At 40.6% G+C, this 70,526-nt stretch overlaps 1 protein-coding gene across 1 annotated transcript; it reads right to left on the minus strand.

The window, feature by feature from the left end:
• Positions 1-28,168: 28,168 nt before the first annotated feature.
• On the minus strand, positions 28,169-60,526 carry AHSA1 (activator of HSP90 ATPase activity 1). Its single transcript, XM_053697365.1, has 9 exons — positions 60,226-60,526; positions 55,158-55,348; positions 52,947-53,029; positions 38,908-39,025; positions 32,281-32,369; positions 30,571-30,693; positions 29,462-29,563; positions 29,144-29,195; positions 28,169-28,598 (listed from the first exon to the last, which is right to left on the minus strand). The coding sequence occupies exons 1-9, from the start codon at positions 60,303-60,305 to the stop codon at positions 28,426-28,428; spliced, it is 1,011 nt and encodes a 336-aa protein (XP_053553340.1). The 5' UTR covers positions 60,306-60,526; the 3' UTR covers positions 28,169-28,425.
• Between the last annotated feature and the right edge of the window lie 10,000 nt (positions 60,527-70,526).

A 70,526-nucleotide genomic window follows, 5' to 3' on the forward strand; every position in this document is an offset into this window, starting at 1 on the left:
GGAAAATTGTTTAAAATTACATGCCCTATCTGAATCATGAAAGTTTATTTTTGCCTAGACTGTCCCTTTATATAGCATAATATATATATTATCCTATTGTTTATAAGCACTGTTTAGGATTGTATTGCTTGGATGTTAAAAGTTAAAGGTTTTAGCCCCATTGTGTTAACTGAATGAAAGGCTATTTGTAAAACAGAATTTATGTTTACCTGATAAATTACTTTCTCCAACGGTGTGTCCGGTCCACGGCGTCATCCTTACTTGTGGGATATTCTCTTCCCCAACAGGAAATGGCAAAGAGCCCAGCAAAGCTGGTCACATGATCCCTCCTAGGCTCCGCCTACCCCAGTCATTCGACCGACGTTAAGGAGGAATATTTGCATAGGAGAAACCATATGATACCGTGGTGACTGTAGTTAAAGAAATAAATTATCAGACCTGATTAAAAAACCAGGGCGGGCCGTGGGCCGGACACACCCTTGGAGAAAGTAATTTATCAGGTAAACATAAATTCTGTTTTCTCCAACATAGGTGTGTCCGGTCCACGGCGTCATCCTTACTTGTGGGAACCAATACCAAAGCTTTAGGACACGGATGAAGGGAGGGAGCAAATCAGGTCACCTAAATGGAAGGCACCACGGCTTGCAAGACCTTACTCCCAAAAATAGCCTCAGAAGAAGCAAAAGTATCAAACTTGTAAAATTTGGTAAAAGTGTGCAGTGAAGACCAAGTCGCTGCCCTACATATCTGATCAACAGAAGCCTCGTTCTTGAAGGCCCATGTGGAAGCCACAGCCCTAGTGGAATGAGCTGTGATTCTTTCGGGAGGCTGCCGTCCGGCAGTCTCGTAAGCCAATCTGATGATGCTTTTAATCCAAAAAGAGAGAGAGGTAGAAGTTGCTTTTTGACCTCTCCTTTTACCGGAATAAACAACAAACAAGGAAGATGTTTGTCTAAAATCCTTTGTAGCATCTAAATAGAATTTTAGAGCGCGAACAACATCCAAATTGTGCAACAAACGTTCCCTCTTCGAAACTGGTTTCGGACACAGAGAAGGAACGATAATCTCCTGGTTAATGTTTTTGTTAGAAACAACTTTTGGAAGAAAACCAGGTTTAGTACGTAAAACCACCTTATCTGCATGGAACACCAGATAAGGAGGAGAACACTGCAGAGCAGATAATTCTGAAACTCTTCTAGCAGAAGAAATTGCAACCAAAAACAAAACTTTCCAAGATAATAACTTAATATCAACGGAATGTAAGGGTTCAAACGGAACCCCCTGAAGAACTGAAAGAACTAAGTTGAGACTCCAAGGAGGAGTCAAAGGTTTGTAAACAGGCTTGATTCTAACCAGAGCCTGAACAAAGGCTTGAACATCTGGCACAGCTGCCAGCTTTTTGTGAAGTAACACAGACAAGGCAGAAATCTGTCCCTTCAGGGAACTTGCAGATAATCCTTTTTCCAATCCTTCTTGAAGGAAGGATAGAATCTTAGGAATCTTAACCTTGTCCCAAGGGAATCCTTTAGATTCACACCAACAGATATATTTTTTTCCAAATTTTGTGGTAAATCTTTCTAGTTACAGGCTTTCTGGCCTGAACAAGAGTATCGATAACAGAATCTGAGAACCCTCGCTTCGATAAGATCAAGCGTTCAATCTCCAAGCAGTCAGCTGGAGTGAGACCAGATTCGGATGTTCGAACGGACCCTGAACAAGAAGGTCTCGTCTCAAAGGTAGCTTCCATGGTGGAGCCGATGACATATTCACCAGATCTGCATACCAAGTCCTGCGTGGCCACGCAGGAGCTATCAAGATCACCGACGCCCTCTCCTGATTGATCCTGGCTACCAGCCTGGGGATGAGAGGAAACGGCGGGAACACATAAGCTAGTTTGAAGGTCCAAGGTGCTACTAGTGCATCCACTAGAGCCGCCTTGGGATCCCTGGATCTGGACCCGTAGCAAGGAACTTTGAAGTTCTGACGAGAGGCCATCAGATCCATGTCTGGAATGCCCCACATTTGAGTGACTTGGGCAAAGATTTCCGGATGGAGTTCCCACTCCCCCGGATGCAATGTCTGACGACTCAGAAAATCCGCTTCCCAATTTTCCACTCCTGGGATGTGGATAGCAGACAGGTGGCAGGAGTGAGACTCCGCCCATAGAATGATTTTGGTCACTTCTTCCATCGCTAGGGAACTCCTTGTTCCCCCCTGATGGTTGATGTACGCAACAGTTGTCATGTTGTCTGATTGAAACCGTATGAACTTGGCCCTCGCTAGCTGAGGCCAAGCCTTGAGAGCATTGAATATCGCTCTCAGTTCCAGAATATTTATCGGTAGAAGAGATTCTTCCCGAGACCAAAGACCCTGAGCTTTCAGGGATCCCCAGACCGCGCCCCAGCCCATCAGACTGGCGTCGGTCGTGACAATGACCCACTCTGGTCTGCGGAAGGTCATCCCTTGTGACAGGTTGTCCAGGGACAGCCACCAACGGAGTGAGTCTCTGGTCCTCTGATTTACTTGTATCTTCGGAGACAAGTCTGTATAGTCCCCATACCACTGACTGAGCATGCACAGTTGTAATGGTCTTAGATGAATGCGCGCAAAAGGAACTATGTCCATTGCCGCTACCATCAAACCTATCACTTCCATGCACTGCGCTATGGAAGGAAGAGGAACGGAATGAAGTATCCGACAAGAGTCTAGAAGTTTTGTTTTTCTGGCCTCTGTCAGAAAAATCCTCATTTCTAAGGAGTCTATTATTGTTCCCAAGAAGGGAACCCTTGTTGACGGAGATAGAGAACTCTTTTCCACGTTCACTTTCCATCCGTGAGATCTGAGAAAGGCCAGGACAATGTCCGTGTGAGCCTTTGCTTGAGGAAGGGACGACGCTTGAATCAGAATGTCATCCAAGTAAGGTACTACAGCAATGCCCCTTGGTCTTAGCACAGCTAGAAGGGACCCTAGTACCTTTGTGAAAATCCTTGGAGCAGTGGCTAATCCGAAAGGAAGCGCCACGAACTGGTAATGCTTGTCCAGGAATGCGAACCTTAGGAACCGATGATGTTCCTTGTGGATAGGAATATGTAGATACGCATCCTTTAAATCCACCGTGGTCATGAATTGACCTTCCTGGATGGAAGGAAGAATAGTTCGAATGGTTTCCATCTTGAACGATGGAACCTTGAGAAACTTGTTTAAGATCTTGAGATCTAAGATTGGTCTGAACGTTCCCTCTTTTTTGGGAACTATGAACAGATTGGAGTAGAACCCCATCCCTTGTTCACCTAATGGAACAGGATGAATCACTCCCATTTTTAACAGGTCTTCTACACAATGTAAGAATGCCTGTCTTTTTATGTGGTCTGAAGACAACTGAGACCTGTGGAACCTCCCCCTTGGGAGAAGCCCCTTGAATTGCAGAAGATAACCTTGGGAGACTATTTCTAGCGCCCAAGGATCCAGAACATCTCTTGCCCAAGCCTGAGCGAAGAGAGAGAGTCTGCCCCCCACCAGATCCGGTCCCGGATCGGGGGCCAACATTTCATGCTGTCTTGGTAGCAGTGGCAGGTTTCTTGGCCTGCTTTCCCTTGTTCCAGCCTTGCATTGGTCTCCAAGCTGGCTTGGCTTGAGAAGTATTACCCTCTTGCTTAGAGGACGTAGCACTTTGGGCTGGTCCGTTTCTACGAAAGGGACGAAAATTAGGTTTATTTTTTGCCTTGAAAGGCCGATCCTGAGGAAGGGCGTGGCCCTTACCCCCAGTGATATCAGAGATAATCTCTTTCAAGTCAGGGCCAAACAGCGTTTTCCCCTTGAAAGGAATGTTAAGTAGCTTGTTCTTGGAAGACGCATCAGCTGACCAAGATTTCAACCAAAGCGCTCTGCGCGCCACAATAGCAAACCCAGAATTCTTAGCCGCTAACCTAGCCAATTGCAAAGTGGCGTCTAGGGTGAAAGAATTAGCCAATTTGAGAGCATTGATTCTGTCCATAATCTCCTCATAAGGAGGAGAATCACTATCGACCGCCTTTATCAGCTCATCGAACCAGAAACACGCGGCTGTAGCGACAGGGACAATGCATGAAATTGGTTGTAGAAGGTAACCCTGCTGAACAAACATCTTTTTAAGCAAACCTTCTAATTTTTTATCCATAGGATCTTTGAAAGCACAACTATCTTCTATGGGTATAGTGGTGCGTTTGTTTAAAGTGGAAACCGCTCCCTCGACCTTGGGGACTGTCTGCCATAAGTCCTTTCTGGGGTCGACCATAGGAAACAATTTTTTAAATATGGGGGGAGGGACGAAAGGAATACCGGGCCTTTCCCATTCTTTATTTACAATGTCCGCCACCCGCTTGGGTATAGGAAAAGCTTCTGGGAGCCCCGGGACCTCTAGGAACTTGTCCATTTTACATAGTTTCTCTGGGATGACCAAATTGTCACAATCATCCAGAGTGGATAATACCTCCTTAAGCAGAGCGCGGAGATGTTCCAACTTAAATTTAAACGTAATCACATCAGGTTCAGCTTGTTGAGAAATGTTCCCTGAATCAGTAATTTCTCCCTCAGACAAAACCTCCCTGGCCCCATCAGACTGGTTTAGGGGCCCTTCAGAACCATTATTATCAGCGTCGTCATGCTCTTCAGTATCTAAAACAGAGCAGTCGCGCTTACGCTGATAAGTGTGCATTTTGGCTAAAATGTTTTTGACAGAATTATCCATTACAGCCGTTAATTGTTGCATAGTAAGGAGTATTGGCGCGCTAGATGTACTAGGGGCCTCCTGAGTGGGCAAGACTCGTGTAGACGAAGGAGGGAATGATGCAGTACCATGCTTACTCCCCTCGCTTGAGGAATCATCTTGGGCATCATTGTCATTGTCACATAAATCACATTTATTTAAATGAGAAGGAACTCTGGCTTCCCCACATTCAGAACACAGTCTATCTGGTAGTTCAGACATGTTAAACAGGCATAAACTTGATAACAAAGTACAAAAAACGTTTTAAAATAAAACCGTTACTGTCACTTTAAATCTTAAACTGAACACACTTTATTACTGCAATTGCGAAAAAATATGAAGGAATTGTTCAAAATTCACCAAAATTTCACCACAGTGTCTTAAAGCCTTAAAAGTATTGCACACCAAATTTGGAAGCTTTAACCCTTAAAATAACGGAACCGGAGCCGTTTTTAACTTTAACCCCTTTACAGTCCCTGGTATCTGCTTTGCTGAGACCCAACCAAGCCCAAAGGGGAATACGATACCAAATGACGCCTTCAGAAAGTCTTTTCTATGTATCAGAGCTCCTCACACATGCGACTGCATGTCATGCCTCTCAAAAACAAGTGCGCAACACCGGCGCGAAAATGAGGCTCTGCCTATGATTTGGGAAGCCCCTAAAGAATAAGGTGTCTAAAACAGTGCCTGCCGATATAAACTTATCAAAATACCCAGATTAAATGATTCCTCAAGGCTAAATATGTGTTAATAATGAATCGATTTAGCCCAGAAAAAGTCTACAGTCTTAATAAGCCCTTGTGAAGCCCTTATTTACTATCTTAATAAACATGGCTTACCGGATCCCATAGGGAAAATGACAGCTTCCAGCATTACATCGTCTTGTTAGAATGTGTCATACCTCAAGCAGCAAGAGACTGCTCACTGTTCCCCCAACTGAAGTTAATTCCTCTCAACAGTCCTGTGTGGAACAGCCATGGATTTTAGTAACGGTTGCTAAAATCATTTTCCTCATACAAACAGAAATCTTCATCTCTTTTCTGTTTCTGAGTAAATAGTACATACCAGCACTATTTTAAAATAACAAACTCTTGATTGAATAATAAAAACTACAGTTAAACACTAAAAAACTCTAAGCCATCTCCGTGGAGATGTTGCCTGTACAACGGCAAAGAGAATGACTGGGGTAGGCGGAGCCTAGGAGGGATCATGTGACCAGCTTTGCTGGGCTCTTTGCCATTTCCTGTTGGGGAAGAGAATATCCCACAAGGATGACGCCGTGGACCGGACACACCTATGTTGGAGAAATAAGGCTGATTTGTGAAGGTAAATTTTTCTGGGCTTTGTAAAAAGGATAGAATATCTTAATAGTCTGTTTTAACGTATAATATATTATATTGTGTCATATTCTGGTATTGCAAATATATTTCAAAATGTTCATGGATATTAACTAAATAAAATAATTCAGGTATTTATATTAATTGTATGGTTTCTAGTAGATGCATGTTGGTTAAGGGTTTCTATTTTTAAGGATAATTATTAAAAATATTTTGTTATAACCCTGCCATAAGCTGATATATTATTTGGAGAGCACTACTTAGATTCTTATCATAACTACTGACAGTAGTGCATAATGGTATAAGACACTTGTTTCCAGGAGAGACACCTTGCATTGTAAAAGTTACTAACACATAAGTCCGTTAATACGTTACTGTAAACTGTTGTCATTAAGAAGTCCTCCACTTCCATGATCTTTAACGACGGTTTATCCAGAACAAGTCATGTTTGTTGGTGGATGTACAGCTGTTGTGTAATTTGCACCGGAGTGGAAATGACCAAAATAAACTTAGTTTTTTGATTGATTAAATATCTTGTGTGACTGACCAAGTTATTTTATATAAGAATTCTGAGTGCTGAAACCCCTGGCTGTTGTGGGGTCATGACAGTGTCTCCCTCTTTCTTTCATGTAATTAGCAAGAGTCCATGAGCTAGTGACGTATGGGATATACATTCCTACCAGGAGGGGCAAAGTTTCCCAAACCTCAAAATGCCTATAAATACACCCCTCACCACACCCACAATTCAGTTTTACAAACTTTGCCTCCGATGGAGGTGGTGAAGTAAGTTTGTGCTAGATTCTACGTTGATATGCGCTCCGCAGCAAGTTGGAGCCCGGTTTTCCTCTCAGCGTGCAGTGAATGTGAGAGGGATGTGAGGAGAGTATTGCCTATTTGAATGCAGTGATCTCCTTCTAAGGGGTCTATTTCATAGGTTCTCTGTTATCGGTCGTAGAGATTCATCTCTTACCTCCCTTTGCAGATCGACGATATACTCTTATATATACCATTACCTCTGCTGATTCTCGTTTCAGTACTGATTTGGCTATCTGCTATATGTAGATGAGTGTCCTGGGGTAAGTAAGTCTTATTTTCTGTGACACTCCAAGCTATGGTTGGGCACTTTGTTTATAAAGTTCTAAATATATGTATTCAAACATTTATTTGCCTTGACTCAGAATGTTCAACTTTCCTTATTTTCAGACAGTCAGTTTCATATTTGGGATAATGCATTTTGATTTGACCATTTTTTCTTACCTTAAAATTTGACTTTTTCCCTGTGGGCTGTTAGGCTCGCGGGGGCTGAAAATGCTTCATTTTATTGCGTCATTCTTGGCGCGGACTTCCGGATGTGGCGTCATTTTTGGCGCCAAAAAGCATTTAGGCGCCAAATAATGTGGGCGTCTTATTTGGCGCGAAAAAATATGGGCGTCACTTTTGTCTCCACATTATTTAAGTCTCATTTTTTTATTGCTTCTGGTTGCTAGAAGCTTGTTCTTTGGCATTCTTTCCCATTCCTGAAACTGTCATTTAAGGAATTTGATCAATTTTGCTTTATATGTTGTTTTTTCTCTTACATATTGCAAGATGTCTCACGTTGCATCTGAGCCAGAAGATACTACAGGAAAATCGCTGTCAAGTGCTGAATCTACCAAAGCTAAGTGTATCTGCTGTAAACTTTTGGTAGCTATTTCTCCAGCTGTTGTTTGTATTGATTGTCATGACAAACTTGTTAAAGCAGATAATATTTCCTTTAGTAAAGTACCATTGCCTGTTGCAGTTCCCTCAACATCTAAGGTGCAGAATGTTCCTGATAATATAAGAGATTTTGTTTCTGAATCCATAAAGAAGGCTATGTCTGTTATTTCTCCTTCTAGTAAACGTAAAAAATCTTTTAAAACTTCTCTCCCTACAGATGAATTTTTAAATGAACATCATCATTCTGATTCTGATGACTCCTCTGGTTCAGAGGATTCTGTCTCTGAGGTTGATGCTGATAAATCTTCATATTTATTTAAAATGGAATTTATTCGTTCTTTACTTAAAGAAGTTCTAATTGCTTTAGAAATAGAGGATTCTGGTCCTCTTGATACTAATTCTAAACGTTTAGATAAGGTATTTAAAGCTCCTGTGGTTATTCCAGAAGTTTTTCCTGTTCCTAATGCTATTTCTGCAGTAATTTCCAAAGAATGGGATAATTTGGGTAATTCATTTACTACTCCTAAACGTTTTAAGCAATTATATCCTGTGCCGTCTGACAGATTAGAATTTTGGGACAAGATCCCTAAAGTTGATGGGGCTATTTCTACCCTTGCTAAACGTACTACTATTCCTACGTCAGATGGTACTTCATTTAAGGATCCTCTAGATAGGAAAATTGAGTCCTTTCTAAGAAAAGCTTATCTGTGTTCAGGTAATCTTCTTAGACCTGCTATATCTTTGGCTGATGTTGCTGCAGCTTCAACTTTTTGGTTACTTTAGCGCAACAAGTAACACATCGTGATTCTCATGATATTATTATTCTTCTTCAGCATGCTAATAATTTTATCTGTGATGCCATTTTTGATATTATCAGAGTTGATGTCAGGTTTATGTCTCTAGCTATTTTAGCTAGAAGAGCTTTATGGCTTAAAACTTGGAATGCTGATATGGCTTCTAAATCAACTTTACTTTCCATTTCTTTCCAGGGTAACAAATTATTTGGTTCTCAGTTGGATTCCATTATTTCAACTGTTACTGGTGGGAAAGGAACTTTTTTACCACAGGATAAAAAATCTAAAGGTAAAAACAGGGCTAATAATCGTTTTCGTTCCTTTCGTTTCAACAAAGAACAAAAGCCTGATCCTTCATCCTCAGGAGCAGTTTCAGTTTGGAGACCATCTCCAGTCTGGAATAAATCCAAGCCAGCTAGAAAGGCAAAGCCTGCTTCTAAGTCCACATGAAGGTGCGGCCCTCATTCCAGCTCAGCTGGTAGGGGGCAGGTTACGTTTTTTCAAGGAAATTTGGATCAATTCTGTTCACAATCTTTGGATTCAGAGCATTGTTTCAGAAGGGTACAGAATTGGTTTCAAGTTGAGACCTCCTGCAAAGAGATTTTTTCTTTCCCGTGTCCCAGTAAATCCAGTAAAAGCTCAAGCATTTCTGAAATGTGTTTCAGATCTAGAGTTGACTGGAGTAATTATGCCAGTTCCAGTTCCGGAACAGGGGATGGGGTTTTATTCAAATCTCTTCATTGTACCAAAGAAGGAGAATTCTTTCAGACCAGTTCTGGATCTAAAAATATTGAATCGTTATGTAAGGATACCAACGTTCAAGATGGTAACTGTAAGGACTATCTTACCTTTTGTTCAGCAAGGGAATTATATGTCCACGATAGATTTACAGGATGCATATCTGCATATTCCGATTCATCCAGATCATTATCAGTTCCTGAGATTCTCGTTTCTGGACAAGCATTACCAATTTGTGGCTCTGCCGTTTGGCCTAGCTACAGCTCCAAGAATTTTTACAAAGGTTCTCGGTGCCCTGCTGTCTGTAATCAGAGAACAGGGTATTGTGGTATTTCCTTATTTGGACGATATCTTGGTACTTGCTCAGTCTTTACATTTAGCAGAATCTCATACGAATCGACTTGTGTTGTTTCTTCAAGATCATGGTTGGAGGATCAATTTACCAAAAAGTTCTTTGATTCCTCAGACAAGGGTAACCTTTCTGGGTTTCCAGATGGATTCAGTGTCCATGACTCTGTCTTTAACAGACAAGAGACGTCTAAAGTTGATTACAGCTTGTCGAAACCTTCAGTCACAATCATTCCCTTCGGTAGCCTTATGCATGGAAATTCTAGGTCTTATGACTGCTGCATCGGACGCGATCCCCTTTGCTCGTTTTCACATGCGACCTCTTCAGCTCTGTATGCTGAAGCAATGGTGCAAGGATTACACGAAGATATCTCAATTAATATCTTTAAAACCGATTGTTCGACACTCTCTAACATGGTGGACAGATCACCATCGTTTAATTCAGGGGGCTTCTTTTGTGCTTCCGACCTGGACTGTAATTTCAACAGATGCAAGTCTCACAGGTTGGGGAGCTGTGTGGGGATCTCTGACGGCACAAGGAGTTTGGGAATCTCAGGAGGTGAGATTACCGATCAATATTTTGGAACTCCGTGCAATTTTCAGAGCTCTTCAGTTTTGGCCTCTTCTGAAGAGAGAATCGTTCATTTGTTTTCAGACAGACAATGTCACAACTGTGGCATACATCAATCATCAAGGAGGGACTCACAGTCCTCTGGCTATGAAAGAAGTATCTCGAATCTTGGTTTGGGCGGAATCCAGCTCCTGTCTAATCTCTGCGGTTCATATCCCAGGTGTAGACAATTGGGAAGCGGATTATCTCAGTCGCCAAACGTTGCATCCGGGCGAATGGTCTCTTCACCCAGAGGTATTTCTTCAGATTGTTCAAATGTGGGAACTTCCAGAAATAGATCTGATGGCGTCCCATCTAAACAAGAAACTTCCCAGGTATCTGTCCAGATCCCGGGATCCTCAGGCGGAGGCAGTGGATGCATTATCACTTCCTTGGAAGTATCATCCTGCCTATATCTTTCCGCCTCTAGTTCTTCTTCCAAGAGTAATCTCCAAGATTCTGAAGGAATGCTCGTTTGTTCTGCTGGTAGCTCCGGCATGGCCTCACAGGTTTTGGTATGCGGATCTTGTCCGGATGGCCTCTTGCCAACCGTGGACTCTTCCGTTAAGACCAGACCTTCTGTCACAAGGCCCTTTTTTCCATCAGGATCTGAAATCCTTAAATTTAAAGGTATGGAGATTGAACGCTTGATTCTTGGTCAAAGAGGTTTCTCTGACTCCGTGATTAATACTATGTTACAGGCTCGTAAATCTGTATCTCGAGAGATATATTATAGAGTCTGGAAGACTTATATTTCTTGGTGTCTTTCTCATCATTTTTCTTGGCATTCTTTTAGAATACCGAGAATTTTACAGTTTCTTCAGGATGGTTTAGATAAGGGTTTGTCCGCAAGTTCTTTGAAAGGACAAATCTCTGCTCTTTCTGTTCTTTTTCACAGAAAGATTGCTATTCTTCCTGATATTCATTGTTTTGTACAAGCTTTGGTTCGTATAAAACCTGTCATTAAGTCAATTTCTCCTCCTTGGAGTTTGAATTTGGTTCTGGGAGCTCTTCAAGCTCCTCCGTTTGAACCTATGCATTCATTGGACATTAAATTACTTTCTTGGAAAGTTTTGTTCCTTTTGGCCATCTCTTCTGCTAGAAGAGTTTCTGAATTATCTGCTCTTTCTTGTGAGTCTCCTTTTCTGATTCTTCATCAGGATAAGGCGGTGTTGCGAACTTCTTTTGAATTTTTACCTAAAGTTGTGAATTCCAACAACATTAGTAGAGAAATTGTGGTTCCTTCATTATGTCCTAATCCTAAGAATTCTAAGGAGAAATCGTTGCATTCTTTGGATGTTGTTAGAGCTTTGAAATATTATGTTGAAGCTACGAAATCTTTCCGTAAGACTTCTAGTCTATTTGTTATCTTTTCCGGTTCTAGGAAAGGCCAGAAAGCTTCTGCCATTTCTTTGGCATCTTGGTTGAAATCTTTAATTCATCTTGCCTATGTTGAGTCGGGTAAAATTCCGCCTCAGAGAATTACAGCTCATTCTACTAGGTCAGTATCTACTTCCTGGGCGTTTAGGAATGAAGCTTCGGTTGACCAGATCTGCAAAGCAGCAACTTGGTCCTCTTTGCATACTTTTACTAAATTCTACCATTTTGATGTATTTTCTTCTTCTGAAGCAGTTTTTGGTAGAAAAGTACTTCAGGCAGCGGTTTCAGTTTGAATCTTCTGCTTATGTTTTTCGTTAAACTTTATTTTGGTTGTGGATTATTTTCAGCAGGAATTGGCTGTCTTTATTTTATCCCTCCCTCTCTAGTGACTCTTGTGTGGAAAGATCCACATCTTGGGTAGTCATTATCCCATACGTCACTAGCTCATGGACTCTTGCTAATTACATGAAAGAAAACATAATTTATGTAAGAACTTACCTGATAAATTCATTTCTTTCATATTAGCAAGAGTCCATGAGGCCCGCCCTTTTTTTGTGGTGGTTATGATTTTGTATAAAGCACAATTATTCCAATTCCTTATTTTATATGCTTTCGCACTTTTTTATCACCCCACTTCTTGGCTATTCGTTAAACTGAATTGTGGGTGTGGTGAGGGGTGCATTTATAGGAATTTTGAGGTTTGGGAAACTTTGCCCCTCCTGGTAGGAATGTATATCCCATACGTCACTAGCTCATGGACTCTTGCTAATATGTAAGAAATGAATTTATCAGGTAAGTTCTTACATAAATTATGTTTTTTCTTTGTTTCTTGAGATATATATACACATACACACACATTATATATACACACATTATATATATATATATATATATATATATATATATACACACACATTATACTGTATTATATATATATATATATATATATATACACACACATTATACTGTAATATATATATATATATATATATATATATATATATATATATATATATATATATATATATATATATATATACACACACACACACACACACACAGGTAGCCCTCAGTTTACGCAAGGGTTAGGTTCCAGAAGGAATGGTTGTAGATCGAAACCCAGTTTATAATGTAAGTCAATGGGAAGTGAGGGAGTTAGGTTACAGGCCCCTCTCAAAATTGACATAAGAAACACCTAATACATTATTTTTAAAGCTTTGAAATGAAGACTAAATGCTAAACAGCATTATAAAAACAGTATCAAATAATCACACAACACAGAATATAATTAAATTAAGTTTAATGAACAAAAACATTTGCTAACAGCACCTAATAAAATAATCACACAACAGACTGCATCATCAAACTAAGTTTAATGAACAAAAACGTTTTTTACTTGCATTTTCTGCAATCAGTTCTCTGAATTGTTAGCATGTTAGATAATATTGGTTCTGCACCTATTCTATGCATTTCAATCTGCAGTGATTAATAAGCAGTTAGGTACCCTCATCTCAAGCTGCTGGACAGGAAGATAATAGGGAAGTGGCTGCTAAATCTTCTTGCTCGATAGGTCTGGTCTGCTCTGTGTACACAGATCAATTTCAGGCTGTAAAGCTAGCTTAACTTTGCTGAAACACAAGCGGACAGCTCCACCTACTGGCTATTATGCTTTTCAATAGCAATCACATGACTGGGGAGAAAAAAAAAAAAAAGGTTGTTATTCTGAACCAGCGTAAACCGAGGGCTATATATATATATATATATATATATATATATATATATATATATATATATATATATATATATACATACATACATACACACACACACACACACACACACATACATACACAGTCCGTGATATTGAGAGCTACACAAAACCATTGGATGTACAAATACAGCCTGTAGGCGACGGTTTCGCTTATAGTATTTTAATGGTATTTTTTAATAAAAAGGTTGCGATTTTACATTTTTTTTTCCAACTCAGTGCATGATGTAGGTTAACCATACTAAATCTGAACACATTATAGACATATATTTCTGTTTTCACAAGGACTTTTTCCTACAATCCCTGATTTCACAAAAGTGAGAGAAATATCTGAAATAAATTAGAGAAGAAAAATAACATATGGCATTGTATATATCAAACACTTCTGCTCTATATATTTAAAAACACTTACATTTTGAAGATTTATTCTTTACTTTACATTAATGGTACTTACAGAAATTTCTTTATCAGGCAACAATATATTTTATTAAAAGTATTTATCAGTGCAAAGAGAAGTAACCACATGCACTATTTTCACTATTTAAAAAAAAACATATTTGGCAGCCACACATTTGGATGCAGGGAAATTAAGTGACATTTTCCTCTTTGGTTAGATATAAACCTGGCTAGTTACATGAGATTCTGATTATATAAACAGTGTCTGTACACCTCATATTAGCACAGCTGTGATGATATCCTTGAAGATTCAAATTACTAAGGCAGTAACTGCAGAAGTAACATTACTAAAAACCTAGGTACAGGTAGAAAACCCTTAATCCAAACTGCTTGGGACCGGAAAAGGTTTGGATTTCAGAATAGTTTGGATTTTGGTATAATTTGCATCTGTACAATGGGAAAATTTGGATAGAGGATGAAACCAAGTGTAAATGTAGGTCATTTAGGCAATATTTACATGTCATTATACAGCTTATACATGCAACCTAAATGTAGTTTTAGAATAATTGCAATACTTTTGTAAACATAGTACCATCAGAAGGATAGTACAGTACTGTAATCAGAAAACATAATTTATGCTTACCTGATAAATTCCTTTCTTCTGTTGTGCGATCAGTCCACGGGTCATCATTACTTCTGGGATATAACTCCTCCCCAACAGGAAATGCAAGAGGATTCACCCAGCAGAGCTGATATAGCTCCTCCCCTCTACGTCAGTCCCAGTCATTCGACCAAGAATCAACGCGAAAGGAGTAACCAAGGGTGAAGTGGTGACTGGAGTATAATTTAAAAGATATTTACCTGCCTTAAAAAAACAGGGCGGGCCGTGGACTGATCGCACAACAGAAGAAAGGAATTTATCAGGTAAGCATAAATTATGTTTTCTTCTGTTATGTGCGATCAGTCCACGGGTCATCATTACTTCTGGGATACCAATACCAAAGCAAAAGTACACGGATGACGGGAGGGATAGGCAGGCTCATTATACAGAAGGAACCACTGCCTGAAGAACCTTTCTCCCAAAAATAGCCTCCGAAGAAGCAAAAGTGTCAAATTTGTAAAATTTGGAAAAAGTATGAAGCGAAGACCAAGTTGCAGCCTTGCAAATCTGTTCAACAGAGGCCTCATTCTTAAAGGCCCAAGTGGAAGCCACAGCTCTAGTGGAATGAGCTGTAATTCTTTCAGGAGGCTGCTGTCCAGCAGTCTCATAGGCTAAACGTATTATGCTACGAAGCCAAAAAGAGAGAGAGGTAGCAGAAGCTTTTTGACCTCTCCTCTGTCCAGAATAAACGACAAACAGGGAAGAAGTTTGGCGAAAATTTTTAGTTGCCTGCAAGTAGAACTTGAGGGCACGAACTACATCCAGATTGTGTAGAAGACGTTCCTTCTTTGAAGAAGGATTTGGACACAAGGATGGAACAACAATCTCTTGATTGATATTCCTGTTAGTAACTACCTTAGGTAAGAACCCAGGTTTAGTACGCAGAACTACCTTATCTGTGTGAAAAATCAGATAAGGAGAATCACAATGTAATGCTGATAACTCAGAGACTCTTCGAGCCGAGGAAATAGCCATTAAAAACAGAACTTTCCAAGATAAAAATTTTATATCAATGGAATGAAGGGGTTCAAATGGAACACCTTGTAAAACGTTAAGAACTAAGTTTAAACTCCATGGCGGAGCAACGGCTTTAAACACAGGCTTGATCCTAGCTAAAGCTTGACAAAAAGCCTGGACGTCTGGATTTTCTGACAGACGCCTGTGTAACAAGATGGACAGAGCTGAAATCTGTCCCTTTAATGAACTAGCCGATAAACCCTTTTCTAAACCTTCTTGTAGAAAAGACAATATCCTAGGGATCCTAACCTTACTCCAGGAGTAACGTTTGGATTCGCACCAGTATAGGTATTTGCGCCATATTTTATGGTAAATCTTTCTGGTAACAGGCTTCCTAGCCTGAATCAGGGTATCAATAACCGACTCAGAAAAACCACGCTTTGATAAAATCAAGCGTTCAATTTCCAAGCAGTCAGTTTCAGAGAAGTTAGATTTTGATGTTTGAATGGACCCTGTATCAGAAGGTCCTGTCTTAGAGGTAGAGACCAAGGTGGACAGGATGACATGTCCACTAGATCTGCATACCAAGTCCTGCGTGGCCATGCAGGCGCTATTAGAATCACAGATGCTCTCTCTTGTTTGATTTTCGCAATCAATCGAGGAAGCAGCGGGAAGGGTGGAAACACATAAGCCATCCCGAAGTTCCAAGGTGCTGTCAAAGCATCTATCAGAACCGCTCCCGGATCCCTGGATCTGGACCCGTAGTGAGGAAGTTTGGCGTTCTGGCGAGACGCCATGAGATCTATCTCTGGTTTGCCCCAACGTCGAAGTATTTGGGCAAAAATTTCCGGATGAAGTTCCCACTCTCCCGGATGAAAAGTCTGGCGACTCAAGAAATCCGCCTCCCAGTTCTCCACTCCCGGGATGTGGATTGCTGACAGATGGCAAGAGTGAGACTCTGCCCAGCGAATTATCTTTGATACTTCCATCATTGCTAGGGAGCTTCTTGTCCCTCCCTGATGGTTGATGTAAGCTACAGTCGTGATATTGTCCGACTGAAACCTGATGAACCCCTGAGTTGTTAATTGGGGCCAAGCTAGAAGGGCATTGAGAACTGCCCTCAATTCCAGAATGTTTATTGGAAGGAGACTCTCCTCCTGATTCCATAATCCCTGAGTCTTCAGAGAATTCCAGACAGCGCCCCAACCTAGCAGGCTGGCGTCTGTTGTTACGATTGTCCAGTCTGGCCTGCTGAATGGCATCCCCCTGGACAGGTGTGGTCGATAAAGCCACCATAGAAGAGAATTTCTGGTCTCTTGATTCAGATTCAGGGTAGGGGACAAATCTGAGTAATCCCCATTCCACTGACTTAGCATGCACAATTGCAGCGGTCTGAGGTGTAGGCGTGCAAAAGGTACTATGTCCATTGCCGCTACCATTAAGCCGATCACCTCCATGCATTGAGCCACTGACGGGTGTTGAATGGAATGAAGGACACGGCATGCATCCTGAAGCCTTGTTAACCTGTCTTCTGTCAGGTAAATCTTCATTTCTACAGAATCTATAAGAGTCCCCAAGAATGGAACTCTTGTGAGAGGAAAAAGAGAACTTTTCTTTTCGTTCACTTTCCATCCATGCGACCTTAGAAATGCCAGAACTAACTCTGTATGAGACTTGGCAGTTTGAAAGCTTGAAGCTTGTATTAGAATGTCGTCTAGGTACGGAGCTACCGAAATCCCTCGCGGTCTTAGTACCGCCAGAAGGGCACCCAGAACCTTTGTGAAGATTCTTGGGGCCGTAGCCAATCCGAATGGAAGAGCTACAAACTGGTAGTGCCTGTCTAGGAAGGCAAACCGTAGATACCGTTGATGATCTTTGTGAATCGGTATGTGAAGGTAAGCATCTTTTAAATCCACTGTGGTCATGTACTGACCCTTTTGGATCATAGGTAAGATTGTCCGAATAGTTTCCATTTTGAACGATGGAACTCTTAGGAATTTGTTTAGAATCTTTAAATCTAAGATTGGCCTGAAAGTTCCCTCTTTTTTGGGAACCACAAACAGGTTTGAGTAGAACCCTTGTCCTTGTTCCGACCGCGGAACTGGATGGATCACTCCCATTAATAACAGATCTTGTACACAGCGTAGAAACGCTTCTTTCTTTATCTGGTTTGTTGACAACCTTGACAGATGAAATCTCCCTTTTGGGGGAGATAATTTGAAGTCTAGAAGGTATCCCTGAGATATGATCTCCAGCGCCCAGGGATCCTGAACATCTCTTGCCCAGGCTTGAGCGAAGAGAGAAAGTCTGCCCCCCACTAGATCCGGTCCCGGATCGGGGGCTCTCGGTTCATGCTGTTTTTGGGGCAGCAGCAGGTTTCCTGGCCTGTTTGCCCTTATTCCAGGACTGGTTAGGTTTCCAGCCTTGCCTGTAACGAGCAACAGCTCCTTCCTGTTTTGGTGCAGTGGAGGTTGACGCTGCTCCAGTTTTGAAATTCCGAAAGGGACGAAAATTAGACTGTCTAGCCTTAGCTTTGGCTTTGTCTTGAGGTAGGGCGTGGCCCTTACCTCCTGTAATGTCAGCGATAATTTCTTTCAACCCGGGCCCAAATAAAGACTGCCCCTTGAAAGGTATATTAAGTAATTTGGACTTAGAAGTAACATCAGCTGACCAGGATTTTAGCCACAGTGCTCTACGTGCCTGTATGGCGAATCCAGAGTTCTTAGCCGTAAGTTTGGTTAAATGTACTACGGCCTCCGAAATGAATGAATTGGCTAGTTTAAGGACTCTAAGCCTGTCCATAATATCGTCTAGCGTAGATGAACTAAGGTTCTCTTCCAGAGACTCAATCCAAAATGCTGCCGCAGCCGTAATCGGCGCGATACATGCAAGGGGTTGTAATATAAAACCTTGTTGAACAAACATTTTCTTAAGGTAACCCTCTAATTTTTTATCCATTGGATCTGAAAAAGCACAGCTATCCTCCACCGGGATAGTGGTACGCTTAGCTAAAGTAGAAACTGCTCCCTCCACCTTAGGGACCGTTTGCCATAAGTCCCGAGTAGTGGCGTCTATTGGAAACATCTTTCTAAATATTGGAGGGGGTGAGAACGGCACACCGGGTCTATCCCACTCCTTAGTAACAATTTCAGTTAATCTCTTAGGTATAGGAAAAACGTCAGTACTCGCCGGTACCGCAAAGTATTTATCCAACCTACACAGTTTCTCTGGTATTGCAATGGTGTTACAATCATTGAGAGCTGCTAAGACCTCCCCTAGTAATGCACGGAGGTTCTCCAATTTAAATTTAAAATTTGAAATATCTGAATCCAATCTGTTTGGATCAGAACCGTCACCCACAGAATGAAGCTCTCCGTCCTCATGCTCTGCAAGCTGTGACGCAGTATCAGACATGGCCCTAGTATTGTCAGCGCACTCTGTTCTCACCCCAGAGTGATCACGCTTGCCTCTTAGTTCTGGTAATTTAGACAAAACTTCAGTCATAACAGTAGCCATATCATGTAATGTTATCTGTAATGGCCGCCCAGATGTATTAGGCGCCATAATATCACGCACCTCCCGGGCGGGAGATGCAGGTACTGCCGCGTGAGGCGAGTTAGACGGCATAACTCTCCCCTCGCAGTTTGGTGAAATTTGTTCACATTGTACAGATTGACTTTTATTTAAAGTAGCATCAATACAGTTAGTACATAAATTTCTATTGGGCTCCACCTTGGCATAGGAACAAATGACACAGATATTTTCCTCTGAGTCAGACATGTTTAACACACTAGCAATAACTTGCAACCTGGTTATAATCTTTTTTAGCAAAAACGTACTGTGCCTCAAAGAGGTACTTAAACGATTAAATGACAGTTGAGATAATGAACTGAAAAAACAGTTAAAGCATCAAGTTTAAAATAACACAACTTTTAGCAAAGGTTTGTTCCCATTAGTAAATAACTAAATTTGACATAAAAAATTACAGAGTAACGTTTTTATTCACAGTCAATAAAAATTCTCACAGCTCTGCTGAGAGAATGTACCTCCCTTCAAAGAAGTTTGAAGACCCCTGAGATCTGTCAGTGAACCGGATCATGCAGGAAATATAATAGTAGCTGACTGGAATTTTTTTGATGCGTAGCAAAAGAGCGCCAAAAACGGCCCCTCCCTCTCACACACAACAGTGAGGAGAAAAGAAACTGTCACAATTTAAAGCAGACAATTGCCAAGTGGAAAATAATGCCCAAACATTTATTTACTCAGTACCTCAGCAATGTAAACGATTCTACATTCCAGCAAAAACGTTTAACATGACAATATTTATTAAAAGGATTAGTAACCTTTAACAGAGTAGTTCCGGTGAAAAACCATTCCCAGAATACTGAAGTGTATACATACATGTCATTATAATGGTATAGCAGGATTTTTTCATCAATTCCATTCAGAAAATAAAAACTGCTACATACCTCAATGCAGATTCATCTGCCCGCTGTCCCCTGATCTGAAGTCTTTACCTCCCTCAGATGGCCGAGAACAGCAATATGATCTTAACTACTCCGGTTAAAATCATAGTAGAAAACTCTGGTAGATTCTTCTTCAAACTCTGCCAGAGAAGTAATAACACGCTCCGGTGCTATTGTAAAATAACAAACTTTTGATTGAAGTCATAAAAACTAAGTATAATCACCATAGTCCTCTCACACATCCTATCTAGTCGTTGGGTGCAAGAGAATGACTGGGACTGACGTAGAGGGGAGGAGCTATATCAGCTCTGCTGGGTGAATCCTCTTGCATTTCCTGTTGGGGAGGAGTTATATCCCAGAAGTAATGATGACCCGTGGACTGATCGCACATAACAGAAGAAAAGTATTATCTGCCTTTTTAAATAAATACTATTTGCATTTTAGAACACATACCAAACCAAAGCCAGAAGATTGTGATCTACAGGCAGGAAAAATAGTAACTTGATAATTTTATTAAAAATAAAAATTAAAAGAAAGTTTGAATTTTGGAATTCCAGATTTGGGAATTTGTACCTGTATGTCCATTAATTTATATAAACTAATGTAGAGTATGGTCACAGGTAGAGAACATTTGGTTCTTTTAAGAGCTCTAGAAAGAGGGTAATGCCGTTACCCGTTGCCATATTCAGCATGTTTATAGAAGAGTGCCAGATGCACATGCCTACAAAATAAAATGCTTCCAAGTGTTGTCTACTCACATGCATGTGTCACAAAAGTGATTAGAACACAAACTTTTTTTTTTTTTTTAGTGTTTATCTGAAAGAGCAGGAATTAAATATTGTGATTTCTGAAAAGGGAAAAGCTGCTTTAAATTTAACTTTAAACCAACACCTGCATCAGTTCTGTACTTCCTGCTAAAGCTCAATTATCCTTGCAGTATGCACACAACACATACAGTTGTATTAGTGTGAAGTTCAATTTCAACAGCTTTTACTTCACTTTCAACTTAGGTGAAAGAAATAAACAAAATGTATGCTTACCAGATAAATTCCTTTCTTTCCTGGCAGGTAGAGTCCACAACTTCATTTATTACTGTTGGGAATATCAACACCTGACCACCAGGAGGAGGCAGACACCCCAGCCAAAGGTCATAAATATCCCTCCCACTTCCCCCATCGCGCCAGTCATTCGGCTGAGCCAACAAGGAAAAGTAGGAGAAACATTGGGGTATAGAGGTGCAAGAAGAAAAGAAAAAAACAAACAAAAAAACTGGCATGGACTCTCCCTGGCCAGGAAAGAAAGTCATTTAATCGGGTAAAGCATACATTGTTTTCTTTCCAAAGGCAGGGAGAGGCCACAACTTCATTAATTACTGTTGGGAACCAATACTCAAGTTCCAGAGGACACTGAATGAATAAAAAAAACAAGACAACAAAAAAAGAAGACGGACCCTAATCTGAGGGCACCACAGCCTGTAACACTTTTCTACCAAAATCTGCTTCAGCCAAAGCAAAAAAAACATTACGTTTATAGAATTTTGAAAAGGTATGCAAGGAGAACTAGGTAGCCGCCTTACAAATCTGATCTACGGAGGCTTTGTTCTTAAAAGCCCAGGAAAAAGAAACTGCCCTAGAGGAATGAGCCGTTATCCTCTCAGGAGGCTGTTGTCCAGCTTTCTCATATGCCAGACAGATGATACTCCTCATCAAAAAGTTAATGAAGTCGCAGTGGCCTTCTGGCCCCTGCGTCTACTAGTATACAAAACAAACAAAGATGAGGATTTTCTGCAATCCTTAGTTGCCTGAAGATAAAACTTTAAAGCACGCACAATATCTAGATTGTGGAGCAAACATTCCTTTGAGGAAGAAGGGGAAAGACAAAAAGAAGGAACAACAATCTCTTGATTGATGTTGCGATCCAAGACCATCTTAGGTAAGAATCCTAACTTGGTATATAAAAACTGCCTTTTCCGCATGGAATACAAGATGGGGGGGGGGGGGGGTAAAGCAGATCTCAGAGACTATGCGAGCAGAGGCGATGGCCAACAAAAACAAAAAAAACTTCCCAGGATAAAAATGTAAGATCAACAGAATGCATAGGCTCAAACGGAACTTGCTGCAACACACGAAGAACAAGATTGAGGCTCCATGGTGGAGCAACAGGTTTAAATACATGCCTGATTCTAACCAAAGCCTGAACAAAGGACTGTACATCAGGAAGGTCTGCTAATCTTTTGCAGTAAGACTGACAAGGCAGAAATCTGACCACTCAGAGAACTGTCCGACAGACCTTCTCCAAACAATCCTGGAGAAAAGACAGAATTTGAGCAACTCTCACTTCGTGCCAAGGAAAACCATGTTCCTCTCACCAAAGTAGGCAAGTACGCCACACCTGTGGTAAATACGTCTGAAGCCTTGGCATTCAAACGGAAAATCTGCATATTAGCATCACAGGTAAAAGAATGGTCTATTTTTAGAGCCTTGATCCGATCCTGAATGACCTCAAGGGAAGATTCAACTTCAATTAATTCTGACAAAGAGTCACACCAATAAGTGGCCGCACCCGCAGCTGCCGGTTGAAAAAGGAGACCCATATGTTGAAACATCCTTCTTAAATAACTGTCCTTTAGTGATGAAAGGCAAATAATGACTGGGGGGATGGGGGAAGTGGGAGGGATATTTATAGCCTTTGGCTTGGGTGTTCGCCTCATCCTGGTGGCCAGGTGTTGATATTCACAACAGTAATTAATGAAGTTGTGGACTCTCCCTGCCTTCTGAAAGAAATCACATTAAATTGCTGTTCTCTCAGCCAACATTTGCTTACAATCTCTCAGATAAATGCAGCAAGGCCAGTCCAGTCATTATCAAAGCTGCTTTAAAAAAACAACACATCAGAATATACTTTATATATAAATATATAAAGCATAATATAATAGACTTACTATTAAAAGGGACAGCAAACGCCTTATAATGCAGTAAATATATTAGGCGAGTGCCAACATTTTTGTAATTGTTTTTAACAGTCAAAGTCCACCCAATCTCTTTCCTTATTTGGAAGAAACAATCTGTACTTGTATTGGAGTAGACAAAGCTAGACACATTTTATTAGCAACATTTCCAGTCTTTTGCAGTTTGTAACCTTAAAAAGGGACATTCCAGTCAAAATTAAAATGCATATAGATTACATATTTGAATAGAAACATGTTTGCAATATACATAAATACATGTGAAACAGCTATAGCTTTTAGTAGAACCATTTTTGCTAATACATGTATATTACAAAAATGCTTCTAATAAAAACTGAAATGCATCCATGTGGATTCCAATTTTGGCTGGAATATCCCTATATCCCTTTTCTCGGCTTCATATCTGTCCTTCATTGGCTTCATCAGTTTGGCTTGTAAAGTCTGCACTTCCGGTTCTATGAACTGCCAAACCCACAATTTAGCAAGTTAAAGTACAGGTAAAAGGGGCAAAAAAAAAAAAAAAAAAAAAAAAAAAAAGATGCTTACCTGATAAATGTATTTCTTTCTTGACACAGTGAGTCCACGGATCATCATCAATTACTGTTGGGAATATCACTCCTGGCCAGCAGGAGGCGGCAAAGAGCATCACAGCAGAGCAGTTAAATATCACTTCCCTTCCCACAACCCCCAGTCATTTGACCGAAGGAAAAGGAGAGAAAGGAAATAACACAAGGTGCAGAGGTGACAGGTTTATATAAAAAAATAAAAAACCTGTCTGAAAAACAGGGAGGGCCGTGGACTCACCGTGTCAAGAAATAAATTTATCAGGTAAGCATAAATTTTGTTTTCTTTCTAATGACACGGTGAGTCCACGGATCATCATCAATTACTGTTGGATATCAATACCCAAGCTAGAGGACACAGATAAGGGAGGGGCAAGAAAGGTAACCTAAACAAAAGGCACCACTGCTTGAAGAATCTACATCCAAAATGACGCCTTGGCAAAAAAAAAAGTCAGATCTGATCAACAGTCGCCTCAACTTGAGACCCACGAGGAAGACACCACCCCGGTGGAATGAGCTATAATTCTCTCAGAAGGCTGCTGTTCAGGCATCTCATATGCCAAACAAAGACTAATACCTCAACCAAAGAGAAAAAAAAAAAGTGGCAGTAGCATTCAGCCCTTTACGAGCACCAGAAAAGCAAACAAGGCATTAGACTGGAGAAGACCGTTTTAGATCTTAAGAGCACGCACAACAACTAAGCGGTGTATTAGACAATCCTCATGAGATGATTAGGACAGAGAAAAGGAACAACAAATTCCTGCTCGAAACCACTTTAGGAAAAAAAAAAAAAAAAAAAAGAAAAAAAACCCCACACACTTGGTACAAAGAACTGCCTTATCCGAATGAAATAGGAGACTCATACTGCAAGCCGAGAGTTTAAAACTCTCCGAGCAGAATAGAACGTGAAAAGAAAAATATCTTTCAAGGTAAAAATTAAATACTTGCAGAATGCAATGGCTCAACCTTAACCTGTTGCAAAAACTAAAATACAGGCCTGAAGTAACCAGGGCCTGACAAACACATCTGGAACATCTGTCAGACATGTGTAACGAGAAAAAAATGCAGAAAATTAACTTCGCCAGACCTTCCTGGAAAAAAGGAAACATCCTAGGATCCAGACTCTACTTTCAAGAATAACCCTTGGAGTCTCCCCCCTAAGGTACTCACGTCATACCCTATGGAAAAATACCAGAAACAGGCTTGTGATCCTGAAACAAGGTCGTCACAATGACCACTGCAGAAAACTGATGCATAGACAAAACTAAGTGTTCAAAACACCAAACAGAAAGTCTTGGAAAATAAAAGTTTGGATGAAGGACCCAAATCTGAATGTCCTTCCTCAGGAACAACCTTCATGGCTGCATATTAGGACAGCTTGCTGACCTCCATGCCTCTAAAACGTGTCTAGGGTTAATCTGGAGAGATCAGAAAGAGCGCCGGGATAAAAACTGATCAACAACACATTACATATTGATCTAACTCACAGAGGAATGGGAAAAACAGACTCATCCAAAGTACATAGTCCCTAGCCCAAAGGGCTGGCGACCGTGGAACTATCCCCAAAAGATAGATACCTGGGCAGAAAATTCTGTAAGCAAATACCTCCTCTGGGAGATTGAGAGGAACTGCAGGCACTGTGACGCCATAGGGGCTAGGGACATTACAAGAGAAAGCTATGGCACTGCCTACTGCAGAGTCCTTCCCGCCACAGAAAAATGTAATGGCGGAGGACTGTAGCGCTCCATAAGAGTCTGTCAAAACATATGGGCTGCCGTTCTTATCAAAGCACCTGACACAAACAGAATTAGGGCTGCAACTAACGATTATTTTCATAATCGATTAATCGACTAATCGGATACAAATAGAATCAATAATAGTTTATGTTTTAAATAAAATCCATGAGTGTTACAAATATAAACTTCAGACTAAAACTTTACATTAACACAACTGTTTCTTCAATTTTTAAGCAGCAGAGCACAGTTTTATAATTAAACAAAACCACAAACTATTTGAAAAGAGGTAGAACTAGAAAGAGTTAGACTATCACTGTTAATAACATTCTGTTATTCACTCTTTCAGAAACTTTGCATTGAAATGCAAAAATCTCAACATGTCCACATGCTTCTGGCTAAGGCTGGCTCTCTGTTTGCAGCTATATTTCCTGCAGCAGAGAAAAGGCTGTTGAGGTGTATAAGTAGGGTTTTGCCAATTTCACCAAAGTGGGATATTTATCTTTGTTAGCTCTTCACCAATGCCAAGTGTTTTCTACCTTGGCAAGGGGCCTTTCAATAAAGTAACCCTTGACTTCATAACATAAAAATATCTTGAATATCTATATGCAATGGTAAATAACCAGCTATAAGGTTAGGGGAAATATCTAGTCCGCTCTAAAAATAACAGAGATATACTTATAAAGGTTTTATCTGGTACATATCACAATTTTTTAAAAATATAATAAAAACAATAAAACAACAAAATCAGAAGTGCTAAGGACTGTATATCAAAAGGACAAAGCATTACACATTTATACAGTACATATAATCAGCAATAGCAAGCAATACGCTGATAATTGTGCAATCAGATAATAGTGCACGTCAATTTAAATAACTCCCATCAATCTAGGGGCTAGGTGTAAACAACAAGCTTGGCACTATAGCATGAAAAGCATAGTTCCAAACCTCCAGATTTAATATAAACAATTGAAATGATTATATCTGGGTTGCACATAAGCCAGGGGTAGTTGTAAACGTATACTGTCCTGAAAAAGTGAAAAGTAAAATGTCTGTAGACGTCCTTTAGGCTAAGGACATAACCATAAAACACAATCTGCAGGAGTTCATTGGAGTGAAGCAGCTGGTGTTGTGCACAGACCAACTAATCTATTATGACAACTATTTTCATAATCGATTATGACGATTAGTTGTTGCAGCTCTAAACAGAATACACAAAAATAACCTTACTCTGTATACTACAGAGTCCTTCCCGCCACAGGAAAGTGTGATGGCGGTCATGCCGACAAGTAAAAATGCATTACATGCTTTGTATAATATTATTATTAATAATTATAGCAAGAACAGCGCATTGCCCCCTATAATACGTCGTAGCATATAATACCAAATAAACCAGCCGTGACTCAAACAAAGCTTGAACGGCGCGCTAAAACACCCAGAGAAAAATTTCACATGCGAGATATAAGCGTTACTCGCTATTTACTGAAAAATAAATCACAATAAAAATAATACATTGGACCCCTCGCAGCCACATAAGAGGATCACACATAAGCCCATAAAATGTATATTTGTTTATACCAAAAACAAGCCTCATACAACTGTTAACCCTTTCATCACCATTAAAGAGGGAACAGCGTCTCTCACATTAAGTGCTTGCACACTGCCATGAGTAATATCCTAGCAGGATATATTTTGTCCCCATAAAATTTGCAGGGGTCTATAAAGTGCACCATCTCCCAGCCTAGAAGACAAAAGGCATCTGGCCGTCCGGCAGCAGGACAGCTCATTAGATTTGAGAGGACCATAGATCTGTGAAAAAGAAGCAACACTGAATAATCTGACTCAGGTTTTCAAGTTAGGGCAGCAACATTTGGGAGGCGCAGTGAGGATTATACCCCACAAGTTCCCAATTGCTTAAAAGCCACCACTGCTCTACTTAAGAGACTGATATGGGCTACGGCTAAACCCCAGGAAAAAAACACAACAAACTTGCACTGCTTTAAAATTAAAAAATCTTGATTGAAGAATCTTCCTTCAGACACCTAAACTTTACAACCTCCTTGCTCTTAACGTAGGCAAAGAGAATGACTGGGGGTTGTGGGAAGGGAAGTGATATTTAACAGCTCTGCTGTGGTGCTCTTTGACTCCTCCTGCTGGCCAGGAGTGATATTCCCAACAGTAATTGACGATGATCCGTGGACTCACCGTGTCATTAGAAAGAAAAATTAAAAATTGTTTACTACTCTTTAAAGGACCAGTAAATACAGTAGATTTGCATAACCAACAAATGCATGATAAGACACCGCAATAGCACTTAGTATGAACTTCAAATGAGCAGTAGATTTTTTTGGGCCAAATTTTAAAGTTATGTCTATTTCCACTTTTGTATCATGTGACAAACCATCCACCAATAACAAATGCATATATGTATATACTGTGAATTCTTGCACATGCTCAATAGGAGCTGGTGACTCAAGTGTAAATATAAAAAGACTGCACATTTTGTTAATGGAAGTAAATTGGAAAGTTGTTTAAAATGCATGCTCAATCTGAATCATGAAAGTTTAATTTTGACTTGAGTGTCCCTTTAAATACACATTTATATTGCAATTTCAAGGTGTTTACTGTCCCTATAAGTCTTAAATTAGGTCTAGCATCAATCTACTTGACTTGGTTTTGAACCCAGACTTGAGCGATGCAAGTTAATAGACCTGCACAACCCTGTTTATTTTAAAAAGCAAGTGGCATTTTTACCTCAAGTGATGCTCAGACTGTTCTAACTAGCCATATAAAAAGTGCTCATAATTAAATCTGTAGGAATAGTATTGCTTATAACTTAACTGACAGGTCTTGAATTGAAAACATTCACAGTTGCAAAAATATCAAAGGACTTTATGTCTGCAGCACACACTGTTGGCCTAGGTAAGTATCAAGACACTTTTTATGGTTGAAAGAGTCAAACTGAAGTGATTCTGCCCAACTGCCCCAACATACAAGCCTCAGCCGTAAATACATGGATAAATTAATTAGTCATTTATTGTTCTGACAACATACATGGCTACTGGTGGCACTGAGGCCTGACTCACTGGCCCGCCACACTCGCACGTCTCCTGCAGTGCTCTGTACAGTAAACACGACCCACCTTCACACCAAATGGAGATAAAAACTTCGTAGGCATTTTAGATACGTTGCAGTCCACAAGACAAAAGCTTTCCATATTCATCAGTTTGTATAAAATCCCTCCGTGCAAACCCCCCACCCCAACTGTTATAAATGTATAGCTCCATATCCAAATGTCTGCTTGATCCCCTCAAAGTAGTATCTCTTCCAGCCCTCCTTAGTGCGCTCTTCTTCGCTCTGTGGTACGCCACGTGCCTCCAAACGAAGTTCTGTCTCTCCCCCTTTATCTGTAAATGTCAGTGTGATAGATGCATGATGACCTGTGGGATGACAAACAAAAGGAAGCGATCGGACAGATTTACAGAAGTGATTGAGAACTCGGGGTGACTGATGCATCAAATTATGTCCTTACTTAAAAAAGGACACAATACCCAAAATGTTGAAACACATCAAAGTGATGCATCATAGCTGTAAAAAACTGATGCTGATTGGCTATTGTCTTTTCGTTTTTTCAACTTGCAGCTTTACAGCAGCTGAAGTATAACTGTTTACACGCACTTACTCTGGAAAGCTAAAGACATTTTGAAATAAAAGATGTCCAGGTGATTTTTTTTGTCAGCTTTTTTACAGTTATACTACATCACTTACATGTGATTTAGCATATGAGTATTATGTCCCTTTAAGTGTTATTATAAATAAAAAGTAGTAAAACTTAGGCGTCAACTATGCACATAGAATATTTCTCCAGAGATATAAAAAAAACACTGTCCTTTCTATACATCCTATATCATTGTCCAATTCCATTCTAAAAACAATAGGACATGATTAGCTTTTGTGTATAGACTGTATTAATCTTCTTTCTTACCTGCTGGCCAAGACTTAAACCTCCAGGACATGACAATGTGTTTTTCAGGCTCCTGGGGATACAAGGACAGATCAGTGATCAATATGTACACAAGGTGTCCATCAATTTTCTGATAATTTACAAACATAAAAGATGGCAGTCTTCTAAAGCACATAACAAAAGGCTTTATATCTAACCACTTTGCTGCCAATGAAAGTGGCAACAGATTGCACGGAAGTAACCTGAAAACCAAACTATAAATCCAACACCCCCTTTTATATGCAGACAGCCTAATATTTAGATTTTACCACCCCAGACACTTCAATAGTCTTTACTTACCAACTCCACAAACTCTCCACTGACATTTCCTCCCAAAAGCTGAAACTTTCCTCCCTTTTCTGGTTTTACAGATGCAGGTGCATGTGTGAACCCTTGAACCAGCTGTGAAAAAAAAAGGACATAATGATCACTTCTTCTTAAAAAGTGCACCAATATTGTTTTTCCCTTAATGTATTTTCAATGACTTGTACAAGCTGCTAAGTGTAAAATGTATAAGAAATTGCATTTTCAGGTTTATTTGTTAATATGAATTAGCTGGTTTTGTGCTTTTAAACCACAGCCTATTTAAATGGGCTGAGCTTGCAGGCAATATCAGATATCATTATGTTATCACTTTGTGTACACACACTTGCTTCCTTATCTTATATTTGTTTATAAACCAAAGCTCAAAACAATGGAAAATTAACTTTTTTTACCCCCCCCCACCCATTAAAGGATTACTTTCTGTTATAATTTTTAAGCTAAACAACTAACATATTAAAGTTAATAAACATTAATTAAAACCTACTGACCTATATTTTCTCCAAAAGAAGTTTCATAACGTTCTAAAAGTTATATCTTTTATTCGCCAATGATGTCACGTTATCCTGCCCACTATTTTCAGCACTGCATGTTCAAAATACTTAAATCAATAACTTTGTGTTTAAAGCGCCATTTTGAAACCTAGGTATTGTAAACGGATTGGTACAGAGCAAAGGATACCCACGGAGTGGGTTTGGAAAACAATTACATTTGCAGACAAGATTTCTGATATACGGTAGAGATATGTTAATGAAATGCTATTGATAAAAAGCGTATTTGGGGTAGTTAGTTAGTAACAGGCATAGAAAATATTTACTTACAGTGGCCCTTTAAGCAGATGAGAGCAATATTTTTTTTTTTTTTTTATTATTTTTTTTTTTTTTAAAGTATGATTTTTGTACAAAACTGATTTGCTTACTTGCTGGTACAATTTTATTGATGTATAAAAGGGACACATTCAACAGTCAAAAAAAAGTTTTAGCACAATAATAACTTTTAAAACAACCTTTTACATACAAAAGAAAAATACAAGTATCTTTATAGTAGAGTTAATCAATTCAAAATGAACAACATGATATTCAATTTACCTCCTGTCTGATGAACACATTGTAGAGTTCCTCAGGTGATGTCAAGAAAGTCTCTTTTAGGGTGATCTTACAAGTAGGGATTTTGACTCCTGTGCTCTGGCATGTTACAGATTTGTCCTGCACCTATAAGAAATAAGCAGATTCTATATATTAAAACAGGTATATCTTAACAAGGTTTCAGTACTAAACCAACCATTAAAAATGGGTTTGTATTTAAAAGCAAAACTGAAAAAGACTGCATGAATGGTCAATACTGGTCAAGCCATATTCACAAGCAAAAGTACATGACATCTAACCTATATGAGCTTGAACATGCCATTCCAAAACCATTGCCTTCCCCCTTTGCAGTTATAACGGCTGCAACATGCATCTGGGAAGGTATTAAGTGTCTTTGTGGACATTTGTGCAGAGGAGGCAGTGTCAAGTTTAAACAAAAAAAGGGCCTAACCCTAACTTATTGGCACAAAGTTGGAAGCACTGAATTGTCTAAAATGTCTTTGGATCCTGTTGCATTAAGATGTCCCTTCAGCTAGTGCTATAGGGCCTAGCTCAAACCCTGAAAACAGCTGCAGACCATTATCCCTCATCACCAGGCTTTACAGTAGGAACTATGGATTCTGGTAGGTAGTATTCTCCAGGCATCCACCAGACCCAGATTCTTCCATCATCATGCCAGAAAGTGAAGCATTACTCCAGAGAACGTTTCCACTGCTCCAGAGTCCAGCGGCAGTACACTGTACACCACTCCAGCCAACACACTCAGCATTGCACACATTGATGCTTGGCTTATGTATAGTTGCTAAGCCATGGAAACACATTTCATGAAGTGGACACAGATTTTTAATACAACCCATTGTACGGTTAATATTTGTATATGGAAATGTCATTACCATGTGTAGGATGTTATGCACTTGTTAGCAATGTGTGTGGCTGAAGCACCTGAACTCAAAAAAATAAAAAGCAAAAGTTTTTCCTCAGAAATTCCTGGTAGCAAAACGGTTAAACTATGGTTATCATATCAGTAACTATTTGTTATGGGGTATAAGAAAAAAGTAACTACACTTGTTTTATGCTACTTTATTATATGCATGCTGCTGTCTTCAACCTAATTGTTTAATTTCTTAAAATGGAGTTCTCCAGATTTTGACATAGATCTGTGTGGGGAAGATATGTTTTTGGCTTTTATGAACAATAATTCATAACAAAAGTAAGACGATGACGTCGCTCTAGCCCAGGGGGTGTGTGGACACTGTAATCCAATCCAAGAAGAGATCCAGGCAAGCCCACAAAAAGATCTGCATGCACTGTTAGCGTGGTGCCAACCAGATATATGAGTCTAGCGCGCCCCAAATGGAGATTCAAGTAAGAGAGAGTAGGCAGCACTCCAACAAAAATCCTTTGTAGTAAAATACAAAAACCTTTATTTCATGTAGTTAAAACCAGCACAAAAAACGTCAATTAACAGAGGGAGGAGGAGGTAGGACTACCTGGGTGTGAAAAATGGTTTTGATTCCTGCAACAATAAAATGCTTCTGGGGAAGTGTAGCTGACACACGTGTTATTTATACCGTAATCCAATTAGAATAGCCTTTACTTCACATACCTGTCAACATAATAGTGGCATCAACATTTATACAAAACTGCAGTTATTTCTTGGTTTACATTCGGTTTCTTGAAAAAGAGCAAAGTAGAATCTGGTTTTGTGATTACCTTTTTTGGGTCTATTTTTAGTTTCTGTTCTGGAGCCGCTGAGTGTGACACCCCATTTGCTGTTGGAAGTATCATTCCTTGTGTAAACTCTTCAACAAAAAAAACATAATATAATAATTTGCAAGGAGATAGAGATAGATATAAAAACATAAATTCTGCTTTACCAGATAATTTCATTTCTTTTTGTATAAGGCGAGTCCACGGCTTCATTCCTTACTGTTGGGAAATACTGAACCTGGCCACCAGGAGGAGGCAAAGACACCCCAGCCAAAGGCTTAAAATACCTCTCCCACTTCCCCTATCCCCCAGTAATTCTGCCGAGGGAACAAGGAACAGTAGGAAAAATATCAGGGTATAAAAAGGTGCCAGAAGAAAAATATAATTTAGAGGGCCGCCCATCAGAGAACACGGGCAGGGGCCATGGGCTCTCCTTATACAGAAAGAAATTAAATTATCTGGTAAGCATAATTTATGTTTTCCTTCTTAATATAAAGGAGAGACCACAGCTTTATTCCTTACTGCTGGGAAACTTATACCCAAGCTCTAGAGGACACTGAATGATAACAGGAGGGATAAGAAGAGAGGGAGACCCTAATCTGAGGGCACCACAGCTTGCAAAACCGCTCTCCCGAAGTATGTAAGTACCAGGTAGCCGCCTTACAAATCTAATCCAGAGGCCTCATTCTTAAAGGCCCAAGAGGAAGCTACTGCTAAATAAGAATGAGGGTAATTCTCTGAGGAGGTTTACGTTACACGGTCTCATAAGCCAAGCGGTTAACACTCCTTAACCAAAAAGATGAAGTCGAAGAGACCTTCTGACCCTTACACTTCACAGAATAGGCAACAAACAAGGAAGAAGTTTGTCTAAAATCCTTAGTAGCCTGAAGATAAAACTTCAAGGCACAAACTACATCCAAATTATGAACAAACGTTCCTTCGAAGGAGGATTAAAGACACAAAGAAGGAATCACAATCTCGATTGATGTTGTGGTCTGACACAACCTTAGGGAGAAAACCTAACCTAGCACGTAGGACAGCCTTATCAGCGTGGAACACCAGATAAGGAGGCTCCCATTGCAAAGCAGCAATCTCAAACTAAGAAATAGCCAGTAGAAACAGAACTTTCCAGGATAACAACTTAATGTCAATTTCATGCGTAGGCTCAAACGGAGCCCTTGCAAAACCTTAACAACCAGATTCAGACTCCAAGGAGGAGCCGAAGATCTGAACACAGGTCTGATCCTAATCAGAGCCTTAACAAAAGACTTAACATCTGGAAGCTCCGAGAGACTTTTTGTGCAGTAAAACAGAGAGAGAAATCTGTACCCTCAGGGAACTAGCAAAAAGGCCCTTCTCCAGTCCATCCTGGAGAAACGATAGGATCCTGGCAACCTTAACTTTATGCCAGGGAAATCCACGCTCTTTACACCAGAATAGGTTCTCAACACCTTATGATAGATGCGACGAGTAACCAGCTTACGAGCTTGAATGAAAGTATCAATAACTCTCAGAAAAAAACTTTCTTTGCTAGAACTAAGGGCTCAATCTCCATGCAGTCAGTCTCAGAGAATCTAGATTTTGATGAACAAAAGGACCTTGTTCCAGCAGATCCCGGCGACAAGGTAATTTTCATGAAAAAGAAGAAGATGACATCCCCACCAGATCCCAAATCTACGTCCTTCGCGGCCACGATGGAGCAATCAGTATCACTGATGCCTGCTCCTGCTTGATGCGGGCCACTAAACGAGGAAGAAGTGGTAATGTTGGGAAAAAGTAAATTAGATTGAACCTCCAAGGCACCGCTAATGCATCTATTAGCTCCGCCTGAGGATCCCTGGACCTCGACCCATATCTAGGTAGCTTGATATTGAGACCAGACACCATGAGATCTATCTCTGGCGTCCCCCACCTGAAGCATATCTCCACAAACACTACGAGAAGGAGAGACCATTTCCCCCGGATGAAAAGATTGTCTGCTGAGAAAATCTGCTTACCAGTTGTCCCCACCTGGAATGTGGATCGCTGACAGCGAACAGCTGTGGGCCTCCGTCCACTTTAAAATCTGAGATACTTCCCTTATTTCTAGGGAGCTTCTCGTTGCCCCCCTGATGGTTGATTTATGCTGCAAGGTTATATTGTCCGATTGGAATCTGATAAACCGGGACAAACCCAGAAGAGGCCAAGCCTTCAGGGCATTGTAGATTGCTCGAAGTTCTGGAATGTTGATCGGGAGGGAGTGTTCCTTTTGAGACCACAGGTCCTGTGCCATCTTGGCACCCCAAACAGCTCCCCATCCTGATATAGACTTGCATCCGTAATCACAATTTCCCAGGATGGTCTTAAAAAGGATGTCCCTAAGGGATAGATGATCTGGACAGAGCCACCAAGAGTGCGAATTTCTCAACCGGCTGTCCAGGGAAATCTGTTGAGACAGATCCGAATAATCGTCATTCCACTGCCTCAGCATGCACAGCTGTAACGGTCCGAGACGCAATCTGGCAAAGGGAATTATGTCCATGCCGGACACCATGAGACCAATTACCTCCATACACTGAGCCACAGATGGCCTTAAGGAGCTCCGGAGGGCAAGACATGCCGAAACTAGCTTGCAGCATCTCTGGTCTCTTAGAAATATCCTCATGGATATTGAGTCTATTACAGTATCCAGGAATTCAACCCTGGTGCTTGGAATAAGAGAACTCTCTTCTAAGTTTATCTTCCATCCATGAGATCGAAGAAGAGAGAGAAGAGATACCGAATGGTCCTCCGCCAGACAAAAAGATGGTGCTTGAACCAGAATATCGTCCAAGTAGGGAGCTAATGCTATACCTCGGGTTCTGGCGACAGCCAGGAGAGCCCCTAGAACCTTTGTAAAGATGCTCGGAGCAATGAACTGGTGCTGATCCAGGAACGCAAACCTTAAGAACTGGTCCCTGTGGATTGGAACGTGAAGGTAGGCATCCTTCAGATCTATAGCGGTCATGAAATGTCTCTCCTGAACTAGAGGAAGGACGGACCTTATTGTCTCCATCTTGAACGAGGGAACATCTAGAAACTTTAAGTGCTTTAGGTCTAGAATCAGGCAGAAAGTTCCTCCTTGTTTGGGACCAAACCTCTTTCTGTGATATGAAAACAGGACAATGACCCCTGAGGAGGACAAATCCCATGCGCACTCCAGAAAGGCTTTCCTCTTTTCTGGTCTTGAAGAAGACATGCTTGAGAGGAGAAATCTGCCCTTGGGTGGATGAGACTTGAAACCTATCTTGTATCCCTGAGCTATGTCCTCCAGGACCCATGGATCCTGCACATCCCTGAACCAAGGTTCTAAAAAAAGCGACAGTCTGTCCCCTACACGATCCAGCGCCAGATTGGGGGCCTCCCCTTAATGCTGACTTAGTCTCGGGCGGGCTACTTGCTCTGCTTGGATTTATTCCAGGATTGAGCCGGCTTTCAAGTACTCTTGGTTTGCTCGAGCTTTGAGGACTGCTGCTGACGATGGGACCTCTCAGAACGAAAGTTAGATCCTTGTCCCTTAGACTTGTTTTTCTTATCCTGCGGTAGGAAGGCACCCTTGCACCCTGTAACCGTGGATATAATGGAGTCCAGGCCTGGACCAAATAAGATATTTCCCTTAAAGGGAAAGTAGTCTAGACTTAGAAGTCTTGTCCACAGACCAGGACTTCAGCCAGAGGGTCTGTACTGAAAAACAATAAATCTTAGCATTCAGGCGAATAATCTCCTCGATCAAATCCGCTAAAGGAGTCGCACCAGTAGGCCGCAGCTCCAGCAGCCGAGGCAACAGCCACTGCCGGTTGAAAAAAGTATGCCGTATGCTTAAACATTTTTCTGAGAAAAGTTTCCATCTTCTTATCCATCGGCTCTCTTAACGACAAACTATCCTCAAGTGGGATAGTAGTACGCTTGGCCAGCGTGGAGATAGCACCATCCACCTTAGGGACGGAACCCCACAACTCCAGTTGAGAGTCCGGGACTAGGAATAATTTTTTAAAAGGCAGACAAAGGGGAAAAGGAAGATTCAATTCTATCCCACTCGTTCTTAATAATGTTTTCCATTTTTACAGGTACAGGAAAAGTAAGCAGGGCTACCGTGTCCTCGTACACCCTGTCTAATTCAGGGATCAAAGGTTAATCAGGCAACTTGGCCTCTAGAACCTCTAATGTAGACAGAACCTCCTTAAAGGGACATTAAACCCCACAAAAATTCTGTCATTAAGATAGAGAATACAATTTTTAAAAAGTTTCCAATTTACTTCTATTATCAAATTTGCTTCATTCTCATGTTATTCTTTGTTGAAGGGATACCTAGGTAGGTAGTGTGCACATGCCTGAAGCACTACATGACAGGAAATAGGTTGCCATCTAGTGCTACTGCTAATGTATAACATTTTTGCAAAACTGCTGTAGACATGTTCACACACATGAGCTTACATTCCAGCTTTTCAACGAAGGATAACAAGAAAAAAAAAAGAAAAATTTGATAACAGAAGTAAATTGGGTTTTATGTCCCTTTAAGAAGAAAATGTAATCTAAAAGGCTGGTTCCTCTGCATCCAGAAAGTTCACCCTCTGAAGACTCTGAGTGTGACCCATCCTTGGATAATTAAAAGACAGATAAATGACTGGATGACCCCTGGACCGGAGAGCTATTTTTAACCTTTCGCTTGCGCTTAGCAGGACGAGATAAAGCACTAAGGGCCCTTAGACACCACTGTCTTTAACTGCTCGGTAAAGTCCGATGGTAACAGGCTCCCTCCAGATGGAAGATCAAGCATGCTACGTGAAGCTGCATGTGATGAGGGAGATGACTGATGGGTATGCACCTCACAGGACGGCGAGTCCTCAGGAGGTGGACGGCTCAGTGCTATTAAAGGGGTTAACCTTCTTAGACAAAATAACCTTGTTGATGCATATGGAACATAGTTGAGAGGGCAGGCATACCAAGGCCTCCTCACAATATAGTCAGGTATTACTATTAGGAATAGAGGGAGTACCCTCAAGAATATCAGAATCCTCCATAGCTTGCATAGTAGGACACAGAATAAAACTCTTATTTCTCACAAAAATGGCACCTTTATACTCCCAGTGGCTGGAGCACTCACCACCTCCTAGACCCAGGCTAACAGAAAAACAAACAAACGTCTTCTCCGACAGCTCTGCGGTCAGGAAAGAGAAAACAAAAGTGTGACTGGTCACGTGGTGCGCAAGGCAGGACTGCCCCAGCTATGAGAAAAAAAACGCGCCAAGCCACAAGCTGCGCAGCGTTCAAAGTGAAAGTAAAAACCTGTGTGTTCCAACCGCATTACAAACAGTCTATGAGCCCAATAAACGCCAAAAAAAGCATCACATTTGATTAATCCCCACTGTTCAATAACCTCCCTCAGGCGATATTAACCCCAGATTCTCTTAAGATAAAGAGTCACACTGTGACCCTGTCTTCTAGCATTTTTAACATATGTAAAACATTTAAACGATCTTACCAGAATCCATGCTGTGGAACAGAAACACAGCCTCTCAAGTGTGACAGTCTTGTAGCATTGCTCCCGACATGGACTTGAGTGAATAATGCAGGCAGTGAAACTTGTCAACACTGGTTGCTTAAGGAGCTGTTAGCAGGCAGTCTGGAAGGGTTCGCAGAAAGACTCTCTCTGCATCTCCAGACTAACTTTCGTCAATGCTCTCACTAAGAGGCTGACAAGACTACTTAAAACTCCAGTTCCATATCGAAGGGCAGTTAATCCTCCTGAGGAACAACTCCGAAATCTTCTAACACTTCTCTGCCATCCTCCTGTGATGAAAGGCAAAGAATGACTGGGGGATAGAGGAAGTGGGAGAGGTATTTAAAAAGAGACACTGAACCCAATTTTTTTCTTTTGTGATTCAGATAGAGCATGCAATTTTAAGCAACTTTCTAAGTCATCTTTGCCTCCTCCTGGTGGCCAGGTTCAGTATTTCCCCAACAGTAAGGAATGAAGCCGTGGACTCCTTATATTAAGAAGGAAATGCACAGGTTTACCAAGTGCTATTGAATGTTCTCTGTAATACAAGTTACTATTTAAGAGACACTAAACCCATTTTTTTTTTTCAATATTCAGATAGAGCATGCAAATTTAAGCAACTTTCTAATTTACTCCTATTATTTTTTTCTTAGCTCTCTTACTATCTCTATTTAAAAAGCAGGAATGTAAAGCTTAGGAGCTGGCCCATTTTTCGTTCAGAACCTGGGTTATGATTGCTTATTGGTGGCTAAATGTAGCCACCAATGAGCAGGCACTACCCACTGTGCTGAACCTAATATGGGCTGGCTCCTAAGCTTTACTTTCCTTCTTTTTAAATAAAGATAGCAAGAGAACGAAGAAAATTTTATAAGAGTAAATTAGAAAGTTGCTTCCAATTGCATGCTCTATCAGTCTATCTGAATCATGAATGAAATTTTTGGGTTTAGCATTACTTAAAGTGCACAGTTTTATTAGAACTAAACCCTGGAATCTACTGAAACTTAGATGGAACACAGAAGATAAGTTATTAAATCTTTACTTCATAACTTTCCAGATTATGGAAATAAAAGCTTGGACATTGTAGCGCGAGGCACTCAGGATTGTGATTTTACCTGTTTTGAGGGTTGAGATGTAAACGGCCACAACTTCTTGGAACTTCAGCACACCCTCCTTCCTCATTACACTTAGCAGATTAGTGTCTGGCTCATCCTTGGCCAGAGATACTCTAACCTGGAGATGAAAAATCAGCCAGTCAATTAGTACTTCTTGCATATAACAAAAATCTAAATGGAATTTGCCATAAAATATTTAAATCACCTGTAGATTGTTTTTTTAATATACTTTATTTTGCCCCCTACATCAAGAAACAAAAGGTTTAAGGTTTTGAAATGGCCTTTACAGTCCCAAGACTTGAGAATTGTACAAAATCTCTGGGTTAATTCAGTGCACGCAAGAAAAACTATTTGTTTTCTTTCAATCAGATAAATTCAGCAGATATAATTGTGTGCAGAAATAAGTCATATTTCAATACATAAAGAGAAGTGCTCTACTAGGAACGCACAACGGCTCAGTAGCTTGTTCTATGGCGAGTTACTTCTGGAAAGTTCTCTTTTGTGAAGAACAATTGGGCTAAAAGAGGCTGCTGCTGCAGGGTGGGTGGGGTCATTCTGATCCTACCTAACAATATTTAAAGGGACAGTCTACACCAGAATTTTTATTGTTTTAAAAGACAGATGATCCCTTTATTACCCATTTCCCAGTTTTGCATAACCAACACAGTTATAATAATATACTTTTAACCTCTGTGATTATCTTGTATCTAAGCCTCTGCAAACTGCCCCTTTTTTCAGTTCTTTTGACAGACTTGCAGTCTAGCCAATCAGTGCCTGCTCACAGATAACTTCGTGTGCACAGTGTTATCTATATGAAATACGTGAACTAACGCCCTCTAGTGGTGAAAACTGTTAAAATGCAATATGAAAGAGGTGGGCTTCAAGGTCTAAGAAATTAGCATATGAACCTCCTAGGTTAAGCTTTCAACTAAGAATACCAAGAGAACAAAGCAAACTTGGTGATAAAAGTAAATTGGAAAATTGTTTAAAATTACATGCCCTATCTGAATCATGAAACTTTATTTTGGCCTAGACTGTCCCTTTAAAGACATAAAAGCCAACATTTTTCTTTCATGATTCAGAAAGAACATACAATTTTAAACAAGTTTTCGGTTTACTTATTTTATCAAATTTTCTTAGCTTTCATGTTATTCTTTGTTGAAAAGCAGGAATGTCTGGCACACTATACCATATGGCAGCAGTTTTGCAACAATATGATACAAGAGCACTAGATGGCAACACTATTTCCTGCCATGTAAGGCTGCAAACATGTGCATGCCCCCAATCTAGATTTCTCCAACAAAGAATACCAAGAGAATAAAGTAAATTGGAAACTTTTTTAAAAAAATGCATCATATCTGAATCATGGGGTTTCATATACTTTTAAATGTGTTCACTGAAGGGGGTGTTAACATATTTTGATGATGTTTTATGTCAAAAGAAGTTATTTGAAAAGCAGTGCCCAAACTTTTGCATACAAGTGTATATAAATAATAAGTTACATCCCTTTAGTTTGTTAAAAATATATTTGAAAGTTCAACCTAGGTAGGCTCATATGCCAATTTCTAAGCCCTTGAAGGCCGCCTCTTATCTGAATGCATTTGACAGTTTTCACAGCTAGAGGGTGTTAATGTGTGCCATATAGATAACATGGTCTCACACCAGTGAAGTTACTTATGAGAGGACACTGATTGGCTAAATAGCAAGTCTGTCAAAAGAACTGAAATAAGGGGGCAGTCTGCAGAGGCTTAGATACAAGGTAATCACAGAGGTAAAAAGTATATTAATATAACTGTGTTGGTTATGCAAAACTGGGGAATGGGTAATAACATAATTTATGCTTACCTGATAAATTCCTTTCTTCTGTTGTGTGATCAGTCCACGGGTCATCATTACTTCTGGATATAACTCCTCCCCAACAGGAAATGCAAGAGGATTCACCCAGCAGAGCTGATATAGCTCCTCCCCTCTACGTCAGTCCCAGTCATTCGACCAAGAATCAACGAGAAAGGAGTAACCAAGGGTGAAGTGGTGACTGGAGTATAATTTAAAAGATATTTACCTGCCTTAAAAACAGGGCGGGCCGTGGACTGATCACACAACAGAAGAAAGGAATTTATCAGGTAAGCATAAATTATGTTTTCTTCTGTTATGTGTGATCAGTCCACGGGTCATCATTACTTCTGGGATACCAATACCAAAGCAAAAGTACACGGATGACGGGAGGGATAGGCAGGCTCATTATACAGAAGGAACCACTGCCTGAAGAACCTTTCTCCCAAAAATAGCCTCCGAAGAAGCAAAAGTGTCAAATTTGTAAAATTTGGAAAAAGTATGAAGCGAAGACCAAGTTGCAGCCTTGCAAATCTGTTCAACAGAGGCCTCATTCTTAAAGGCCCAAGTGGAAGCCACAGCTCTAGTGGAGTGAGCTGTAATTCTTTCAGGAGGCTGCTGTCCAGCAGTCTCATAGGCTAAACGTATTATGCTACGAAGCCAAAACGAGAGAGAGGTAGTAGAAGCTTTTTGACCTCTCCTCTGTCCAGAATAAACGACAAACAGGGAAGAAGTTTGGCGAAAATCTTTAGTTGCCTGCAAGTAGAACTTGAGGGCACGAACTACATCCAGATTGTGTAGAAGACGTTCCTTGTTTGAAGAAGGATTTGGACACAAGGATGGAACGACAATCTCTTGATTGATATTCCTGTTAGTAACTACCTTAGGTAAGAACCCAGGTTTAGTACGCAGAACTACCTTATCTGAGTGAAAAATCAGATAAGGAGAATCACAATGTAATGCTGATAACTCAGAGACTCTTCGAGCCGAGGAAATAGCCATTAAAAACAGAACTTTCCAAGATAACAATTTTATATCAATGGAATGAAGGGGTTCAAATGGAACACCTTGTAAAACGTTAAGAACTAAGTTTAAACTCCATGGCGGAGCAACGGCTTTAAACACAGGCTTGAACCTAGCTAAAGCCTGACAAAAGGCCTGGACGTCTGGATTTTCTGACAGACGCCTGTGTAACAAGATGGACAGAGCTGAAATCTGTCCCTTTAAAGAACTAGCCGATAAACCCTTTTCTAAACCTTCTTGTAGAAAAGACAATATCCTAGGAATCCTAACCTTACTCCAGGAGTAACGTTTGGATTCGCACCAGTATAGGTATTTGCGCCATATTTTATGGTAAATCTTTCTGGTAACAGGCTTCCTAGCCTGGATCAGGGTATCAATAACCGACTCAGAAAAACCACGCTTTGATAAAATCAAGCGTTCAATTTCCAAGCAGTCAGTTTCAGAGAAGTTAGATTTTGATGTTTGAATGGACCCTGTATCAGAAGGTCCTGTCTTAGAGGTAGAGACCAAGGTGGACAGGATGACATGTCCACTAGATCTGCATACCAAGTCCTGCGTGGCCATGCAGGCGCTATTAGAATCACTGATGCTCTCTCCTGTTTGATTTTCGCAATCAATCGAGGAAGCAGCGGGAAGGGTGGAAACACATAAGCCATCCCGAAGTTCCAAGGTGCTGTCAAAGCATCTATCAGAACCGCTCCCGGATCCCTGGATCTGGACCCGTAGTGAGGAAGTTTGGCGTTCTGGCGAGACGCCATGAGATCTATCTCTGGTTTGCCCCAACGTCGAAGTATTTGGGCAAAGATCTCCGGATGAAGTTCCCACTCTCCCGGATGAAAAGTCTGGCGACTCAAGAAATCCGCCTCCCAGTTCTCCACTCCCGGGATGTGGATTGCTGACAGATGGCAAGAGTGAGACTCTGCCCAGCGAATTATCTTTGATACTTCCATCATTGCTAGGGAGCTTCTTGTCCCTCCCTGATGGTTGATGTAAGCTACAGTCGTGATATTGTCCGACTGAAACCTGATGAACCCCTGAGTTGTTAATTGGGGCCAAGCCAGAAGGGCATTGAGAACTGCCCTCAATTCCAGAATGTTTATTGGAAGGAGACTCTCCTCCTGATTCCATAATCCCTGAGTCTTCAGAGAATTCCAGACAGCGCCCCAACCTAGCAGGCTGGCGTCTGTTGTTACGATTGTCCAGTCTGGCCTGCTGAATGGCATCCCCCTGGACAGGTGTGGCCGATAAAGCCACCATAGAAGAGAATTTCTGGTCTCTTGATTCAGATTCAGGGTAGGGGACAAATCTGAGTAATCCCCATTCCACTGACTTAGCATGCACAATTGCAGCGGTCTGAGGTGTAGGCGTGCAAAAGGTACTATGTCCATTGCCGCTACCATTAAGCCGATCACCTCCATGCATTGAGCTACTGACGGGTGTTGAATGGAATGAAGGACACGGCATGCATCTTGAAGCTTTGTTAACCTGTCTTCTGTCAGGTAAATCTTCATTTCTACAGAATCTATAAGAGTCCCCAAGAATGGAACTCTTGTGAGAGGAAAAAGAGAACTCTTCTTTTCGTTCACTTTCCATCCATGCGACCTTAGAAATGCCAGAACTAACTCTGTATGAGACTTGGCAGTTTGAAAGCTTGAAGCTTGTATTAGAATGTCGTCTAGGTACGGAGCTACCGAAATCCCTCGCGGTCTTAGTACCGCTAGAAGGGCACCCAGAACCTTTGTGAAGATTCTTGGGGCCGTAGCCAATCCGAATGGAAGAGCTACAAACTGGTAGTGCCTGTCTAGGAAGGCAAACCGTAGATACCGTTGATGATCTTTGTGAATCGGTATGTGAAGGTAAGCATCTTTTAAATCCACTGTGGTCATGTACTGACCCCTTTGGATCATAGGTAAGATTGTCCGAATAGTTTCCATTTTGAACGATGGAACTCTTAGGAATTTGTTTAGAATCTTTAAATCTAAGATTGGCCTGAAAGTTCCCTCTTTTTTGGGAACCACAAACAGGTTTGAGTAGAACCCTTGTCCTTGTTCCGACCGTGGAACTGGATGGATCACTCCCATTAATAACAGATCTTGTACACAGCGTAGAAACGCTTCTTTCTTTATCTGGTTTGTTGACAACCTTGACAGATGAAATCTCCCTTTTGGTGGAGATAATTTGAAGTCTAGAAGGTATCCCTGAGATATGATCTCCAGCGCCCAGGGATCCTGAACATCTCTTGCCCAGGCCTGGGCGAAGAGAGAAAGTCTGCCCCCCACTAGATCCGGTCCCGGATCGGGGGCTCTCGATTCATGCTGTCTTTGGGCCAGCAGCAGGTTTCCTGGCCTGTTTGCCCTTATTCCAGGACTGGTTAGGTTTCCAGCCTTGCCTGTAACGAGCAACAGCTCCTTCCTGTTTTGGTGCAGTGGAGGTTGACGCTGCTCCTGTTTTGAAATTCCGAAAGGGACGAAAATTAGACTGTCTAGCCTTAGCTTTGGCTTTGTCTTGAGGTAGGGCGTGGCCCTTACCTCCTGTAATGTCAGCGATAATTTCTTTCAAACCGGGCCCAAATAAAGACTGCCCCTTGAAAGGTATATTAAGTAATTTGGACTTAGAAGTAACATCAGCTGACCAGGATTTTAGCCACAGTGCTCTACGTGCCTGTATGGCGAATCCAGAGTTCTTAGCCGTAAGTTTGGTTAAATGTACTACGGCCTCCGAAATGAATGAATTAGCTAGTTTAAGGACTCTAAGCCTGTCCATAATATCGTCTAGCGTAGATGAACTAAGGTTCTCTTCCAGAGACTCAATCCAAAATGCTGCCGCAGCCGTAATCGGCACGATACATGCAAGGGGTTGCAATATAAAACCTTGTTGAACAAACATTTTCTTAAGGTAACCCTCTAATTTTTTATCCATTGGATCTGAAAAAGCACAGCTATCCTCCACCGGGATAGTGGTACGCTTAGCTAAAGTAGAAACTGCTCCCTCCACCTTAGGGACCGTTTGCCATAAGTCCCGAGTGGTGGCGTCTATTGGAAACATCTTTCTAAATATTGGAGGGGGTGAGAACGGCACACCGGGTCTATCCCACTCCTTAGTAACAATTTCAGTTAATCTCTTAGGTATAGGAAAAACGTCAGTACTCGCCGGTACCGCAAAGTATTTATCCAACCTACACAGTTTCTCTGGTATTGCAACGGTGTTACAATCATTGAGAGCTGCTAAGACCTCCCCTAGTAATACACGGAGGTTCTCCAATTTAAATTTAAAATTTGAAATATCTGAATCCAATCTGTTTGGATCAGAACCGTCACCCACAGAATGAAGCTCTCCGTCCTCATGCTCTGCAAGCTGTGACGCAGTATCAGACATGGCCCTAGTATTGTCAGCGCACTCTGTTCTCACCCCAGAGTGATCACGCTTGCCTCTTAGTTCTGGTAATTTAGACAAAACTTCAGTCATAACAGTAGCCATATCATGTAATGTTATCTGTAATGGCCGCCCAGATGTATTAGGCGCCATAATATCACGCACCTCCCGGGCGGGAGATGCAGGTACTGCCGCGTGAGGCGAGTTAGTCGGCATAACTCTCCCCTCGCAGTTTGGTGAAATTTGTTCACATTGTACAGATTGACTTTTATTTAAAGTAGCATCAATACAGTTAGTACATAAATTTCTATTGGGCTCCACCTTGGCATTGGAACAAATGACACAGATATCTTCCTCTGAGTCAGACATGTTTAACACACTAGCAATAACTTGCAACCTGGTTATAATCTTTTTTAGCAAAAACGTACTGTGCCTCAAAGAAGTACTTAAACGATTAAATGACAGTTGAGATAATGAACTGAAAAACAGTTATAGCATCGACTTTAAAATAACCCAACTTTTAGCAAAGGTTTGTTCCCATTAGTAAATAACAATAACTAAATTTGACATAAAAAATTATAGAGTAACGTTTTTATTCACAGTCAATATAAAATTCTCACAGCTCTGCTGAGAGAATGTACCTCCCTTCAAAGAAGTTTGAAGACCCCTGAGATCTGTCAGTGAACCGGATCATGCAAGAAATATAATAGTAGCTGACTGGAAATTTTTGATGCGTAGCAAAAGAGCGCCAAAAACGGCCCCTCCCTCTCACACACAGCAGTGAGGAGAAACGAAACTGTCACAATTTAAAGCAGACAACTGCCAAGTGGAAAATAATGCCCAAACATATATTCACTCAGTACCTCAGCAATGTAAACGATTCTACATTCCAGCAAAAACGTTTAACATGATAATATTTATTAAAAGGATTAGTGACCTTTAACAGAGTAGTTCCGGTGAAATACCATTCCCAGAATACTGAAGTGTATACATACATGTCATTATAACGGTATAGCAGGATTTTCTCATCAATTCCATTCAGAAAATAAAAACTGCTACATACCTCAATGCAGATTCATCTGCCCGCTGTCCCCTGATCTGAAGCCTTTACCTCCCTCAGATGGCCGAGAACAGCAATATGATCTTAACTACTCCGGTTAAAATCATAGTAGAAAACTCTGGTAGATTCTTCTTCAAACTCTGCCAGAGAAGTAATAACACGCTCCGGTGCTATTGTAAAATAACAAACTTTTGATTGAAGTCATAAAAACTAAGTATAATCACCATAGTCCTCTCACACATCCTATCTAGTCGTTGGGTGCAAGAGAATGACTGGGACTGACGTAGAGGGGAGGAGCTATATCAGCTCTGCTGGGTGAATCCTCTTGCATTTCCTGTTGGGGAGGAGTTATATCCAGAAGTAATGATGACCCGTGGACTGATCACACATAACAGAAGAAAAAGGGATTATCTATCTTTTTAAACAAAAATTCTGGAGTAGACTGTCCCTTTGAGATTTTATTAGAGGGGTACAACAAGAGTTATTGCCATTACCCATATTCAGTTTTTCCAAACCTCTCTAATATGCAAGTCTCAGGTACCACAATGACAGGGTGAGTGGTGAGTTACTTAAAAGTATGTGTCAATCAAAAGGACTCCCAATGTAATAAATACAAAAATAAGACAATAGAAAGTACAAAAGAAGAACATAGAAGCAATAGCAAAGCGTAAAGGTTGTATGGAAACCTTAAGCTATACGGTAAGAGGATACAATGGAAAACAATAAAACATAATTTATGCTTACCTGATAAATTCCTTTCTTCTGTTGTGTGATCAGTCCACGGGTCATCATTACTTCTGGGATATAACTCCTCCCCAACAGGAAATGCAAGAGGATTCACCCAGCAGAGCTGCACATAGCTCCTCCCCTCTACGTCAGTCCCAGTCATTCGACCAAGAATCAACGAGAAAGGAGTAACCAAGGGTGAAGTGGTGACTGGAGTATAATTTTAAAAAATATTTACCTGCCTTAAAAACAGGGCGGGCCGTGGACTGATCACACAACAGAAGAAAGGAATTTATCAGGTAAGCATAAATTATGTTTTCTTCTGTTATGTGTGATCAGTCCACGGGTCATCATTACTTCTGGGATACCAATACCAAAGCAAAAGTACACGGATGACGGGAGGGATAGGCAGGCTCATTATACAGAAGGAACCACTGCCTGAAGAACCTTTCTCCCAAAAATAGCCTCCGAAGAAGCAAAAGTATCAAATTTGTAAAATTTGGAAAAAGTATGAAGCGAAGACCAAGTTGCAGCCTTGCAAATCTGTTCAACAGAGGCCTCATTCTTAAAGGCCCAAGTGGAAGCCACAGCTCTAGTGGAGTGGGCTGTAATTCTTTCAGGAGGCTGCTGTCCAGCAGTCTCATAGGCTAACCGTATTATGCTACGAAGCCAAAAAGAGAGAGAGGTAGCAGAAGCTTTTTGACCTCTCCTCTGTCCAGAATAAACGACAAACAGGGAAGAAGTTTGACGAAAATCTTTAGTTGCCTGCAAGTAGAACTTGAGGGCACGAACTACATCCAGATTGTGTAGAAGACGTTCCTTCTTTGAAGAAGGATTTGGACACAAGGATGGAACAACAATCTCTTGATTGATATTCCTGTTAGTAACTACCTTAGGTAAGAACCCAGGTTTAGTACGCAGAACTACCTTGTCTGAGTGAAAAATCAGATAAGGAGAATCACAATGTAATGCTGATAACTCAGAGACTCTTCGAGCCGATGAAATAGCCATTAAAAACAGAACTTTCCAAGATAACAATTTCATATCAATGGAGTGAAGGGGTTCAAACGGAACACCCTGTAAAACGTTAAGAACTAAGTTTAAACTCCATGGTGGAGCAACAGCTTTAAACACAGGCTTGATCCTAGCTAAAGCCTGACAAAAGGCCTGGACGTCTGGATTTTCTGACAGACGCCTGTGTAACAAGATGGACAGAGCTGAAATCTGTCCCTTTAATGAACTAGCCGATAAACCCTTTTCTAAGCCTTCTTGTAGAAAGGACAAGATCCTAGAGATCCTAACCTTACTCCAGGAGTAACGTTTGGATTCACACCAGTATAGGTATTTACGCCATATTTTATGGTAAATCTTTCTGGTAACAGGCTTCCTAGCCTGTATCAGGGTATCAATAACCGACTCAGAAAAACCACGTTTTGATAAAATCAAGCGTTCAATTTCCAAGCAGTCAGCTTCAGAGAAGTTAGATTTTGATGTTTGAACGGACCCTGTATCAGAAGGTCCTGTCTTAGAGGTAGAGACCAAGGCGGACAGGATGACATGTCCACTAGATCTGCATACCAAGTCCTGCGTGGCCATGCAGGTGCTATTAGAATCACTGATGCTCTCTCCTGTTTGATTTTGGCAATCAATCGAGGAAGCAGCGGGAAGGGTGGAAACACATAAGCCATCCCGAAGTTCCAAGGTGCTGTCAAAGCATCTATCAGAACCGCTCCCGGATCCCTGGATCTGGACCCGTAGTGAGGAAGCTTGGCGTTCTGGCGAGACGCCATGAGATCTATCTGTGGTTTGCCCCAACGTCGAAGTATTTGGGCAAAGACCTCCGGATGAAGTTCCCACTCCCCCGGATGAAAAGTCTGGCGACTCAAGAAATCCGCCTCCCAGTTCTCCACTCCCGGGATGTGGATTGCTGACAGGTGGCAAGAGTGAGACTCTGCCCATCGAATTATCTTTGATACTTCCATCATTGCTAGGGAGCTTTTTGTCCCTCCCTGATGGTTGATGTAAGCTACAGTCGTGATATTGTCCGACTGAAACCTGATGAACCCCCGAGTTGTTAATTGGGGCCAAGCCAGAAGGGCATTGAGAACTGCTCTCAATTCCAGAATGTTTATTGGAAGGAGACTCTCCTCCTGATTCCATAATCCCTGAGCCTTCAGAGAATTCCAGACAGCGCCCCAACCTAGTAGGCTGGCGTCTGTTGTTACAATTGTCCAGTCTGGCCTGCTGAATGGCATCCCCCTGGACAGGTGTGGCCGATGAAGCCACCATAGAAGAGAATTTCTGGTCTCTTGATTCAGATTCAGAGTAGGGGACAAATCTGAGTAATCCCCATTCCACTGACTTAGCATGCATAATTGCAGCGGTCTGAGGTGTAGGCGTGCAAAAGGTACTATGTCCATTGCCGCTACCATTAAGCCGATCACCTCCATGCATTGAGCTACTGACGGGTGTTGAATGGAATGAAGGACACGGCATGCATCTTGAAGCTTTGTTAACCTGTCCTCTGTCAGGTAAATCTTCATTTCTACAGAATCTATAAGAGTCCCCAAGAATGGAACTCTTGTGAGAGGAAAAAGAGAACTCTTCTTTTCGTTCACTTTCCATCCATGCGACCTTAGAAATGCCAGAACTAACTCTGTATGAGACTTGGCAGTTTGAAAGCTTGAAGCTTGTATTAGAATGTCGTCTAGGTACGGAGCTACCGAAATCCCTCGCGGTCTTAGTACCGCCAGGAGGGCACCTAGAATCTTTGTGAAAATTCTTGGGGCCGTAGCCAATCCGAATGGAAGAGCTACAAACTGGTAGTGCCTGTCTAGGAAGGCAAACCGTAGATACCGGTGATGATCTTTGTGGATCGGTATGTGAAGGTAAGCATCTTTTAAATCCACTGTGGTCATGTACTGACCCTTTTGGATCATGGGCAAGATTGTCCGAATAGTTTCCATTTTGAACGATGGAACTCTTAGGAATTTGTTTAGAATCTTTAAATCTAAGATTGGTCTGAAAATTCCCTCTTTTTTGGGAACCACAAACAGGTTTGAGTAGAACCCTTGTCCTTGTTCCGACCGCGGAACCGGATGGATCACTCCCATTAATAACAGATCTTGTACACAGCGTAGAAACGCTTCTTTCTTTATCTGGTTTGTTGACAATCTTGACAGATGAAATCTCCCTCTTGGGGGAGATAATTTGAAGTCTAGAAGGTATCCCTGAGATATGATCTCTAGCGCCCAGGGATCCTGAACATCTCTTGCCCAGGCCTGGGCGAAGAGAGAAAGTCTGCCCCCCACTAGATCCGGTCCCGGATCGGGGGCTCTCGGTTCATGCTGTCTTTGGGGCAGCAGCAGGTTTCCTGGCCTGTTTGCCCTTGTTCCAGGACTGGTTGGGCTTCCAGCCTTGCCTGTAACGAGCAACAGCTCCTTCCTGTTTTGGTGCAGTGGAGGTTGATGCTGCTCCTGTTTTGAAATTCCGAAAGGGACGAAAATTAGACTGTCTAGCCTTAGCTTTGGCTTTGTCTTGAGGTAGGGCGTGGCCCTTACCTCCTGTAATGTCAGCGATAATTTCTTTCAAACCGGGCCCAAATAAGGACTGCCCCTTGAAAGGTATATTAAGTAATTTGGACTTAGAAGTAACATCAGCTGACCAGGATTTTAGCCACAGTGCCCTACGTGCCTGTATGGCGAATCCTGAGTTCTTAGCCGTAAGTTTGGTTAAATGTACTACGGCCTCCGAAATGAATGAATTAGCTAGTTTAAGGACTCTAAGCCTGTCCATAATGTCGTCTAGCGTAGATGAACTAAGGTTCTCTTCCAGAGACTCAATCCAAAATGCTGCCGCAGCCGTAATCGGCGCGATACATGCAAGGGGTTGCAAAATAAAACCTTGTTGAACAAACATTTTCTTAAGGTAACCCTCTAATTTTTTATCCATTGGATCTGAAAAGGCACAGCTATCCTCCACCGGGATAGTGGTACGCTTAGCTAGAGTAGAAACTGCTCCCTCCACCTTAGGGACCGTTTGCCATAAGTCCCGAGTGGTGGCGTCTATTGGAAACATCTTTCTAAATATTGGAGGGGGTGAGAACGGCACACCGGGTCTATCCCACTCCTTAGTAACAATTTCAGTTAATCTCTTAGGTATAGGAAAAACGTCAGTACTCGCCGGTACCGCAAAGTATTTATCCAACCTACATAGTTTCTCTGGTATTGCAACGGTGTTACAATCATTGAGAGCTGCTAAGACCTCCCCTAGTAATACACGGAGGTTCTCCAATTTAAATTTAAAATTTGAAATATCTGAATCCAATCTGTTTGGATCAGAACCGTCACCCACAGAATGAAGCTCTCCGTCCTCATGCTCTGCAAGCTGTGACGCAGTATCAGACATGGCCCTAGTATTGTCAGCGCACTCTGTTCTCACCCCAGAGTGATCACGCTTGCCTCTTAGTTCTGGTAATTTAGACAAAACTTCAGTCATAACAGTAGCCATATCTTGTAATGTTATCTGTAATGGCCGCCCAGATGTACTAGGCGCCATAATATCACGCACCTCCCGGGCGGGAGATGCAGGTACTGCCGCGTGAGGCGAGTTAGTCGGCATAACTCTCCCCTCGCAGATTGGTGAAATTTGTTCACATTGTACAGATTGACTTTTATTTAAAGTAGCATCAATACAGTTAGTACATAAATTTCTATTGGGCTCCACCTTGGCATTGGAACAAATGACACAGATATCTTCTGAGTCAGACATGTTTAACACACTAGCAATAACTTGCAACCTGGTTATAATCTTTTTTAGCAAAAACGTACTGTGCCTCAAAGAGGTACTTAAACGATTAAATGACAGTTGAGATAATGAACTGAGAAACAGTTATAGCATCAACTTTAAAACAACACAACTTTTAGCAAAGGTTTTGTTCCCATTAGTAAGATAACATAACTAATTTGACATAAAAATTATTGAGTAACGTCTTTATCCACAGTCAATATAAAAAATTCTCACAGCTCTGCTGAGAGAATGTACCTCCCTTCAAGAAGTTTGAAGACCCCTGAGATCTGTCAGAGATGAACCGGATCATGCAGGAAAAATAATAATAGCTGACTGGAAATTGTTGATGCGTAGCAAAGAGCGCCAAAAACGGCCCCTCCCTCTCACACACAGCAGTGAAGAGAAACGAAACTGTCACAATTCAAAACAAACTACTGCCAAGTGGAAAATAAAGCCCAAACATTTATTTACTCAGTACCTCAGCAATGTAAACGATTCTACATTCCAGCAAAAACGTTTAACATGATATAATACTTATTAAAAAGATTAGTGACCTTTAACAGAGTAGTTCCGGTGAAGTACCATTCCCAGAATACTGAAGTGTATACATACATGTCATTATAACGGTATAGCAGGATTTTCTCATCAATTCCATTCAGAAAATAAAAAACTGCTACATACCTCAATGCAGATTCATCTGCCCCTGTCCCCTGATCTGAAGCTTTTACCTCCCTCAGATGGCCGAGAACAGCAATATGATCTTAACTACTCCGGTTAAAATCATAGTAAAAACTCTGGTAGATTCTTCCTCAAAGTCTGCCAGAGAAGTAATAACACGCTCCGGTGCTATTATAAAATAACAAACTTTTGATTGAAGTCATAAAAACTAAGTATAATCACCATAGTCCTCTCACACATCCTATCTAGTCGTTGGGTGCAAGAGAATGACTGGGACTGACGTAGAGGGGAGGAGCTATGTGCAGCTCTGCTGGGTGAATCCTCTTGCATTTCCTGTTGGGGAGGAGTTATATCCCAGAAGTAATGATGACCCGTGGACTGATCACACATAACAGAAGAAAAAACACACATTTGTGAAGTAAAAACCACCAAGCAGATATTACTTTGTCCTGATTTTATATTCAGATTGAAGCTGTAGATTTATCTAATGGCTAGAGTGGATATAGGAGGTAACATAAGTAATAAAGCATTGTTAAAACAGGATAGGGGATAGTTGTACCTCTACTTCACTGGGATCATTCTCATCTGAAAGATTTGGGATTTCCACGTGACCCTTATACTTGACTCCTGATTTGGAGATACCTATTATAAAAAAAAAACAAGTTTCAATTGTTAGGAAAAGTCAGAGGAAGTTGAACCCAAAAGCAAAAAAGAGCAACAGACGGTATGTACCAGAGTCTGCTAAACATACCATGCAGAGCACCCAATAGCAACGTCTGATTATGGATTACCCTTATTTGGGTCAGCTTAAATTATTTTTTCCAGACACTTTATGGTTTCACATTTAGCATCAGTTAACCAAAACATAAATAAAATTCAAGATTTTATTCCTACGTCTATAAAAATGACTGATCAAAAAATAAAAATCTGAAAATGTATTTTACACCACCATGCAATTTGTCTATGAAAAGAGTAACCATTAAAGTTTTACACAAAATTAGGCAACTTTTTGCAATGTGCATACCCCTAACCGAACACCCTTTAGTGTTAAAAACTAATACATTTGTAACAAATGTTTTTTTCTCACTTATCTAGTTCCCCAATTTATTTGGAAAACTGCACTTTATTAGCGAAAAAAGGACAAAGGCTAAAACATAAAAACAAAACGCTATTTATTGCCAACATCACCACTACTAAGACAAATCACTTGGCACCTATACAATGTCAGACTTCCCTATCCAAACAAGATATTTTATAATACATTTATTTTGAAAGGTGACAGGGTAAAAAAAAAGGTCCAATTTAAAGTATCCAAATACCATAAAATAGGACAAATTAGGTAATGTTATTGTTATGAGACATCACCTGATAGCTGGAAAGAGTTGCATTAAAACAAGGGGTATCGCATAATCCTATGTATTGGAAAGGGCAACAGACAGGCTGCCCACCACCATGAATATGCACATAACTCGACCAGATCATCAAAATGTAGCCATCAGTGCGCATGTGGCCTCTACTCCTTCATAACTGGTTCACCAGCCTTACATTAATGTTTATATGGAGATGGGAGTCTATTTTGGAGCCCAGAACAATTAAAGGGAGATAAAAAAATAAAAAATAAAGTAGGTGTTTGTAGTTATGTGGTGTGGTAACTAGAGGGATTAAAGATCCTTCATGTGAAAGGAGGCAAAACTCATTTATAAGGCATTTTTGGTGCATGTGTTGCCTTAAAGAGATAGGGGGTTTATTTTGAACCACTAAAGAAACAAAGTAAATACATTAGGAGATTGTGATTACTACAAATTCAAAGAGGAAACCAATTTTTCAAATAAGGGGTCTAAACCCCTCCCCAATAAAATCAGATTTAAAACAGCCCCTCTTCTTACACACAACATCTCCCAGTATAGTGGGGTTGGTGCTAAACAGCCATTTAAATGAGGGTAGCTTGTCCATTTGTGAAGGAATTATTACCGTTGCAATGAGATCACTTGTCCTTCTACATCAAAGAGGCATATGGTGCTCCATTAGAGCCGCCTCTTAGCCAAAACTACAAATTGGCTGCTGCAGGTGATCACTATTTTTACAATGATCACCTTTATGTTGGAGGGATAAGCAAAAGCAAATTTGAAAAGGACAGACTCCCGTCTTTTAAATAACAGGCATCATGTCCCACTAAGTGGTACTTTAGTGCAAATAGTCCATGGGCAGCAACTGGGCAATACAAAAATAATGTTAAACAGCCAATTGTGCAACTGTAGAACAAACCACAACTATCTGGGCATCACAAATGAGTAACCAGTTTAAATTTGGCTTCACACAATATGGGGAAGATGACTGATTGTGGGCCTGTATCTGTTCCTCAAAACAATTCCTGACTGATGCAGTTCACATGTAAGGGACAAAAAGGGCTTAGGGCTAACAATACAGAATAGAAAACCTGTGTGCGTTGGGGGGGGTTATCGCTGAATTCCAGATTACACAACCTTTTCAAGTATAAAAAAAAAAAAAAAAAGGGAGGAGGAGATGGATGCAGGCACGGACAGGAGGGCGTGCTGTTGCAGTTTCTAGCTTTGTACAAGCGATGGCATGTTTTTAACCCAGTACCCATGAATCATCTTGCTATTATTCTGCTGTTATAATGAATATGAGAAATTTGAAGTTTGTGTGTTTCCTCTGAATCCATTTACAAAAACTCTGCAATGAATGCCACAAACCAGTCATTGCAACATGCTTCCTATGATCTTACATTAACTCTTGGGGAAGTACTAACCTGTCCAGTTCAATTTGATGTCCCATTCGTAGAAGAAGATGAGTTTTCCCTTACGGTTGTTAATTGATGCCTCGCCCTCAAGTTTGCTGACTTCTGTAACCTCGCAGGTCCCCTCTTCACTTTCTACTCTAACCCCCATTAGAAGTTCCTTCAGCTTGTCTGTAGACCACCCTGTGGCCTCTCTCTCTGTCCTGCAAAAAGAGAACATTAAATGCAATTTAATATTTAGTGGCCATGGAAATGGAGAGTATGACTTTCCGGGTGAAACATATATTAGAATTAAAAACCGTTAAATAAAAGGGAGCACAAAAAATAAATACTGCAGTATGCTAAATACAGTTTTATGTCAGCAATAATGTTCCAACTCCTGCAAAAGGGGTGAAACATTTAAAGGCATCTTCAGAGCAGCAATGAACTACTGGGAGATTGCTGAACACATCTAAAAGCCAATAACAATATGCATCAATTCACAGCAGTCAGCTAGCTCCCAGTAGTGCAATATTGCTCCTGAGACAACCTGGGTATGTCTTTCAACAAAAGATACCAAAAGAATGAAGTAAGTTTCATAAGAGGCGTACTGAAAAGTATCTTAAAACTGCACTCTGTATTTGAGCCTTGAAACCAAAGTATAAACATTCATGCCCCTTTGAGAGGAACTCCTCCTCCTCAAAAAAGAGCTTGTTTCTGAATGTTTAGGGTGGTAACATTTTATAAATTTTTCAAACCAAATACTAAAAGATAAATGTTAAAGGGATAGTCTATTGTAATATTAACATTCTAATTAGTTAGTGAATGTCATTTTTGCATTAGTGTACCTTGCTTATTATGTGCTGAAATCCCACATAAACACATACCTAAAATACTTTCTTAGGAGCCACAAGCCATTACAGTTTCAGAGCAGGAAAGCCAGTTAGTGTTATATGCAAGTACCCACCAATCACCAAATGTGTCCTGTTCAGGAGTTGAAATGTGTATAATTTCCCAATGAGGACTTTAGTAAAAACATATTAAGCAAAGGACACAAATACAAAAGTTATTGACATTCATCAAGCAAATTATTTAGCAGACATTTTTTGCATTAAAAGGACTATTTGTGGATCTTGTATTTTAAGGGACAGTCAACAAAAAAATTGTTATTGTTTAAAAATATAGATAATGCCTTTACTACCTATTCCCCAGTCTTGCACAAAAAAAGTTGTATTAACATACTTTACAACCTTTAAACCTCTAAATTTCTGTATATTTTTAAGTCCCTAAAGAGAGTCCCATGATCCCATGCTTTTGTATTTGCTTTTCACATCAGGAGAAGCTAGTTCATGTAAGCCATATAGATAACATTGTGCTGACGCCCGTGGATTCTAACACAGCACTAATTGGCTTAAATGCAGGTCACTAGATAAAGTCACGTGATCAGGGGCCATCAGAAGATGCTTAGAAACAAGGTAATCACAGAGGTAAAATGTGTATTAATATAACCATGTTTTCTGTGCAAAACTGGGGAAAGGGTAATAAAGGGATTATCTATCTTTTAAAACAATAACAAAATTTGAGTTGACTGTCCCTTTAATATTAAATATATTTCTTCCTTTTCAAATATTAGGTTGCAGAGGATGGCAGAATGTGGCTGGTTTGTGCTTCTATAGGTCACTATCAAAGTTCATATACACTAAGCTAGTTTTGTGTTATCAGGGGTCGACTAATCTGTTTAAAATGTAGGAGCCATACGTTGTTATTTGTATATAGCAGTGATTTTAAACCTTTTTTTTGCCGTGGCACACTTTTTTACATTAAAAAATCCTGTGGCACACCACCATCCCAAAATTAAAAAAAAAATCACACATTGTAGCCTAATACAGCATATATATATATATATATACATACACACAAACTGTATGTATTGTGCTGTTATGCCATGCCTCCTACAAACTACCCCTGCACTGGGAGTAAAAAACAAGCAAAGTTTAAAAAATATGTCACACTGTTGTCAGTCTGCCGTGGCACACCTGAGGATCTCTCACGGCACACTAGTGTGCCACGGCACACTGGTTGAAAAACACTGGTATATAGATATAGAGAATAAAAAAAGTTAAGAGCCAGGGGTAAAATTCTAGGTGCCAGTGGCTCCCTGGCTACTACAGCTATTTTATAACCAATAAAACCCATTTGCAATACTTTGGCAATGAAGCTGAATAGTTATAATCTGATTACACAGGGCCATCACTACGTTATGCATCATTTCTTACAGTCAAAGAAATAAAAGGAACATGGAAAACAAAATACTGTCATACATGTGAACAACTAGAGAACATACAAAATATTTACACAATAAGGTAAAACAGTTTAAAATGGACATTTAACCTTTTAACGCCGTTATGCCGTTCTATTCCGTCATATTTACACTGGGCTTTAAAGCCGTTATGACGGAATAGAACGTCATATCAAACGGCTGTCCTGAAGCCTTCTGCGCTTCAAGGACTTGATCGCGGTCTGGAGGGCGTTCCTAGGGTTGTAGGGACGCCCCCCAGATGCGATCCAATAATTGAAATCTCGCGATCGTATGCACGATCGCGTAGTTTCAATTTGTCTACATCGGAACAGGTGTTCCGATGTAGACACTTTAACCCTGTCACGAAAGGGTTAATAAAACTAAATAGAAAACTTGAATGCCTGTGAAGCATTGCAGTACTGCATTTCATACCAAAAGATGGCTCTAACCTGGTTTTGAACCTCTCTCCATACCACCTGCTCCACAGACACACAATAGCAATTGTACTTCACGATCTACACTGCAGTCTCTGAAACAAAGACCAGGGCAGTGAAGGCATATGAAGGGCAACTGGGGCAGCATATAATTGGCTGTACCTACTGTTTGTAGATGGCCTGCCCAGTAATGGAGAAAGATTCAAAACCAGGAACTGGCACTGCTATTAGTATGCACAGAAAATTCATTGAAGTTATTTTAGGTTTAAAAGGGACACTAAGCCCAATTTTTTTTCTTGAACAATTCAGATAGTTGCTTAAAATTGCATGTTCTATCTAATATACTCCTATTATCAATTTGTCTTCGTTATCTTGCTATCTTTTTTTAATAAGCAGGAACGTAAAGCTTAAAGGGACAGTCTACACCAAAATGTTTCTTATTTAAAAAGATAGATAATCCCTTTATTACCCATTTCCCAGTTTTGCATACCCAACACAGTTATATTAATATACTTTTTACCTCTGTGATTACCTTGTATCTAAGCCTTTGCAGACAGCCTCCTTATCTAAGTGCCTTTGACAGACATGCAGTGTAGTCAATCAGTGAAGACTCCTAAATAACTTCACGGGAGTGAGCACAATGTTATCTATATGACACACATGAACTAATACTGTCTAACTGTGAAAAACTTTCAAAATGCTCTGAGCTAAGGGGAGGTTTTCAACTGTTTAGAAATCAGTTTGAGCCTAGCTAGGTTTAGCTTTTCAAAAATACCACCAAGGGAACAAAGCAAATTTGATGATTAAAGTAAATTGGAAAGTTGTTTAAAATTGCATGCCCTATCTGAATCATGAAAGTTTAGTTTTGACTTTACTGTCCCTTTAAGTGTAGGCCCATTATTAGATGAGAACCTGGGTTACTCTTGCTTATTGGTTTGCTAAATGTAGCTACCAATAAGCAAGCACTATTCAGGGTTCTGAACCTAAAATAGGCTGGCTCCTAAGCTTTAAATTTAACAGGAAAAGCACAAAAAGTTACAAGAATGCACACAACAAAATATAGCTCTATTGAACCAGCGTGATATGGTACTGACTAGCTGGTCTCTCCGCCTCCTGATGACAGACCTACTTCATATTAATATGTCAAGTGACCTACTACACTAATTGGGCTCCACAATAAAGTTACACAATTGCATATAATAACTAAAAATACTTTTACTAAACACAACAAATTGAAGTATAGTTTAATTGTGTAAAACCATATATTTAGAGTATCATATAATGTAAGTGGAAAAAAGGAAGAAGACACAAAGCTAATGCAAATTCATGTGAAGCTTTAAAAAAAATGCCCTGTGCGGCATCTTTAAAGTTTTGTAAGAAAGATAATGTAACAATTTTCACTTTCTGCAGACCTCTCCTGATCTAGTGCTGTACATACATAAGGTTCCGTGCAATGGAAAAGTATGAACACACTTTTCCATAACAGTAGAATTATTTGTCATTGTTTAATGTGTTATGTTCTTAAAGGTTTAATGAGGTATTTGGGGACACTTTAAACATACAAGCAACAGTATAAAACCATAGAGAATCACCTGACTGAAAAGCCCTACAGACCCCAAACAAACAGTGGTTACCATAGAAACGAACTCCTAACAGTTCATGCTAAAATGTCAGACCACCAATGGCTCAGCATTGACCCTGTCCTGTGCTATTTATGGGATGTGAGCTGGCATAAGCACTGCCTTAGCATCAAGCTACCTAAACAGGATCCCTATTAGAGTACTAATAAACTTACATACAAGTACCTGAAGAGGCTTGTGCACAAATATAGGTAGAAACAAAACAATGTATAACATTATCATTAACCAGAACTCTCCGTTATAGGATTTAGATTGTATCCCCTAAGATATTGTTCACCCTGGCATCAAATCCAGAAAGTGGTGCATGTATGGGCTGCATAAGATATATGTAGCCACCAATAAGCAAGCGCTACCCAGGGTTCTGAATCTAAAAATGGGCCGGCTCCTAAGCTTAGATCTGAACCAGGGAAGAAAAATTAGGGTTTAGTGTCCATTTAATAGATTTATTGATTATTTATGAAAAAAAAAAATATGATATATTTAAATATGTTTAGTTGGGTGTAAAATAAAATCTGCGCGCCCAATCAATAAGTCTGGAGAACACGGATTATATAGATTATATAAATACACATGCTTGCATTTTAAACATAATTATGCGAATAAGTCCAATTAATAAATAATAAATTTTTTCTACCGACTGAAGCGATATTGCGCGTGTCCCCGGCCCGTGCGTGCATAAGCCCATCTGCTCGTGCACGGCACCCATGAGGTCAGGGGGGATATCTCACCAGTGCCAGTTGTTCACGTTGGTGGCATCAGATCTCAGCTCCACGATCCAGCGCGGATCTCCTTGTCCCCACTTGGCCATATTAACATGCAGTACGCACGGGGTGACCGCTGATTATGCCGCTGCTGTAAGCTCCCCGGCTCGGTACGACTGTGCCTGTACTCCCAGTCTTATCCTAGGCCCGGTCCTTCCTCTGCCAGTCCCGCAGACTCACTGCTCGCTCAGCTTCTTGTCACAGATATTCCCCTCAGCTGTGGAAGTTACTAGAAAACCCTAGAACGCCGGGGCGGAAGTCTCTCACAAAGTCCTAGAACAAGACCCGCCTTTTCCGCTGCGTGACGTCACCAACTGACAGCTCTCTGGCTGGCTGCTGTGTGTTCTGAGGGAATATTGCTCATCAGTGAACGAGAATACAACGGTGTTTCATAAAAACAAACAGTTGTAGACAATAACACAACAAATAAGTGATAGATAAACTCCTGTAACTTTCCCTAACCTCATAAACGTACATAGTAATTGTAGTGTTTTTAATGGGGCATAAACAGTAGCCAACATGAAGCTGCTGGAACTACAATATCAGGGGCACTACTCACCAAGCTTTGTATTTGCCTGTACTCTCTTTAAAAGCAACTCTCAATATAGCACTTTACAAGGGCACCGCCATCTTGGAGCTTAAAGGGACAGTCAAGTCATAATTAAACTATCATGGCTCAGATAGAGCATGGAGTTTTAAAGGGCCATTACAGTGAAACACAAATTGCATGCATTGCATTTGTTAGACCATGTAATTTTATCACTAGCAATACAGCAAGTCTGTGCGTTTAAACTCCACAACAACAAAAAAGTACTGTTCTGGAACTACAGAGAGCAGATGTGATAATAGAAGTACATTTGACAGTTGATTAAAATAATATGTCCCCCTGTTTAAATCATGAAAGAAAGAAACGATTTGGGTTTCATATCCTTTTAATGTTTGCTTCACATTAGCAATGCCATTCTGTTCATGTGCTGGACTCAGACAGTGAGCCAATCAGGAGTAGCATATGTGTATAGCCACCAATAAAAGTAGACTTCAGGAGCAGACAGTGAAACTGCCTTTGTAGGATTTAAACACTGTGGCATGCAGCAGTGTGACAATACATTTCTCTAGTACATTACAATTGTTACAAACTATGATAAAGCAACATTTTAAGGGAATATTGTGCTCAAAATGTTTCTCCTGTTGCTATGCAAAAGCAGTGTTTAAACCTGTTATTATTATATATTTTTGTTATGTTTGAAAATGTAAAATACAAGTTATTTGAATAAAAACACAACTGTATCAGTTATGTTTCATGTCAATACTAACATCATAATATATGAATTTTAGACATTTGAGAATTAGTAAAGCTAAGTGACGATTAATATTGTTTTTGTGCACGGCTTAAAAGTACACTGAACGCTAGATACATTTTATGCACCTCACTCTAATGACAAGGCGCTAGCGACACAGTTAAAACATTATCTGATTGGTTCTGCTTCCTGTCCCTCATGGAAACACACTGACCAATAAGATAATGCAATAATGGCCAAGGGCAGATATGCTACAGAGCACCCTGTTTTAATCAGAGCTTCGGGCGCCGCAACCGCCTCTTGGATCCTAACTATGGGTCCCATTCCCCACTACTTTGCTTTTGCAGGTTCTTGGTCAGAATGCGGGTAAAAGCACTTCGTGCGGGGATGGGGACCCATGGTTAGGTTCCCAGAGGCGGTTTCCGCTCCCGAGGCTCTGATTAGAACAGAGCGCTTTGGAGCGTATCTGCCCTTGGCCATTTTAGCATTCTCTAATTGGTCCGTGAGGGACAGGAAGCACAACCAATTGGATAATGTTGCAAGTGTGTGGCTAGCACCTAGTCTCTAATTATGGCTGCCACCATTTTGGAAACTAGGTTGCACTGCAGGTATCTAAAGGAGAATTAGGGCAAACATCAGCACTGAATTGTAGTGAAAGACACCCAGGGTGTACCCAGGGTGCTGAACCAAAAATGGGCCGGCTCCTAAGCTTACATTTCTGCTTTTATAAATAAATAAAGATATCAAGAGAACAAAGAAAAATTGATAATAGGAGTAAACTAAAAAGTTGCTTAAAATTGCATTGTCAATCTGAATCATGAAAGAAAAAATGTGGGTTTTATATCCCTTTAAACTTTGGCGCTACCATGTGATGTCAGTATCACTAATGATTAATTATTTCAGAGAAATTGTATGTAAATACCTAATTTTACCAGGACGCCGCTCCTTGCTCTACTGAACGGGTCTGGTTTTTATACAGCGCATTGCAGCAACACAGTCTATTCACAGTGTGCCCGGTCGCGCCATTAAAATAAATGTAGCTCGCTCCCGCTTTGGTCTAGTAGCAGGAGCGAGCTACATTCATTTTAATGGCGCAACCAGGCACAGTGTGACTAGACAGTGTTGCCACGATGCGCTGTGTAAAAACCAGACCCGCTCAGTAGAGCAAGGAGCAGCGTTCTGATAAAATTAGGTTTTTACATACAATTTCTCTGAAATAATTGAAAGTATACATCTGCCGGTAAGCTAATGTGCAGAATTATATAATATTAGTATGTAAGTTTACTGCCCCTTTAAGGAGAATCAATAAAACTGCTAAACTGGACTGCTGACAGTGCTCTTTTTCCATGACACCAATGACAATATTTTTTTTTTGAGAAATGTATTTAAAATTAAAAGAAATATAAGCAAATGTCATTCCTGGTTACATAATTAATCGTGCTAAAATTATTATCATTGATACATTTTTCAGACAAGGATAGAAATTTAGTTTGTAGTGAATCACGGTCGAGGGAACTAGCACATTCTATTATATAAAAGGGCAAGTGTGTTTGTCCGAAGCTGTCATGCGCAGTAGAGACAGCACAAGGACAAACACACCTGGCCTTACCTGACATGCTGTTGCGGCAAAAGTGACCAGGCGGGAGCGTGGCCGGACGGGAACGTGGGCGTGGTCGTGGGCGTGGCCGGGCACAGTCGGCGTGAGAGAGGGGAGAGAAATAGAAAGAAATGGGGAGAGACAAAAAGAGATAGGAAAGAGCTAAAGAGTGGGGGAAGAGAAAAATAGAGGGGAAAGTGCAGAAGAGAGGGGGGGAGAGAGAGCAAAATCGAGGGAAAAGAGAAAAAGAGAGGGGAAAGAGCAAAATAGAGGGAAGAGAGAGAAAAAGAGAGGGGGAGAGAAAGCAAAAGAGAGGGGGGAGAGAGAGCAATAGAGAGGGGGAGAGAGAGAAAAAGAGAGGGGGAGAGACAGAGCAAAAGAGAGGGGGGAGAGACAGAGCAAAAGAGAGGGGGGAGAGAGAGCAAAAGAAGGGGGGAAAGAGAGAGAGCAAAAGAGATGGGGGAGAGAGAGAACAAAAGAGAGGGATGGAGAGAAAGAGCAAAAGAGAGGGTTGGAGAGAGAGCAAAAAAAAGTAGAGAGAGACAGAGCAAAAGAGGGGGGGAGATCACAAAAGAGAGGGGGGAGAGAGAGCGCAAAAGAGAGGGGGGGAGAGAGAGAGCGCAAAAGAGAGGGGGAGAGAGAGAGCGTAAAAAAGAGGGGGGAGAGAGAGTGCAAAAGATAGGGGGAGAGAGCAAAAGAGAGGGGGAGAGAGGAGAAAAAGAGAGGGGGGGAGAGAGAGAGAGCAAAAGAGAGAAGCAGAGAGAGAGCACAAAAGAGAGGGGGAGAGAGAGCACGCAAAAGAGGGGGGAGAGAGAGCGCAAAAGAGGGGGGGACAGATAGAGCACAAAAGAGAGAACATAAAAGAGAGAACGCAAAAGAGAGGGGGAGAGAGACAGCATAAAAGAGAGGGGGAGAGAGAGCAAAAGAGAGGGGGGAGAGAAAGCAAAAGAGAGGGGGAGAGAGGGAGCAAAAGAAAGGGGGGAGAGAGAGCGCAAAAGAGAGGTGGAGAGAGAGAGCGCAAAAGAGAGGGGGAGAGAGCGCAAAAGAGAGGGGGAGAGAGCATAAAAGAGAGAGCAAAAGAGAGGGGGAGAGAGAGCAAAAAAGAGTGGGAGAGAAAGCGCAAAAGAGAGGAGGAGAGAGAGAGCAAGGGGTGGGACCGCTGTACTGCAAATAATGGCCCGTGAGAATGGGCTTTAGGACTAGTATTAAATAATGTGCTATTTTTTACCATAACCTAACCATTGCTGCCTGCATTCTAGCTCTAATGTAAAATGCTGGCTGGTTTATGAAAAGTAGAATACTTTTAAGAGATTTGAATCTGTATAAATATGTTTTACACCGTATAAAAGACAGACTGTTAGTGTCTACATTGCAGTAAAATAGTTCCTGATCGCTATCTATGCAAACTTATGCTAGAATGCAGAAGTAATACATCAATTTCCTTGTAAATCTTTATACTCTTGCTGAAGAACAGATAGGGCTCGATTAATCAAGCCCTTTTCCTCCCTAGAACTGCAGGTTCTCACAAGAGAACCTGCCGTCACGATTGATCAAGCAGCGGTTATCAGACTGCTTCCCTACCCCCTTCTTCATCTCGCCCGGCTGGGGAGATTGACAGCTCCTGCCTGCACGTGATTAGCTGTGCATGGGCAGGGGGTGGGATTGCACGTGAGCACAAAAATAGCGCTCGTGTGCAATGTTAAATTCCGGCAGCAGATAGCTGCCCGCCAGAGGAGAGCTGGGGCGGACAGGGGCGCTTATAGAAACATTGTCTCTCTACATACAGTACATATCCTGAAGAACAGACATATACCAAATCTACAGGACCAACACATGGTATTCATATAATGCTAAACACATATATGTTTGTCCTCTCTCTAAATACACTTACATTGGAGAACCTACACATGTTTTTTTCTACTTCCTAATATATACTACATGATAGACACATAGGCCTCTAGTTATTAAGGTCTGGCGGACCTGATCCGACACTGCGGATCAGGTCCGCCAGACCTCGCTGAATACGGCGAGCAATACGCTCGCCGTATTCAGCATTGCACCAGCAGCTCACAAGAGCTGCTGGTGCAACGCCGCCACCTGCAGACTCGCGGCCAATCAGCCGCCAGCAGGGGGGTGTCAATCAACCCGATCGTACTCGATCGGGTTGATTTCCGGCGATGTGTGTCCGCCTGCTCAGAGCAGGCGAACAGGTTATGGAGCAGCGGTCTTTGTGACCGCTGCTTCATAACTGCTGTTTCTGGCGAGTCTTCAGACTCGCCAGAAACACGGGGCATCAAGCTCCATACGGAGCTTGATAGATATGCCCCATATTTATTTCCTCTATAATCTATCTGCACCTGCAAAATGTGAAAGAGACACATTGCTGTTCTATACCCACACAGTCAAATATATTGTAGAACAGGGTTCTTCAAACTTTTTTTCCCCAAGACCCAGTGCCACCCATGATACCACATAACTTCCCGGCAATTATTGGCAAGTGACTAAGTGATTACAATAGGTGCATACTTTATTTCTGATTGTAGTCAAACTTGAAAGTGTTGTAAAAGGTAATAACACACACACACTCTCCTACAACTCACACACACTCTCCTACAACTCACACACACTCTCCTAAAACTCACACACACTCTCCTACAACTCACACACACTCTCCTACAACTCACACGCACTCTCCTACAACTCACACGCACTCTCCTACAACTCACATGCACTCTCCTACAACTCACATGCACTCTCCTACAACTCACACGCACTCTCCTACAAAACTCTCCTACAACACACGTCACGACCCAGTAAACATGGTGTTGTAACCCACTAATGGGTCCCAACCTGTGGTTTGAAGAACCCTGCTGTAGAATATACACACTCATGGGCAGTGGCAGCTGGTGATTTTCAAGGCTGATAGGGCATAAAATGTCCTCTGAAAATTCCATAAACTCCACCCTGTAGTTCTCTCCCAGACAAAAAAGTATAGGGGGGGGGGGTGACACAAGAAGCAAGACCCCTTTTAGTATAGTATTTAGTGTTCCTTTCTAAAGGACAGTAGCATTGTTTTCTGCTTGATGTGTCTCCAATGACTTGTTATACCAGCTGCAGGGTTTATATTGTATGGGAAATTGTATATTTTTGTATATGTTTTGTTAATGTAAACCACAACCCATGTAAATCGACTGAGCTTGCAGAAAGAGCAAACGTGATCTCTTCATATCTCTTCACCAATTATGGTCTTTAAGGAAGTAAAGTGCTGTAGTGGTGTCACATCAAACGCATTATGCTGTAATTAGTCCCCTGTTATATGCACTTTGCTTTTGAAGATTAATAAACTTCAAGATTTTAAGCCTTTTTTCTGGAGCTTCTGTTGCTGTTGGCTAACAATTTACACTGCAGACAGAACTCTAACATATCACTGAAAGTGCATAACTGTGTTTAGTGCTGTTGCTGAAATGCGAAAAACAAACAAACAAGAAAGCTTGGAATCTCAGGGGTGATTCTGAGACTACAATTACCAGCAATCTCCAGGAAAATAAATATTGCAGTAGTAGTGGAATTTCACTTTAAAAATGTTGCAGTGAAGGTGAGACAAACATACAGGCATAATAACAAATGTCTACAGGCCAGTCCTCCAACCTGTTATTGCACCACTGAGTATTCACATATGCAACATAATAAATTCAAAGATGTCACTGCTAGTGACAGTTGGCATGGAACTAGCTTTGGCCCGCTTTCTTAGCTGAAACTCTTACCTTTGACAAAACTGGAAGTAACATCATCAAGTGCTTAGCTTAACACTACTGAATGCGGAAGGGCAACAGTAAGCGCTAACCCACTAGTTTATTAAATTGCCGATTTAGCACATGCCACTGTTGGGCAGCTTTATAGCAGTTGGGGATATTAAAGGGACATGAAACCCAAAATGTTTCTTTCCTGATTCAGACAGTGTTATTTTTTTTTTTTAAAATATTTTATTTAAATCCTTTCCAGAATTTCCAGACACTATAATTTAATTAAAACAAGTACAGACATTATGAGAACACAAAGAGAAAAGTAAAAATAAAATACATAGTAAACAAGATAATTAGGCCTTATATCCTCAGGCAATTGGATTCTCATAGAAAGAAAAACAAAAAGAAATAAATTTTTACATATCCTGAATTGGATTTTCGTTTTCTGATTTTTCCCCCTTGTTCCCCTCTGCTCCCTTACCCTATCCTTTTAAAAAGAAAAAAAAAAAAAAAAAAAAGAAAAAGAAAATTATTGTTACCACATGTCAAGCATAACCAGTTCTGAGTTCCTGAAGGGGTAAATCAGGAATTCAACTTCACTAGGTGGTAAATCTTTAATAAACAATGACCATTTCAGGAATAATTTTCTAATATCTTGCTCATTATCTGGGTCTGTATCAATTTGTTCCAATATGTATTGTTTTTTTAAATAATTCTTAATTTCAGCTATACTAGGAGTTGTTCTTTGTTTCCATTTTCTAAGAATAAGCTGTCTGGCTGCTAGTAGAGTCATATTAATAATTTTCCTATTATTTCCTTCATTGTTACTAGAATTATGAAGTAAGAAGACTATTATTTTCAGTGATAAAACTATACAAGAGGGAGCTAGTATTTTATTCAACCAAAATTGGATCTTCGACCAGAAGTTTCTAATTTTTGGACAAGCCCATAACATGTGCTGAAGGTCTGCCATCGGAAAGGAACATTTTGGGCAGGAATTGAAACTATTATTCCCACATCTAGATCCTTTTTCCCAGGGTAAAATAGGTAATGTAAAGCAGTTTAAGATGGGATTCCCTCCAGGAGGAGGAGAGAGTGACACGAGCAGTCTCCCGTATAGATAAGTAGAGTAGTGGGGGGTCCAGGGGTTGTTTAATCAGAGCACTCCACTTATTTTGAGTTGTTTCAACATTTTTTGCTCCCTTTACTGATACCAGCATATAGTATCCAGATGCAATTGACATACGTCCCATTTTAGCGACAGCAAGCCAGTTCCCAACACTCTCTAGGGACCAATTCCACCCATAATCATGAGTAAGTTTTAAAGCATAATGCCTTGCCTGTAGATAGGCAAAAAAATTCTTATGTGGTATATTGAATTCTAGTCTAAGGGTTTCAAATGATTTAACACATCTTCTTTCAAAATCAAGAATCTGATATATATTACTAAGACCTAATATTTTCCATTCCCTATAAACTCCTACCTGTATTCCGGCTTCAAACTGAGGATTACCCATGAATGGAATATGCCGGGAAACATGGTGCTCCACCTTTAATAAAGCACAAATCTTTTTCCAAGCAAGGATAGGATTATATATGGACTTTAACTTCTTAATTTCATTCGGAATCTGGTTAGCGTCAGTATGTATAAGTGCTATTGGGTTCAGAGGATACGTTATGTTTTTTTCCAAATCATTGTCTGTTACATAGTTCTTTAAATAGACCCAGTCAATAACTGTACGAGCCAAAAAGGCTTGATTATATGCTCGTATGTCTGGGAGAGCCAGACCACCATATTTCACAGGAAGAGACAATTTTAACAAAGAAATCCTAGGTTTTCTGCTCTGCCATATAAATGATCTAAGAATAGAGTTAAGAAAATCAATATATTTCCGTTTAATGAAAAGGGGAATGTTCTGTATCATGTATAAAAGTTTAGGTAAAAGCATCATCTTATAAGCGGCTATTCGTCCTGATAGGGATAACGGAAAGTTTTGCCAGTTTTTGAGGGAGTCTTTAATTTTATTTATTGTTGGAGTGATATTAAGGGAATACCAAGTGCTAGGATCATGAGAAATATTAATGCCGAGATAACGAAAAGAATTAAGAGCTATACAGAAAGGAATTTTTGCCAGCGAGTCCCCCGTCTGAACAATCCAGAATAATTCAGACTTTGTATTATTAACCTTATATCCTGAAAAGGATCCAAACTGTTGTACTATGCTTAGGAGTTTAGGTATATTTAATCTTGTATTAGCCATATAAATGAGAACATCATCTGCATACAGAGCGATTTTAATCTCCTTCCTTCCTATCTTTATTCCATCAATTTGATGTCGTATAGAAATAGCAAGAGGCTCGATGGCAAAATCAAAAAGGAGAGGGGAGAGAGGGCACCCCTGCCTGGTACCTCATTGTAGTTCAATATCTTGTGACATACCACCGTTCACCAGTATCCTTGTAGTAGCATTTTGATAAAGATTACTAATAAATTTGGTAAAATTCTCCTTCAATCCAAATTTATGTAAAGTGTAAACCAAATGATCATGGTGAACAGAATCAAAAGCTTTTTCAGCATCTATTGATATTATTACCTTATCATGAGTACCCTCTCGCCCCTCTACCTCCCGGAGCTCCAGTGTTCTAAAATAATCAATAAACAAAAAAAGTTCGCGTATTTTTGAGGCAGAGTTTCTATTCTGTATGAACCCAGCTTGGTCTGTATGAATAATGGAGGGCAGTATAGTTTGGAGTCTTTGTGCTATTATGGAGGTTAAGATTTTATAATCTGTGTTGAGTAACGCAATGGGCCTATATGATTCTTTTTTTGTTGGGTCCTTCCCTGGCTTCAATATTAAGGTGGTGTAGGAAGCAGTAAAGCTAGGGGTTGGATCTTTTCCTTCTATATAAAGAGAGTTGAATAAAGTAGTTAAGTAAGGTATGATAGGAATGTTTAAAGCTTGGTAAAATTCATTCGGTAATGCGTCTGGGCCTGGGGCTTTATTGTGAGGCAGTGTTTGGATTGCTTTATTTACTTCCATTTCAGTGATTGGAGCATATAAGTCCTGTAGGACTTCAGGATGTAATGTGGGAAAAGCAATTTTATTCCAAAATTCATCACGTGCCTGTACATTAGAAGTTCGTAAAGAATATAGATCAGAGTAGTATTTAGAAAATAGTTGTAAGAGTTCTTCAGTGGTATTGAATATCTGGCTTCCCGTATTTATGGTATCTATGGATTGAGAGCCTCTCTCGATTTTAAGAAGTTTTGCTAATAACTTTCCCGTTTTATTTCCAAACCGATATAATTTTGATTGGACCCTAGCATCATTCTGTGTTGTTTTGTAAAGTAAGAAAGAGTCCCTATTTTGTAGAGCAGAGGTATATTTAGCCCAACTCTGTGAAGAATTTTCAATTAAGTGCAAATTATATGCGTTAGAGACCGCTCGTGCCAACTCCCCCTCCCTTTGCTTGAGTTTTTTTGTTCTATTCACATTATATGCTATAATCTCCCCCCTTAATACTGCCTTAGCCGTCTCCCAGAATAGTAAAGGACGTGTGATATAATCGCGGTTCAGGTCGGCATAGTCTTTAAATTTAGCTTCTAGCCAATTTTTAAATTTGAGATCC

This window comes from Bombina bombina, chromosome 1 (assembly GCF_027579735.1).
Source record: "Bombina bombina isolate aBomBom1 chromosome 1, aBomBom1.pri, whole genome shotgun sequence".
Classification (NCBI taxonomy): domain Eukaryota; kingdom Metazoa; phylum Chordata; class Amphibia; order Anura; family Bombinatoridae; genus Bombina; species Bombina bombina.

Bases quoted from the DNA above. Each gene is read 5' to 3' on its own strand.
- AHSA1 (XM_053697365.1), bottom strand. From the start codon at position 60,305: ATGGCCAAGTGGGGACAAGGAGATCCGCGCTGGATCGTGGAGCTGAGA. The intron at 39,026-52,946 runs GTACAACTATCC...TTTCATCTCCAG, and splicing joins ATGATCCCAGTGAAGTAGAG to GTTAGAGTATCTCTGGCCAA. The intron at 29,196-29,461 runs GTAAGTAAAGAC...TTGTATCCCCAG, and splicing joins GTGGAGAGTTTGTGGAGTTG to GAGCCTGAAAAACACATTGT.